Source organism: Phodopus roborovskii, unplaced genomic scaffold, assembly GCF_943737965.1.
Source record: "Phodopus roborovskii unplaced genomic scaffold, PHOROB, whole genome shotgun sequence".
In the NCBI taxonomy this organism is placed as follows: Eukaryota; Metazoa; Chordata; class Mammalia; order Rodentia; family Cricetidae; genus Phodopus; species Phodopus roborovskii.
Window position 1 is genome coordinate 6,381,732 of NW_026126549.1, and position 71,183 is coordinate 6,452,914.

Consider the following 71,183-nt stretch of genomic DNA (forward strand, 5'->3'; position numbering starts at 1 on the left):
ACATAAAGCTAGCCAGCATACTTACCCTTCCTAAATTATCCCTTGATCCTCTAGTGTAGGATGAACTTTTTGTCTTGAGTCATAGGGGTTGTCACATATATCACATCTTACAAATACCTAGCCACAAAATGGGTAACACTTGATGAAGAGAGGATACATAGGACTAAAATTCTTTCTCAACTATAGTACATTAGAAGCCACTCTGTACCAAACTAGGGGTATAGGGGCCTATCTTTGACATCTTCTGCACTTAGGTGGTAAGATACATCCCAAAGTTTAACTCTAGGACACCTCAATCTAATAGCTCCTCTTCCTTGTCCAAATCATTTTTTTCCTCAGGCAGAGTCAAACATCTACCACTGATAGCCCATTTAAAATGCTTAAAACAGTCTCTTACCTACAGAAAATGCTGTATTTCTGGCTCTTCTTATTTTTATGTAATTCGCATTTTTATGTCTTGATACTGTGGATTGGAAGGTTTTGAAGGGATCTGAGATATCAGAGAGCAGGTGTGCTAAAATATTTTGGGAGATTTCCTAAAATAAGACTTTGTAGGCAACCGCCCACTCGTCAAGTCTGGTATGCTTTGCTACTAAAGCAACAGCCACGTCCTGAGACAGAAAGTGCCCAGTTTTCCCTGAAGAGCAGTGCAAGGCAACTGGACATGATCAGTTGTGGAGAGCGTTTTTTAGGCCATTTCTCACTTTGCTTCGTAAGTGGCTTCAGCAATCTTCTCACCTCATCTTCCTGAGTAGCTGGGACTATAGGCACAGAATATCAATCCTGGCCACTAGGAAGAATTCTATATGACTCGGGTGTGCCCAAGCACATGGTTGTTGTTTTTTTTTTTTTTTTTTTTTCTAACCCTAGCACACATCTTAACTAAAACGAGATTTGAATACCTACCTGTGAGCTAGGAGAATTAAAGTCATTGAAAGGAAATAATCCTAATTGATTGGCCTGATCCTCAGGCCAACTACACAGGAAACAGATTGTTTCCTGTGTAGTTATTTTACATTCCTGCACAAAATGGAAGCCTAAACATAATGGTCTCCAAGGCCATCAAGAAAGAAAGGAGGGAGGGAAGAAAGGAGGGAGTGAGAGAGAGAGGGGGTGGGGGAGAGAGAGAGACTGTGTTCAGTGCAAAATGAAGAAGGAGCAAAAGAGCAATACATACTTAATCTTATTTGTTTGATTGTTTAGAGTTTCAAAACTCTCTGAAAATAAAACTGCTAGGTCTTGGGAGCATACACCAGGCAGATTCAGAAAACTTGCTAAACCAAATGACACTTTGCACTTGTCAACCTTTGGGTCAGAGGCCACCATGACTCTGCTGTCTGGCATGTTCCCTGACCACTCCTCCTGAAGTGCTGTTTGAGTCAGACTCCGCCCCCATTCTTAGTAAGCAAGTGAAAAAATAGGTCTCAGATGCAGGGTGATGCACGACTCAATTTGTCATCTTTTCCCCCTGCTGGTCCTCTCACTTGAGAAGAAAAACTCATCCTCACTCTTCTCTCCCCTTTCATCCTTGATTCCCCAATCGAGAAGATTCAAAAACCCCACCTCAATACATGTACAAATCAAGTTTTCTTCCACTTTCTCCCCTTTCCACTCTCGCCCTGTATAAGCTTGTTAACTTATAGTCAAAATTCATTTCTAAAATAAAGAGGCCTGTGAGAGAAGCTCATGTAATCCCACTCCTGAAATATCACCAAGACATCTGAGATATTGTTTAGATTGTGGACTCTTACTTTGGCATGCAGCATAGGTAGATGGACAGGAAGCACATCAGATGTCACTGTTTGGCAGCTGATAAAAGTCAGGGCACTGTGATACTAAGCCCAGAGCCGCATTAGCCTGAGGGAAGGAGATGCATATCCCTTCTCTTCAGTAGTGAGTTGAGCTGAGCTGGCACCCTCTGAACTCAGGGTAAGTGTCTTCTTTATTTGTGCTATGGTTTGAGTTTTTGTTTGTTTTTTTTTTTAACATGGATCAGAGGCATATGTACAAAGGTGATCTTCATATTAAGAGAGAGAGAGAGAGAGAACTGACAGTTACAATATTATAAAGGTGCTGTATGGCTGTATACAAATTTAAAGATAAAGGAGCCTGTTCAGTCCAAAGGAACAGGAAGGCTTGTGCAGAGGACACAAGTAAAGAGAATTCTGCATCCTTTCTTTCTTTTTAAAGTATTGCTTCTCCTTGGAATCTGACTGTAATTATGACCCTGTACTGTGGCCTCAATTCAGTCTTCTATGAAAGTCTCTGTTATACTGGAAGAATTTTTTTAATGGTCAATGTTAGCAAATGTTACGTATTAAATTAATAATTTCTAAAGCATTATTTTTATAATAAGATGTGGCAGAAGACTGTTTTATAGTCTTTGAAATTGAAATGTCATTACTAGGAATAGAAAAACACTTAGAATCAAATAGAGAACTGAACTTTGGAGCAATCACAAACAATAAGTGTAGTTGTCTGGGGAGATACATTGTTGCATCAACATTTTAGAAACTAAACATCTGTGTGAAATGTTGTGCTGAGATGAGTAAACGTTTTGAAACTGTATCTTTACTTGAGATTTTTAAAATACAGTATTATTAACTAAGGAGACTGAAACCAAAATTCTTAAGACAGTTGGCATTCTAAAAATATGTTTTGAAGAGAAATCAGAAACTCTTGTTAGAAACTATCTCCAGCTTATGTCTTAATGCAGTTGGTTACAAGCTTGAATAACTGTTCTGCACAGAAAGAAAATTAAGAACGAAACTCTAGATTCAGGCAAGAGACCTATTGCTATAAAACCAGTTGTCTTGAAATAAAGCCTTTTTATTTCAGGAAACAAAGGTTTCTATAAAACTGCCCCACCCTCTGGATCTTTCTCCCTGACAATTACAAGACCTCATGTAGTTCGTTTCCACACTGCACTCTGGTTGCAAGCATTTGGGTTCATAAATTTGAAATTAGGGAACATAATTCTTCAAGTACTCTTTCTCCACAGAGCCTTTTTCTATTCAGCTCCTGGCAGCTTTGTCTTTGCCAATGTTAACTTAATTCTAGCCTGCCTAGCAAACCCTTAGGATAAGGTGACTTGGTCAGGATGAATCATAAACTGTATTTTCCTTCAGATTGTAATGCAAATAATTATACACCACTCAGTTTTAATGGGGTAAGCAACTCAGTAAACTTTGCAGCTAAACATTTGATTTATCAAAGTTTCAGCACTTCTCTATATTATGTGAAGCAAAATAATATATCTTAAATTAAATCATCTCATATTTTGAGTAAAAACAGTGGCTATTACAGTAACTTGCAGGAGCAGTTGCTCTGGCCTTTATTTTACTTAGCAATGGGGAAAAAAATCAGAGGCAGTGATAACCCCCAGGGTGGATTTTAATAGCAAAATGAGAAAAAAATGTGAACCTGATGTGGGAAGACAGAAAGGCAACTGAGTCCACAGATAAGTAAAAGCAATAGTATCCATCTTTCCTTGATTGACAGGCTAGTTTCATGTGTTGTTTATATATGTCTATAATTACTGATTGCCATTGAAAATAAGAGGAAGTAGAGGAAGTATAATGATTTCAACACTAGCCCACATATTAAATGAATGAAATAGGAAATAAACTAGATAATTAAGAGATCACTGCTATCAATAACTAGAAAGTATAATCTAAAAATATCAAGGAAAATGACATCCAGCTTTGCAAAAGCAGTCTGTAATAAATGTTATACACGTAGAGACTAGCAAGCATACAATAAGTCCTTAGTCACCAGACTTTGCTAGTGTGATCAGTATTCAATCAAGGACAGAAAGAGAATCAATGAGTTATAATAATAAAAAAAATTGAAAATTGGCCGTAATAAATTAGATGTTCATTCTACTTTTTGAAATTGAGAAAACGCAAATGGACATTGAAATATCAAAAGGGATATTAATCTACTTTAGGGAGATATGTGGAGAGTTTGTCTTGATAACGACTGACATACATTAACTGCTATTGATGTTAAATCTTTACATCTCTGAGGGTGAGGAATTTGCAGCATCTGGATGGAAGCTAGTCATGAGGCTCTAGAACTATCACACTGAGTGACATCAAAACGATTTCTTAGCAAGAAAAACAAAATTGCTTCTTGGAAAACATTGTGGTGTGTGTCTTGAAACTGCTACTTATGCTTTCACCCAGAGATGAGCAAGCACACTGAATCATTTTTACATAACTATTCTGAGTAGCAAAGTCACCTGGGCAAAGACAGGGGTAATGAGAAAAGATAGAAGGCGGGAAACGCTACCCTGAGGCGACCCTGAAAATGCATAAGCTTTTGTCGACGATGTCAAATAAACGGTATGGCTTGGAGTAAACTTGTAACTTAATCATTCCCCCTCTTTTCAGAAACAATATTCAAGAAAAACCCACCGAAGCCAGGAGTACAGTGTTCTTGAGATCTCATCAAGCAGGGCCAGACTAAGGTTGCTTCTGACTTGCTGCAACTGTCTTGTAATTCCTACTTTCAGCTGCACGGCCGGGACTCTACCCATCTGGGAACAAATCGATTCGCCACATATCAGCTAAGTATGTTTAACTACGAACGTCCAAAACACTTCATCCAGTCCCAAAATCCATGTGGCTCCAGACTGCAGCCTCCAGGACCGGAAGCCTCCAGCTTCCCTAGCCAGACCAAACAGTCTTCCATCGTCATCCAGCCCCGCCAGTGCACCGAGCAGAGGTTTTCTGCCTCCTCCACAGTGAGCTCTCACATCACCGTGTCTTCCTCTGCTTATCCTGCTTCCCAGCAGCTTGCTGGCCCCAACCCAGGCCAAAAGGTTACTGCCGCCTATAACCAGTCCCCAGCCAGCTTCCTCAGCTCTATATTACCATCTCAACCTGATTACAGTAGCAGTAAAATTCCATCCACTGTGGACTCCAAGTAAGTGAATCTGTGTAAACAGCATGTGCCATGAGCTTTGTCTGAGGCGATTTGAGGGTGAGCTGCTGTTACTGTTTAGAGCATAAAGCGGTAGCGTGGGCTTCATTCTCGCTGAGCCAGGACACTGGTAAGAGGGTCATGGTAGCATTCTTCAGTGTCCAGGCTGAGCGGAACTCAAATTACCTACTGTCTACACAATTACATCCCTATTATTTATCATCTTCAGAAAGAAAAGACAAAGATTCCTAACATACCAGGGAATGGTAAACTTTCTGCTTAGCTCTAAGCTAAGTTTCTCTTACTGCAAATTTAATTCCTCTGAGGTCTGGCTTGGTTGGGTTGCAGAACACCTGTCCACTCCTCCACGGCTAGGATTTCCTCCCTCATAAGCAACGGCTATTAAGTTTCTTCCAGTAGTCTTTTCTTCCTGCACGTTTCTCCCTCTAATCCTGAGTATCCACTTGGCTAATATAATTGAAAATTAACACTTTTTAAACGTCTGAAATTCAGGCAGTCACTTGTATAAACAGTCAGTACTGGGATCAGAAGGGAGGCTGGAACACAAGGCTTGTGGCTTTCAGGCTTGTGTTGGTAAGTGAAGCTGTAACTTGGTGAGCTTTGTCAGATGGTCTAAATCCAGGAGCGAATACCTACGGCCTTATGCAAGCAGGCACTATAATTCCATGGCCAGAGACAGGCCTGAAAGAACTCTGCCCCAGGAAGGGACACCATGTGGAGTTGAGCTTTTTTTAAAACCTGAACTGAATACTTTGTACTTATTTAAATTTAGGGCTATCAGTTTTCATATTTCTTGGCTGCTGAGAATATCAGAGATTAAACCAGAAGTATCTCAAACATTCTCTGGAGGACCATGTCTTACTGGAACTCTTGCTAATGTTTCTGTCTTCTCTGGAGATTTGTTTGATGTTGAACAGAAAATAAACCTGTAAAAGTACAAGGTCAGCCTATAGGTTAGAGCAGGTATCAAGTTGTGATACTCAACCAATTTTATATGGGTGATGAGAGTGTTCAGCAACAAGATGGCTGAGCTAATTTTTCCAAAATTTATATTATTGGTTGAAATTCCAGAAATGCAGATGAATTGACCACAGCAATTCAACTTGTAGTGGAATCTACTCCCTATTTTTAAATATAAAAACCAGGACACTCAAAAACATGATGGAATAATATAGTTATTAAACAGAATTGATGATCAATGGTTCCTGACCTGGAATAACATATTCTCATAGTTTTGACTTACTATTTCAGAAGGACCCCTTCTTCCCCCAACTCCCCAGAAATTCCCATTGTATTCATCTCACACTTTGTAGTTCTTTCTTGTTCACAGTTACTAATATGACCATTCTCCATGTAGCTTCTTTGTATTTCTAAGTTTCTTATATCATGTTTTTAAATATATAACCTACTCTTGTTGTAACATTTCCCCTAGTAAAGTCTTTCAATTCTATTCAACTTCTGCACAGAAAAAAAAAGTTATCAACCAAATATTCACAGAGCCTCAACCACACACATAGCTTTGTGCAGAATTAAGAAGAGAAGTCTGGGTCCTGATCCAAATATATGACAGACTTTGAAGACTCCCCCATGGGATGCCTCACCCTCCCTGGGGAGCAGAAAGGGGATGGGGTGTGGGTTGGGATGGGGAACAGGGAAGGACAGGAGGGAGGGTGCAGGAACTGGGATCGACATGTAAAACAAATTTGTTTCAAATTTAAATTTAAAAAAAAAAAAGAAAAAGAGGAGAAGTAAAAATAGAGTAAGATAGCAAGCCTAGAAGGCCTCCAAACCAGAGATCAAAGGTCCAGCATTAGCTGCTCCATTTTCAGCAGCTGTAGATAACTCTTCTAATCTTGCCATTGCTACTTGATGCCCATTCTGAGTCCAGCTGTACAGGGTGGAAAGCCCTGGCCTTTGAACATTTGTGCACAATTCCCTCATTGTTGTGAGGGGCTCAGGAGTGCTCCATCTTCTAAAGTCACCCCTTGGCTTCTGACCTAGAGACTCTTGAAAGCCTATTTCAATTCTCAATGATAGGAAGTTCTCAGGCAACGGTGTTAATGGTTGATCAAACCACAGTGGAAAGTGAGGGGAGTTTTTTAATTCTAATTATTTCTTCCAAGGAGCTTGCCATGGGGCATCTGGCAAATAGCCCGCTAGGTGATCCAGTTTTCTGAGGTGTATCACATTTAATGGTCAGGATTAACAGTGATAAGAAAAATACCTATAAAGCAGTGTAAAAACATAACACAAATGTATAAGTAAAAATCTATCAGTCTAGTACATATGCCACCTAATGTGCAGACGATGAGACTATGTAGTGAATCAACTAACTTGAGGCTATCTTGTGGTTCTCAGGCTTGGCTATCATTAACATTCCCTCAGGCTTTCTATGAAATATGATGATGAGAACAGAATTGTCTAATTCTAATTCACTTTACCAAGCACACGTGGCCCTCAAAGAGATGGGACTCTAGAACTGAAAGTCATTATAGGCAATCATTGCATACACTACAGGAATGTTAAAGGGTGGAGGAAATTCCACTGCTTTGGCCTCAGAATTTAATCAAGGGAGGAGGGCCTCACTATTTACCTACATTTTTGATTGACTTGACTACCTACTTTATTGAGCAAATCAGACTTTAGTTAAGGATTAATACAGACAATGAAAACCCAAATGCCTAACATATAAAGACAGAAAGGGTATCATCAGTTTCTAAGGCACTACACCCTGACTGTGATAAAATGAACATCCATTTGATGAACTGACAGTATTCCCCATAGCTATGCTTTATAGCAGTAGGCATAGAGTGGCATGGTCACGAGTGATGGCACCTGTTACTCATCATCTGTTTACATTCGACCCTGGGATAATCACCAGGTCCCACAGCACACAAAGTGAAGGCCCTAGCTCCACTCAGTCTTCTGAATCACAAGTCCTCTTGTGAATCTTGATCTCACTTGGATCTGGATGACTAGGGAATGTTTATTGTGATCATCACAAAATGTTCATTAGAGCAGTGGCCAGTTTCCCCATATGAACAGGTTTGCCCATGTAGGGTTCTAAATCAGTAAGCTAAGTTAGAGCAATGTAAAATACTAGGAAAAGTTTGAGCTACTTGACAGCTAACAATACAGGATCCCTTAGTTGCTGCCCCCGCTCTTTACCAATGTCAATATGGAAACTTGTGGAGGGCTCAGGGTACCTTAGATAAACATTTAGGATCAGAATGTATTATAAGAACTTGTTTTTCAAATTAATTCCAGATCATTGGGGTTTTTCCCAAATCTTATTTTTTTAAGTTATGTTTCAAGCTCTGTCTTCCTCTATCATTTTCTTTCTATACCAAAATAATAATAATAATAAGTCTAGCAATACTAAAGAAATCATCATTACATTAAAAGTTATTTTTATGCAATGGATTAATTGAAATATAAAACTAACTGGAACTGGGAATTAATAGGAAAGCCAGAGATCCCATCGAGGAGCAGTTCACAAAACACTGTACAGTCTGGTCAAGTCAGCTCTAAAAGAAAGAGTCATGATTGGCAGCATCTACCAGTTCCCCTGGTGTAAAGAACTTTGACACCATCAATTCAAACCTGGTCCTGAGACCACATGTTGCTAGGAAGAGAGCCTAAAAAGCGTCAGCCCTCTCAAGCCCAGGGGAGGCAGCTGAAGCACACCACTGCCTAATATCCATCTCTCTGTCAAACAAGAAATTCAACAACCAGGCTAAAAGAACTAGAAAGTTTCCTTTAACCATCATATTCTTTAGAGCAGGGATCTTCTAGATGTCCTCCTTACGTCTAAATTCTTCCTCCCGCTATATAGTTTTCTCTGGCCAAAAGAGAAGATAAAGGCAGTAGACATTTTTATGGCATCCTTCTTGACTGCTATCATGATATTTGGTGTCTTTAACAACACTAGAGATTCTAAGTGGTAAACTCAATGTATCTAAAAATGGCTTACTGAATGAATTCAATTTTACCATTTTCATTTGTTTTCTTTTTTGAAGCTATCAACAGTCCTCAGTTAGCCAACCAGTAAATGCTATGCCATCCCCAACGGCAAATGCTAAGACCACTCCACGGACTCCTGACCATGAAATCCAAGGATCAAAAGAAGCACTGATGCAAGATTTGGAGAGAAAGCTGAAATGCAAGGACACCCTTCTTCATAATGGAAATCAAGTGAGCAAGCTATCGTATATGCGCAGAAGGCCAGTTATACTATTAAAAACCTAATTCCAATAAGAAAGTTCTGAGGCTGCGAATACAGCTCACTGGTAGGACCTAACATAAGATTGATACTCAGTATCACCACACACACACACACACACACACACACACACACACACACACACACACACACACACTCACAAATTACTTCTGTCTCTCATAGCTCTCATAGCAAAAAATAGGATTCACTTTTTTAAGCGGGAACATTTGCTGGCATGCAGTTCATTACTACTCCAACATGAAGTCCGCCTTTTGGGTTTCCATAGTAAATGGATGAAGCAGCTTTAAAAACAAAACAAATCAAAACAAAACAAAAAACCCTAGATGATACAATGAAACGTTTGTCTTACACATGATTTTCTCAGAAACTCAATATTAACACATTTCTAATCTCTCTGCCTGTGGAGTTGGAAGAGTAGAGGCAGGAGGATCAGGAGTTGAAAGTCAGCTTTGACTAGATAATAAGTTCAAAGCCAACCTGTGCTCCATGAAATAAAACTAACCATTACCTTCTCATAAAATGTCTGCCTACCTAGTAATTAATGCAAAAATTTACCAACTTAATTCCTTTGCACCTTAGTATATCTATACACAAATAAAAACAGCTGTAATTACTATCTAGCTTTTAATATACAATTGAGTTAGTAGCTCATCTTTATAGGTAAGACTCTGGGAAACATAGAAACTATAATTCAAAAATAGGAGCATAGATTGAAGTTCTGACTTAGAGGAATGGTTTTCAAAGTTATCTTTCTACATACTTCTGACTAAATCCATCACCACCCTCTATTTAGAGGCTGACCTATGAGGAGAAGATGGCTCGAAGGTTGCTAGGTCCACAAAATGCTGCTGCTGTCTTTCAGGCTCAAACCAGTGATGCCCAAGATTCTCCACAGGTAAATAAAAATGACTGATACATAACTGTAGCCTTTGTTTTTCTTTTTAACACAGGAGTGTCAGCCCTAAACCTGGCTGAATTGCTCCTCCTTCCTCAGCTTGCTAAGTACCTGGACCAAATGGGAACACAACCGTGGCCAGCTTTGGACACTTTTTTTTGGAATTTTTAAATTGTTTAATGTTTTAAGCCATTTTGAGACTTATCTAATTCCTTTGGTCATGTTCCTGAGTTTAAATATGCATTTTCATGAACAAGCTAATAAAAATGACTCTATGGGGTAACATCTCTAAAATTAATGAAAGCCCATTTTCAAAAAAAAAAAAATGAACTACAGGATACAGTGAACACACACAGACTCGCACCTGACCAGCTTAATTATAACAAATTATAACTGTTATAACTGGTAATTTAACTCAAAAACAAGTTGCACTGTGGGAAAGGCAAATGGAAGAACTATTACCCTTTTGTATCCCTCTGTGAGATGACTGTTACTCCCTCTTAATTAGTTTTCAAGACTATGAGCAACAGAGATGGAGCTTGGAACTCATTGAGAAAATAAATTTCAAATGAGAATAAGAGATTTTTGTTTCTTTTAAGGTAGCAAGAAAGGATACAACATACAACCAGAAAGGATACATCAAAGTCTAATGTAGTAGATCTTACACACTGAGCAGTTAATTCATTCAACCATCCGCTCAACCAATTTACATGGAGCATCAACTACACTGAACTCTGGTCATGGCATAGGCAGTAACAGCCATAATAAGACAACTCGATCTCTACTAATAGAATTATTCAAAAAATTACTAAGTATTTATGAGAGTGTTTAAAAGGAAGGTGACAGTACCAGGACAAGAAAATAGTAGTAGGAATATAATGAAGGCAGAAACGGTAAATGAAATGTTGCCCAATTACAATGCAACTATAAACAAAACTACATCTCTGCTATAACTGAGATACCCTATTTCTGAACATAATGCATTAAATCCAAAAGTTAAGAAAAAAAAACAAAATGAAACTTATTTTTAGTCAGGCAGTGGTGTTACATTGCTTTTAATCCCAGCATTCAGGAGGCAGAGGCAGACTAATCAAGGCCAGCCTGGTCTACAGAGCTAGTTCCAGGTCAGCCAGGGCTACACAAACAAACCCTATCTTAGAAAAAAATTATTTAGAAGATTTTGAGTTTTATTAAATTATTGGTTTTATTTTTGTGTGTATATATATATATATATATATATATATATATATATACATTTTTGCTGAATTGATAAGTTATTTTGACATTTTATTTAAGGATTTTTAAGACTAGCCAGTTTTTTATATTGTTTAAAAATGCCAAAATTCATTGACTAAAGAGATTCATCCCAAAAAAATAAATTGTTTTACTCAGATTCTCTATGTTCTTGTACAAATATCTCAAAGATATTTGGGCTGAGAGTATACTTTCTACTTCTTTTCAATCTTCCACTCTGCCAAGAACATTCATACAAAACAGGCACTAAATATATAATCAATTAATTCAATTATAATGTTCATCAATTTCTAACTTTATTCTCAAGTACAAATAATTTTCAGGGACTCAATATAAATATTTACACAAAAGGTAAATACTTCTCTATTTAGCAGTAACTAATTCATATTTTAAGTTTTTTATAGTTTTATCTGTATTTCTTACAGTGCCCAACAGGATTTTATGCCATGAGCTAAAAGGAGAAATATTTTCCAGCCTAATATGTGTTTACTGTTGTTGATGGAACAGCTCAGCAGTAGCTTAATACCCACTGCCTAGTGCCAGCACAAGTGACCTCATGTCTATTCTTGCTTTGCTAAAGTACAACCTGTACAATGTCCCCAAGTCAAACACATCAGGGGACATATCATCCTTTATCATAAAACAGTCGTCTGAAAACTAAGCTACCATCAATTTTAGGTCCAGCTGATTTTTATAAATCATACCTGTGAAAGTATCCTATTAATTTTGGGGGATTCTTACTAAAGAAATGGGCAGTTCATTTGCTGTATTTCAATTGGTAGATACACAAAGGTAATTATGACTGAAGTAACACAACCAAAACAGAAACATTCCTCTTGACGACAATTGCTCACTTCTGCTTCGTTTGAAAGGGTCAATTGCATGCTAACTTTCATATTTTTTTTTCATCTCAAGCAGCATAACCCAGAACATGCACGGCTGCAGGTTCCCACATCACAAGTAAGGTAATTTTGTTTAATTTGTAAAGAGACATGTGCTTGGCTATCTAAAGTGTTTTCCACTCAAAATGTTTAATGGAGATATATATATCTTGAGTTTACTATATCCTTTTAAAACCAATGTGAATTTTCAAATGTCAAAGATAATGCTGAAACATTGTATGTCAATTATCAAAGGATTTTTAAAAAAAAAACATTTTAGTCAAACAGTCAGGACCATGTTTCTGTGTTAAATAACTTTATCACAAGGAAAATCCTGTACAAACTTAATGAGGTATGCATTGATCAATTTGCAGAACTACTTAAGGAGAGAGTTATTCAATGTTCAGTTTGTACCAGATGTTTCTAAATTGTTATATTTCTGCCAGTCATCAACAAGGCACTGAATACATCAACCTTAAAGTCTGTTCCATTGTCACCATGCCATCAGACCAAAGCAGACGTTCTGGTCTTTCTAGCGCGATGCCCAAATTATATTGGTAAATGGAAAAGCAAGGACATTTCTATACAACCATTATTAAAAATATTGTTGTAGAAGTAGATCATCCTCAAGAGCAGAGGCAAATGACCAGGATGCCATCCAGGAAAAGTTTTACCCGCCACGCTTCATCCAAGTGCCAGAAAACATGTCCATTGAGGAAGGACGATTCTGCAGAATGGACTTCAAAGTAAGTGTTTTCAAATATGCTAAGGACACATTATCAATGGGACACCAAGTCTGGGGAAATGCCCTCTTTCCCAAACTCTTACAGCTTGCCACACAGCTTAAAAAACACTACATACAATGAAAAGAGACAAATTCTGAAGCTGACTTGATACAAGTTACACCCTGGTTGTGCAGCTTTCCAGCTGCGTAAACTTAGACAAGTTATTTAGTCTCTCTGTGTTTTGTTGTCTCATTTGTGACATGGAAATAAAAAATAGTACTTGCCTCATAAAATTAGGAAGATTAGTGTATCAACAGGTGCACTGGATATAAACAGATGTACTGGACACACACACACACACACACACACACACACACAGAGAGAGAGAGAGAGAGAGAGAGAGAGAGAGAACAGACTATTTCAAGGACTTGCACCTGTAGTTGTCCATTCACAACTTCAAGCTACTCAGTTTTTCAAGCTAGAACATCACTTTAGATGAGACCACATCACATTTTGATTATCCTCATTCTAAGAATTTTTCCTCATAAAATATTTTTCCAGATACCCTATCAATGAGAGTTACCATTAAGATTGAATGTCTTTATACAAAAGCATATAAACAACTAGTGTTTATGTACAAAAGCATTGCTTCCATGTTCCTTATGGGACATAAAACATAAATTAGTGTTCTAAATGAAGTAACTGAAAGAATTAGATGTAGTCCGAAGTAGTCTAAAAACAATATATTGATCTTGTTTTTAATTTTACAGTAAAAAGTTACAATAAATATATTTTGAACTCCTGCTTTCCATTTTTAACCTCAAATCCAGATGACAAAGTTGTTAAAATCATAAATAGAAAACTGCTATATTTTTGTTTCTAGGTGAGTGGCCTGCCGGCCCCTGACGTGTCATGGTATCTAAACGGGAGACCAGTTCAATCAGATGAGTTGCACAAAATGATAGTGTCTGAGAAGGGTTTTCACTCACTCATCTTTGAAGTGGTCAGAACATCAGATGCAGGGCCGTATGCATGTGTGGCCAGGAACAGAGCTGGAGAAGCCACTTTCACGGTGCAGCTGGACGTCCTTGGTAAGCCTCCAAAGAAATCCTTTAAAGGCAACATGGCTGAAAAAGCAAGAATATTATAAAAGAAAATATTTCAAAGAAAAGCCCAGAGAACTTCATACTTAAGGCTAACATCTGCAAAATCTAGTGTAATACCAATTTATACTCAAAACACAAAAGGACATTTTAGGAGGAAACAGTAAAATTAGAATGACAGACCTACCAGCAGTTCTTTTTTAGAAAGGTAATAAGGAGGTAATATAATTTTATTTTAATTTTGGCGAGGGGGGGAGACGGGGTGTGTTTTACATATCTCAAGTCACAGTCCCTTGAAGGAAGGTGATGCAGGAGCTAAAGACAGGAACCTAAAGGCAGGAACTGAACCAGGTGACATGGACTAAGATGTTTACTGGCTTGCTTTCCAGAGCTTGCTCAACCTGCTTTCTCTTTTTTAAAAACCTTAGTTAAAATATAATTACATCAGTTCCCCCTTCCCTTTATTCCCTCCAGCCCCTTCCAAATATCCACTCCCAGCCCATCTTGAACCCTTCCCTTTATTCTCTCAAATTTATGGCCTCTTTTTCTTTTTTTTAATATGTATTTATTATTTTTTCTTATTTTACATATCGATCCTAGTTCCCTCTCCCTCACTCCCTCCAAACCCCCCAATCCACAGGGAGGGTGATACCCTTCAGGAGGGATCATCAAAATCTGTCAAGTCATTTGGAGTAGGGTCTAGGCCCTCCCTCCTGTATGGCCTCTTTTTATATGATAATTTTAGATAGGTAAACAGGCAGACAGATAAAGTCTGTTTAGTGTGGCTTGTATGTATGATTTCAGAGCTGACCACTTGGTAGTTTATAGCTAATTAGGGAGCTCATCCCTGGGGAAGACCAGTTCTCCTTCTCTCTGTAGGCATTAGTGACCTGTAGCTTTTGTCTAAGGGTGGAGCCCTGGGAGATTTCCCCCTTCCATATTAGCAGAACTATCGGTGCCCTCCTTGCTCAGGTCTTGTTTAGGCAACTATTTGTTAAGGTGAGGGTGCCCTGTTATTTCTAGTCTGTGCTGTGAGATATGGTCTCAGAGCAGATTTCTTGTTCCTATGGCTCTTAAAATCTTTCTGCCTTCTTTCTGAAATGCTCCCTGAGCTTTTGGTACAAGAGTTGTGTTGTAGACACACCCATTGAGGCTGGGTTCCTCACAGTCAGTTCTTCTCTATACTTTGACCAGATTTGGGGTTTTAGTTGTGCCTCCACCAATGTAAAGAAAGGCTTCTTTGATGAGGGTTGAGAGATATGCTTATCTGTGAATATAAAGATAATTATTTAGAATGCAGTGAGGATTTAGCTGTACTGGTCTAGTAGAGTGACAGTAGTAAGTTCTCTTCTAAGTTCCATGAACCCACTACTCCTAAGGAGCTGGCTAGGTTTCCAGTATTTGGAATGGTTTCCCTTCTGTTGAGTCAGTCTTAAGTCCAATTAGAGAGCTGTTGATTACAGCCAACATATGAATGCCACTAATGCACCCTGAGATATAATCTTGCATTGTTCTTCAGAGCCAGGTAGAACTGATGATTGTTTCACCTTTTTATCAGTTTGCATGACTCCCTTTGGTATTATGAAAGCCAGTCCTTGGAAGGAGAGTTCCCATCACTTGAATCCTGCCATTTCCACTCTCTAGCTCTACCCTCATGGTTCTTATTTACTTTCCTAGTTTCTACTCATGTCTTAAGGTTTGGATCTTAGAATCACATATGAAAAACAACATAAGATTTTTTTTCTGGGTCTATACCACACAGTATATTTTTCAATTCCATCCATTCACCTACAAATGCTATTATTTTATTTTCTCTTCTAGCCCAATACAATTTCATAATATATGTACACATTTCCATTATCCATTGGTCAACTAAAGGACATTCAGATGTTTCCATTTCCCTAGCTATTGTGAACAGAGAAAAAATTAGCATGGCTGAGCAAAAATTGGTAGAGAGAATATTATATATTTTTGAGGAAGCAAATGAAACAGTATAAGCTATTGTTGATATAACTAGAAAAGGAGTTCAAAGTAGGAACTTTAGTCTAATAATTTATCTGCTCTGTAGTCAGAAATGTATCCATCCTGATTCATGCTGATACGGAATTGTCATAGGCTATCATAATGTAAATTCCTACCTGAAAAATGGATATTAGGTGTTAGCTTTTAGCTGTGCCCTATGTTATATTTACTAGGAAAGTATAACCAAAAAAAATGCCTATTTCTTTGGGAAAAAAAACAGGTTCTAATAAAACATTCACCTCACAGTATGGTAACATAGCTCTATAAAAACTCATGGCCAGTTTTTAAATTTTATCATCTAAGTATTATCATCTAAGTACTTTAAATATAGCATATGTAATGTTTTAAGCAATGGTAATACCTCACAAGAAATTTTTAATGAATAATTGTCTGTTATATGAAAGCCTGATCAGGTTAAAGGATGGTCAATGATCTTGAACTTATACCTAGATCAATGAAAGAACTAAGGGACCTCAACCAAAGCAAAGAGGGAATAAACATATATGTGCAGGCTCTCCAGAACACACACTTCCCACTATTACACTTTGGGTAAATCATATTTGTGCCAGCAGCTTCACAAATAATGTCCTATTCCAGCTGAAAGAGACCTTGACTGGAATCTATCCGGTCTGTTCATTTTTCCTTTAGAAAATCCACCTTCAGGGTCAGCACAGCTCTTCCCATTTCTTCTTGTAGGTGGTTGTGATGTCTGACATCTGCATATTATCAGTTTCTCTTCTTTCATATTTGGGCAGACCTATCACTACAACCTGTAGTTCGTTTGGTTTGGGTTTTGTGTTTGTTTTTGTTTTTGTTTTTAATGATGTAATTATCAATACATAAAACTGAGGCTCAGAGAAGCTAAACAAAAATTTTCCAATTTTATATGGCTTGTAGAGCCAACAGAGATTTCGTTTTTGTAGGGCTGAGGATCAAGGCCACAGCCCTGCACATGCTAAGTTGCATCCCCCAAAAGGAAGCTGAACTGAAGTTGTCTACTACTCTTTCACTATGGATGCTGGCTCCCTGTAGATGAAATGTCATGTCTTCAAATGAAACATGGCTAAAACTTCAATAGGCCATTATATTCCATTTTAAGTACTCTGAATATAATAAAATAATAATGTGTGTTACAGTATCTTATCTAAAAATAAAAAGGTTTCTAATCCTGATGTTGCTTTTTAAAGATTTAACATTGACATACAAATTTCATAATATTTTAATGTGGCTTAATATCATCTTTATTGATTTCCCACCACTGTCCAGCAAAAGAGCATAAGAGAGCACCAATGTTTATCTTCAAACCACAGAGTAAGAAAGTTTTTGAGGGAGAGTCAGTGAAACTAGAATGCCAGATCTCAGCGATCCCTCCACCCAAGCTTTTCTGGAAAAGGAACAATGAAATGGTCCAGTTCAACACTGATCGGATAAGGTGAGAGAAGACTTTCCTGGCTGACATGTACACTGGCTGGATGAATCTAATTATGCTTTTTACACACATTATAAATCACACAATTACGGCCTTGGGTTGTCTGTTCTTAAAAATACAGATTTAATTCAGATTCAAGTAGTCCTAAAAACAAGACATAAAAGAGCCTAGAGTTCATATTTTGTTGACAATAAAAAAACATGGCCACAGTAAATAAATAACAAGAAAAGATTAAAAGGGAATTATTTGGGAGGAAAGAGTGTGTGTGTGTGTGTGTGTGTGTGTGTGTGTGTGTGTGCATGCTTCCTAGAGCTCCAACAGAGGGTCTTAAGCGTGCTAGACAAATGCTCTGCTATGAAATGATACCTCCATGTACAAGTGGGGTAAGTTTTTAAACTTCAATAACTACTTGGCATTGGTGAGAGACAGCCTTGGAGTTTTCAGCATCTTTCTTTTATTAGTGAGGGTCAGCAATATCATTTAACCTTTCACCTGAAAGAAAAGAATTTTAATTCCTGTGCCTTAGTGTTATTTGTTTCTTTCCAGCTTATATCATGATAATGCTGGAAGGGTGACTTTACTGATAAAAGATGTAAACAAAAAGGATGCTGGGTGGTACACAGTGTCAGCCGTCAATGAAGCTGGTGTGACCACATGTAACACAAGATTGGATGTCACAGGTATGTCACAGAGCAGCTCAGTTTAACTGGGGAGCTGAGGAGTACCCAGCTCAGCATGGTGTGAAGTATGGGGGATTTGCCTCATAATCATTTTCCCATCATATCTGCCAGTGACTATTCTTCTAAAGTGACTTTTACTCATTTCAGCCCGTCCAAACCAAACGCTCCCAGCTCCCAAGCAGCTGCGTGTTCGACCAACTTTCAGCAAATATTTAGCACTTAATGGGAAAGGTTTGGATGTGAAACAAGCCTTTAACCCAGAAGGAGAGTTTCAGCGCCTGGCAGCTCAATCTGGACTCTACGAAAGTGACGAACTTTAGTATCTTTGCCCACAGTGGAAAACTTAGCAGTATATCTGATGACTTTGTGAAAAAAGAAAAATCAGTGGCTGTATTAACAGCTTATGGCTTTATGTAGGTCGTATAACTAACACATATTTAAAATATGGTTTATCCTCTGACTCTGGTGCAGCCTGTCTACTCCTCTGACCCAAGAAGTTAACTATAAACTGAGAGCATGGGTTTGCATGTAAGAGACTGTCTTAAGTTACAGTTTCTTAGACCTTGAGTCATGCACACTTAATAGCTACAAGTTATGAATCAAAACCTTTTTTAAAACCACTAATGTTTGCAGTAAAATTGATGTATATTGCTTAACACATATTGGTTTACTTGTTTTTTCTTGTAGGAATACTAACATGATGTAGATTATCTGAGTGTTCCACAACTTCATGTCAAAAAAGAATAAAATTCAAATAGTTAATTCAGACTTGTCTCAACTTTACAAAAGTCCAGAATGATCACAATCAAACTTTTGGCTTGGTGTTCAGTATAGGTTTTGGTTTTTGGCTTCTCTTTGAAACAGCTCTGGCTGTCCTGGAAATCGATTTGTAAACCAGGATGGTCTCGAACACACAGAGATCCACCTGCATTTACTTACTGAGTGCTGGGTTTAAAGGCATCTGGTTTTTATATGTGAAAGAGCATGCAGTAAAATCTGTGAATAACAAATTCTAAAACACAGAAGTGTCATTCCCAAGAAGAGCACACGAAGCTCATGGCTCAGACAATTCCTTCTGAAAATGCCTCCCATGACTACACTTCACAGCAATCCCATCATAGTCTTCGGTTTGTGATTTTATGCTGACCAAAATAATTAATTCAGTGGAACAAGATCGGTCTCCAAAGTTCATCTCCAAGTTTTGTATATTTAATGTTAATTTCAAGACTATTTGAATGTTTGGCCTCCCGTGTTTTCCAAATCGAGTAACCTGCCATGTTAAATAGCCTAATTTTGTGAGCCCCTGAGAGTGCAAGCATGGGAAGATACAAATCCTTTCATGAAACTGTCTTCAGCTAGAACAATGCCTTTTTCTTTGCTTCAAGCCACTGGCTGTAGTCTTTGCATGCTCTCTTCTCTTCTTCAATGAAAGGTAGATTTTGACCCTCACTGGTGTGTGACCTACTTTTGCTTTATGTGCTTATCAGCACATAAAAATCATTTCTCAGCATCCCTCTCCACTTCTTTCAGGGCAGTAACAAAAGTGGCTTTATCTTTCTCCTTCAAAACAGCTCAGTGGTGTTCTCTATAGGCTACTGTAGAAAACTCGGGACAGAATTCCTCTTTAGTTGCCTCTTTTGTGGTAAGAACCCCCCCCCCTATCCTCTATCCTGGTGGGTTTGAGCTTCCGTAATTCACAGCCAAATTCTCTTTACTTTTCTATAGTTCGTTTACGAATGTTCTCAACTTTGTAAAGAAAGCTTCTGGGAAAGACATGGGTCTGGGCTTCCAAGTCCTGTCATATAATCATGTTTCTTAGTGTGTTTATGGATGGGAGTACACATGTAGAAGTCAGAGAACAACTTACAGAAGCTGGTTCTCTCCTTCTCCCATGTAGGGCCCAGGGATGTAACTCAGGTTGTCAGGCTTAGTGGCAAGTGCCTTAACCTATTGAGCTGCCTTGCTGCCCCAGCAACAGCTGAGAGAGCAAGCACTCTTCCAAGCTCTTGTTCTCTGCACATGTGACCTTTTGTAACCTCCCCTTCCCTCTTGAGTGGAAAAAGTGTTGCGATTCAGAGGAACAAGCCATACACCAGCATGGAAACCCACCTGGAATGCCAGCATTTGGGATTTGGAAACAGTATCCCTGGAGCAGCTGTAGTAGCATATGGAGACCCTGCCTGCATATGTGAGGTGCAGCGTGATCAAGAAAGATACCTAACATCAGCCTCTAACCTCCTTATACATATATGTAAACTTGTACTTGCACATTCATGTGTAGCCAGCCACACATGTGAACATATGCACACATAAAGATAGTATGCACCTACACATACAATGAGTTTTATATACATTTCTGACAGTTAAGCTATATACTAATATAAAAATCTGAAAAAATACTTGATGAATATATACTGAATGAATATAGACTGACCAAACAAGAGATGGAGATATTTTTAAAGGACTAATTATAGCATTCTTATAAAATGGGAAGCATATATTATAAATGTAAGGCTAAATTTATGCAGATCTATGAAAATAGCCTGAAGTCCTAGAATGGTGTGCATAGATGAATGCTATTAGTTTTATTAATAGGATGGGATAGTTCTATTAACAAACAATGACCTATATTATCTAGGAAAGCTGGCAGTTGGGAACCACCTGTTGGTTTCTCTGGGTTATTCTTTGTCCTTGTATCTAACAAGACCCAGGTCAAATTTATATGGTTTAAAATTAATCAATCAACCATTGTACACTACTGAATGTCATAGTTGCAAGTTCCTGTAGAATGTTCAAAATGAATGGAAAGCATCTTCTGCATTTCCAAAGAACTCAAAGTCTAATCCTACAAATGAGACCAACAGGGAAGACCAGAACCTACTGTGAGCTAACTGACTGTGTTTTGTGCCATAAGGACTTAGAAGTCTGGAGATTGGAGCAGTCTGAAGCAGCAGTTGGCAAAGCTTCCTGAGTAGAGACCTGGACTAGGATTGTAAAACAAGGAGAATGTGTTCCACTGTGCAGATGGAACTTAAAAACAAGACTTTCCTCATGCTTGAAGCTGAAGAGATGGCTCAGTCATTACAAGCACTTGCTGCTGTTGCAGAGCACCTGTGTTCAGTTCCCAGCACCCACTGTCAGTAACTCTAGTTTCAGGGGATCTGACATCCTCTTCTGGCCTTTCTGGGCACTGCATGCACTTGATATGTGTTCATAAATGCAGGCAAAACAGTCACATTCATAACATAAAATAGATTTTTTTTAATATTTAAAAGTTAAGGCTTTACTCATGATGTATTATTATTCCAGTCTGAGAAAGATAAACTTCTATCAAGTCTTAGCACTGGATTTAACAGCATATAAGTCTTTTAGTTTTTATAAGTTTAATTCTGATCCACCAATCTCTTGTAGTTAAAAAGATCAAACCAAATAATTTATTTTTATACTGTAAAGGTTTGCACACAGCCAATTAAAAAAAAAGCAAATTAGCATTATTTTAGTGCCCTTGAATCCCCTTTCTCTCAACACCAGGTTTCAATTCATTTGTATTTGTCAATCAAAGGGCCATGAAGAATGAGATGAGATGAGGCTTTGGTTCTTGGAAGTTATAGCTCAGAGTACTGCCCACTATGCACCAGTCTAGCTCTTAGAAACCAGTGGGTGAGAAGGCAGAGATTAGGTGTGAATAGACAGAAAAAATGTCTAGCAGGATGCTTGACAACAAACATCCATAGGACTTTAAATAGAGGTAGATAGGTTAAGCACTGTGTTAGGGACTTCCTAGGTCCTAGGAGCCCTGAATGAATTGTTCATCTGCACCTAAAATGATACACTACAAAAAATTGCAGGAAGACTTCCTTCACTGCTCCAGCAGGGGGCTGCTAAGTTCTTTCTTCCTATACCACCGGTCCATAAGGATCACCATGATTGGGTTTTACACCACTGTCTCACTGCTATGATTTAGAGTGCTCTATAACTAGACTTGAAGTCCAATAACCACTAAAGCACATCCTTAGTCAATGCAAAGACAGTCATTACAAATAATGTGCATACAGGAAAATAGGACAACTGAAGGATCTCACCTCTGCCTTTACCATTTATATTATATGCTCTATTGGCCATATTTCCTATTGGTTGCACCTGCACACCTTTGTACAGGCTCTCCTTTTGGCCACCAGAGCACACCTTGCTATGTGGCAGGCAGGTCACAAGTCTAGGAGCAACCTTCTACTGATGAGAGATGATGCATGTCTTAGTTATTTCTCTATCACTGTGAAGAGACACTATGACCAAGGCAACTTATGGAAGAAAGAATTTCTTAGTCTTACAGTTTCAGAGAGTGAATCCATGAACATCCTGGTACATGGTAGCAGGCAGGCAATCATAGGACTGAGGCAGGAGAGAGAGAGAGAGAGAGAGAGAGAGAGAGAGAGAGAGAGAGAGAGAAGCAGAGAGAGACAGACAGAGACAGAGAGAGATACAGAGACAGAGAGAGAAAGAGAGAGCACTAATTGGGAGTAGTGTGGGCTTTTGAAAGCTCAAAGCCCATCTCTATTGACATACATGCTCCACCAAAACCACACCTCCTAATCCTTCCCAAAGAGGACTAAGCATTACAGTATGTGAGCCTATGGAGGCCATTCTCATTTAGACCACTATACCCAATCTTCTGTGGAATAACTGAGGTGTGCTTTACACTGGTCTCCAGAGTTTATCAGTAAGATGGGTAAGTTCCAGTCACCCTCAGCCTATTTTTGAAGATAGACCCCTCATGCCTGTGTTAGCATCTTTTACGTGTTAGCATCTTTTTTACCTGCCTCCTTGTTCTATGACCTGTTTCCTAGAATTGCTTCCATCATACTGCCTGAACTCAACTCCTACCCCAAGGCCCACTTCTTGTGATCTAAACCTTGTGAGGTCCTATGAGAGAACTGAATGAAGTGAGTGGAGTATCCCTTCCCTGGTTCCCCTCTGTTATTCTCAGGATGACTGTGAGCCTGGAAGCGTTTTTCTCCTCCGGGAACTTGTTCAGCCAGAAGGAATGAACAATATGCTTTGAAAATCTCTTTCCTGCTCTTTGATTGCTTTAGACTCTATATTGCTATTCTATAGGTTCCCATATGCTGTACTAGATTTCTATGCTCCTTTACTATTTGCTCATACTTACCAGTAAGGCCTAAAAATCAAAAATCAAGGGGCAGGAAGATTGAAAGAGCTGGGAGTAGAGGATGCCTGCAGTGGAACATTATTTTCAGGATATAACAGAGAAATTGGATACTTGACCATGACTATGGCTTCCTTCACAAGACCTGCACAAGATTGGTGGAAATCACAGCTTGGGTGGGGGAAGGATTAGAAACCGACCCCTAGCTAAGAAGCCACTGACAACGTATGGCTGTAGGGAGGAGGGAAGTAAGTTTTCTTCAGGGGTGCTGCCCCTGGAAGAATACACATGCTCCAGTTCATGCCCATATAGGCAGCATTAAGTGGAATCAGTGGACATGGGGGAGGGAGAGGGCAAGAGAAGTTGGAAAGGAAGCGCAGTGGTAGGAATTGGAAGGGACAGAATGGGAGGTAAATGTGACTGGAATATATTACATACATTAGTAAAATTCTCAATAAAAATTATCTGAAACACACACACACATACAACAAAGTCAAGCACTATCTAGATAGATCTGTTAGAAAAGAATTTCTCTTATGCTATGAACTTTGATAGCTATAGACTCTAGCTTTACTCTTAAGTATATGAGTATATAGCCTATGGCATAGAAAACTAACATGGTAGCTGGAAACCAATTTTAATACCAAAGGAATAGTAGAGTAGGGGAAATAAAAACTTTTAAAATATATTAATTTTTGTCTCCGAGGGATGAGAAAATATTGTATCTATGAAGCAAAAATATAGCATCACAAGAAAAGAGCACTTGAAGAACAAATGAGAACTGCAGAAAATCAAAAGCCCTGAAAACTGAGAGAGAGGGTCTCCAAGAGAGGGCAAAAAGATAAAGTCAGAAAACTGGAGAGGAAAACAGATGGATGCAAGTGTTTTACATCTTGATTCCAAGTAGAAGGGATCACACAAATCAGCATTTGACGCCGCTGTTGAAAGCTGAAAAATAGGATGATCGAAAGCTGAAAAATAGTAACCTGCTTATAACAGAATAAAACAAAACACAATGTATGCAAGTTTCTCAGGCCAAGGGTGAAAGTGGAAGTACTAGTTAGGCAGCTCTGACAGGAGTGTGAATAAACTATATAAACTATGAAAAGGTAGAGAGCAGAGTGAACAAAAATTAATAGATTAAAAAAAGAAAGAAATCAAATGCTAGAACAAGCTGAGCCTGTGACAGAGGAGGTATCTTGGGTTGAAGTGGGATCTGGGGAGGGAGGGATTTGATTTAAGAGGAGGGACACATGGGTTCAGTTTCTCTAAGTTTCCAGAAAGAACTGGACTCCATTGAGCAACAAGCACAAAGAATGAGAATGGGGCGGGTTGGAGCGGTGTGTTTGAGGCGAAGGAGTGGAATAGAGATCACAAGTTTAATCAGTGCTTCCTGAGCTCGTTTGGTGTAGAATAGAGACGCAGTTCTTGTCTTCGTGTTTCAGAACTTGTTAGGGTCAGAGAGCCTAGGCCTTCAACAGCTCTGGCAAGATAATAAGCCTCTTGTCCTCAAAAGGCCAATTAGGAAACGAACTATAGAAATGATCCTTTAAAGTATAGTCTTTCAATAGTCCAGTTAGGGGGACAAGCAGCAGCGAGGCAGAGAAGGATGGAGTTGTCTGTGTACACACTGGGAAGAGGAATAATAGAGATCCAGTGAAATCGTGCCCCACTCTCCCTTTGGAGTTCTGACATGAGATTTAGGTTTAAATACTTGAAGACAAGAGGCATGCACAACTAAGCAGTCCTGGTCAGGTGTGGCTCAGCTCTTCACTGACCCATGGTTGTATGTGTACCGCAAAGCCGTCTTAATAGCTTTTAGAATAAGAAGCTAACAACTTCCTGATAGTAGAAAGTGCACACAACCAAAGGCAGCGAGAAGTTGGTTGGCGAGAAATCTCTTCTTGGGAAACGCGTTCCTCCTCTGACTGGCACCAAGTTTTAAGACTACTCTTTTTCTTATCTCGAGGTTACTGGGAGGAAATAGCAGTTCCTTTGTGACCATTGTTTCAATACTCTAGTAGCCAACTAGAGGAACATAAGTATTTTTTTTTTCCTGGAATCATTGCTCCTTCTAGGTGTAGAGGTGAACCGCACTTAAAGAAAAAAAGGCTTTGGTTAACTATCAGTAATGAGGCACGCCTCTAGTCCCAGCATTCAGACGTCTGAGGCTGGAGGATTGCGAGTGTAAGGCCAGCCTAGACAACGTGGGCATGCATACAAAACGGGATTAATTTTTTTTTTTTTCAGAGGCACAACACTTGGCCTAGAAGTAATGAAACCGGTGGTGAGCGTGTGTGCAGAATCCTTGGTGACTGCAATCGCGGATAATCGCTTCCGTTTAATTGGTGCTCTGGGCTTAGCCGCCAAAGAAATGAGTGCCTCCGGGCGTTTACGGGAAGGCTGGAGTCACTGTGACAAAACCCGAGCTGCTGAGGCGTGTATGCGGAGGGGCGGTGTCCCTCAACAGGAGCTCAAAACTTCCTAGTAGTGTTGAAGGCTCACAGGACACGCAGGCGCAAACACACTCTCGTGCACTCAGTCAAAGGCGGCGGGAAGTTGGTCTTTCGAGCAGGAACTGAGCAGCCTGAAGTCTGATTGGAGCCCACGGACCAATAAACAAACGCCTCATTGGCGAGGCGCGCGCAGGCGCGAGGCCCCCAGCCTCACATTGGGCCGTTTCAGCGAAGGGGGCGTGGCCCCCAGGGCTCCGCCCCTCGCCTCGGCCCAGCCTCGGGGTCCGGGTAGAGGGTTCGAGAATCCTCGGGCCCGAGTCTCGGAGCTGCTCTACGGTGCCGGCTGCGCGGAGCCGGGATGCGCTGCGCCTGCTGCGGGTCCTCATCATGGAGACCAAACGCCTGGAGATTCCCGGCAGCGTCCTGGACGATCTCTGCAGGTACCGGCGGCTCACCTCCGCCTCCGCGTTTCCTCAGCTTACCAGCGGCCACGACCTCGGCCCCCCACCCCCTCCTCGGTTCAGCCTTGCGCCCTAAACTCTGTTCTCCCTCCCGGTTTCCCAGGACCTACTTTGCGCCCCAGCCTCGGCTCTCCACAAGTCCCTTATCTCAGCACTGAGTTCGGGCCTCCTCTCTCCCTCCTTGTCTCCGAGCCCCGCCCCCCATCACCCCCGCCCTGATTCTTCCCCATTCCCGGGTCCCGCTTTGCGCCCCGGGTCTCAGCTCTTCCTAATCCCCGGGTTCTTTGCAGCCCGGCCTCGATTTTCCCCATCCCCGTTCGAGCCTCGCTCTTTTCCATCCCCGTCCTTTGCGGTGCCGGCCTCGGCTCTCCTCTATCCCCAGGTCCGGCTTTTCATTCCTGCCCAGCCTGCTGCAGTCCTTTTAGACTTTCTGTTTCTTTCTCTTAAACCCTCCACGCTGGGGCACCGGAATCCCTCGTTTCTGTTTTAACTATTCTGCTTTTTACTGCAAGTGAATCTCCTTTGCCCAAACCCTAATCCCTAGCGGTTTTAGGACAAATTCCTTCTTTGAAGTGTGTTGAGTTTTTTTTGTTTTGTTTTTCTTACCTCTGACTTTAACCTATGGTTTCTTACCCCCTTCGTCCTTTCTCCTATTCCGTAGGCAGAGCCCACTGTTTTAATTTCAGTTTTATGATCACAGGTACCAGGATCTATGCAGGGAGCAATTTTCATTCAAACATAAACCTGCCCCTCTGCATGTTCGCCCTTGGCACTTTCTGTAGAGAATTATTCTTTCCAGAATTTTCCCTGATTTACCTTTGGGAACGAGAGGGAAAAGTCCGAGAGCCGTTTTCGTTTTAATCTCTTGATTCTTTTACGTATAAGCAGAATTTCACCCCCTGGGTTTCTATGGTCTTGCAGCCATCCAAAACCATGTTCACAGTACTTCCTTCTTTGCCGAAGTAAAGTGCCTGGTGCATTGTTACCAACTCGTTGCTATGCATTTGAACTGTGAAATAATTTAGATTGTGAATGCTGGCTCTGTATTCAAAACCAAAACTCTATGGTTGTGCCACATCCCAGCTTTCTATTTTATTTAGAAAATTTGCTTTATTTATGAATACGTGTCTGAGGGGGAAAGGGGTACATATAAGTGTAGGTATAAGCCCAGGCCAGAAGAGGGCATCTGATACCCGGGTATGGAGTTAGAGGCCTTTGTGAGCAACCGGAAGTGGGTGCTGGGAGCTAAACCTGAATCCTCTGCAAGAGCAGTGGGCACTCTGGTCTCTCTAACCCTTCACTCTTATTATATTTCATTTCAAGGAAAGAAATGTGCTGTGAAGTGTTTGCTGGCATATTTGAAGCAGCTCTTTAGTAGGTACAGAGATTTCCATTTTCATCTGGATAAACAGATTTAAGGGTTAATTTATACAGTAACACATCCTGATGTTGAAACTCAAGATTTGAAATCTTCCTTTTCTTCTACACCACATGAATATGGAGTAAAGTCAAGTCAGGCTGTTTAAACGTTGCATAAGCCCAAGTAGAGAATACATAGATTATGTAGTTAATAAGCTCCTAACATTACTGCAATCCCAGCACCTACTAGGTGGTTCACAACTGTCCATAACACCAGTTTGGGGAAGGTATCTGGTTAACTCTTCGGAACTGTGTGGGTACCAGGTTCACATGAGGTACACATACTACTCACAATCAAAACACTACTACATTTTAAAGAATGGCATTGTAATTCCTTGATGTTGGGAGAATTAAAATTTTTGACATGTGGTAGATTCACATGAATCCATAAAAATTACAGTGAACTTATTTTCTGCATTCCCAAATTTGGTAAGAAAATACAGGTGTCTGCATGGATAAATGACTAAAGGATTTGAGTCTAAAGTGGGATTGCAGGGTTGTGATCTTCATTTTCTTTCCAAGGTTTGTTGTTTTCCAGATGCACATTTTATAGTTTGAAAAACTTAGGAGTTTGGGAAAGTGAGTGCTATTGTCTGGGTTAATAAGGATGAAAGTTGACACAGGTAACTTTACATTTTTTTTTTTTTTTTTAAACAAGTATCTACAACTAGCCTTCCTAGGAGTGTTGGGGCTGGTCTGCATATTACCTGGGATTGCATCATTTGAAGAAGTGATATCAGCTGTTGTGATTGTAGTGTGGATCTGTTCACAGAGTAATTACATTCTGTTGTGCAAATAGTATGTTAAGCAACTGTTAAGTGTTAAAGGTGAATCTGTTTAAGTTACTTACTCTCATAATCTTAGTATATACCCTGATCTTTTTAACAGAATGTGATATTTTCAGCTGTTAGTGTTAGATGCTTGATAAACTAGTAACTAAGCGAGCTGACCATTTCTTTAAACGCCAGGTCTTAAAAGTAAGTTTTCAAGTTAGTATTTGTCCCTTTTGGTTGGTTTGTTTGTAGTTTTATGTTTAAAAATTCAAGCTCAAATGTAAAACTCGAGCTTTAGAGAAATTATTTTGGGGGAATTGGGTGCTTGTCACTTCGCATGTGTGGAGGACAGCTTTGTGAAGTTTCTGCCATTCCTTCCACCATTACATGGTGCGGGGATCTAACTCAGGTCTCCAGGCTTGTACCATGCCAGCCTAGCTATCTGCCCAGCCTTCCATTTGGCTTTGTTTTACAACTGGATTGCAATTCTCTAGCACAGTGGTTCGCAATCTTCCTAATGCTTCCACCCTTTAATACAGTGGTGGCCCCCACTGGAAAATTATTTTGTTACTACTTTGTAACTCTAATTTTGCTGCTGTTATGAATCATAGTGTGGATCTCTGATATTTGACCCCAAAGAAGTCATAATCTGCAAATTGAGAAGCTCTGGCTAGCATGTCGACCCTTCTGATGTGTGCACAGTTGGGGTTTCTTGCACCCCCACCCCACTTGTTTCTTTAGCATACCCTTATGTAAACCTCCATCTGTCCTACTGTGTGCTCTGTAGGGTCTGCTATTCCTCTAAACTTCATGCTGTGCTAAGGAAGGACAGTATGCCATAGGTGTGAGGATAAAGGTAGTTGTCATCCCAGAATGGACACAGATGTAGTCAAGGAAATCTGCTGCAGAAACAAATTGCATAGACAAGTTCTTAGAGGAATCCCTCATGAAAGGAAATCCCTCATGAAAGTTAACTTACAAAATAGTTTGTAACAGCTAACTTTTGGTGTGTTGTTTGTGTCATGTCCATAGCTAGTGGATAAGTGGATACTTTACTATCTTAATTGAGTAGTGAAAGATTTTGAAATAGGGTGTCTTATGTGCTAAGTGGTCTCTGACTTCAGGAGATAGTGTCATGTGTGCTAGTCTAGCCTCATACATTCTGTCCCTCACCCTGCTGCTTCTATACCTCATAGCATATGTGCTACCGTGTCCCATTTAGTAAGTGGTACATTTTATAGCACTGCTTGCCTTTCTGGTGCCTGGCCATCTGGGCTAAGGCACCATGGGTTATTAGAGTTAGTCTCCAGGTGTTCAAGGACTGATTGGTAAAGGGTGGGATGGGTTTTTGTTTGTTTGTTTACCCCCTTTTAAATTTTTCTTGCCATAGAGATGGGTCAGCATAGATAGGTGGTCTGCATGGACCAAATTGAGAGCCCTTATTTAATTCTTATTGTCACACTTGTTAAGAGCACATGTCTGTGAGATATGTGTGCTTTCTTAGAATTGAGGACTTTTTTTAACAGGAGGGCGAAGTTGCATGATCAAAGAATGCCCACAGGAAAGAGAACCTTTCTCGTGGCTGGTGGTCTTAATGTAAACGAAGACCTGGTTTGAGAGGCCACCATGAAACAAGACTGCACTCAGCTCAAGAGTGAGGAAGCACAGTAGTATTTGTTTCCTATTTACCGTGAGAGTGTTAGGGGTGACACATCCAGGCTCACTGGAAATGTGTATGAAGAGAGAATGTTACTTAAATCAATCTGAGTGAAGTGGCTTGATGAGCACTGCCAATCTAATTACGAGTTCAGGTCCGGCAGAACCAGCAGTCATTTGCAAGAGTCCCGCTGTGTTATTTGAGGAGATCTTGGACCTTTTGGAAATGGTGTAGGAGAGGTAGCTGGGGTGAGGAGTAGGAGTTCTTTATGAGAATAGTTCATAAAGACAGGCTTAAGTAGCTCGGTGGTTAAGAGCACTTATTGCTCTTCCAGAAGACCCAGGTTCATTTCTCAGCACCCACATGTCCTAACAACTGTCTATAACTTCAGTTCTAGAGAAACTGATGCCACCTTCTGGCATCTGTGAGCACTGCAGGAATGTATCTTTGGCAAAGCACCCATACACATAAAGGAAAAGTCCCTTAGAGGTCATTGCCTAGCTGGCCAGTAAGAGACTCTATACCTAGAAAGAAATAAGGTAGACAGTGGTAGTGGACTCCTTTAGAGGCTGACCTGGTCTGCATGGTGAGTTAGTTCTAAGACAGCCAGGGCTACATAGTAAGACTGTGTCTCAAAACACAAAACAGAAAGGTGGGAAGTAACACCCGATGTCATCAACCTTTGCCCTGCATACACGCCTGTGCATGACACAGTCACACCATAAAAAGGTTTCAGGAAGTATGATAGTAATGATTGTGAAAGATGAGAAGAAGAAGGGGGGAAAAAAAAACCTTGCCCAGGAGGAGCCCAGTGGTGTTTGAGAAAAGTGACAGCCTTGGTTCAGAACAGTCTAAGTCTTCTGAAGAAACAAGCTGAAGATGACTTTCCTAAACTGGTGAGGGTCTTACAGCTTGTGAAATATACCGAAGAATTCAGAAAGATTGGTGATGGGAGATGTCATTCTGTATATGTTTCTCATATTGGTTAATAATAAAGCACTGTTGGCCAATAGGAAAGGAAGATAGGAGGGACTAGGAGACAAGGAGGAAATAGGAAGTAGTAAGGAGGAGTCAAGATGGAGAGTATGGAGAGAGCTGGACGCCAGCCGCCTCCCCGGTAAGAGAAGGTCATGTGAAAATACATAGGTCAGCAGAAATGGGTTAATAATTAAGACAGAGCTAGCCGATAAGAAACAAGTAACCGGGCCAACAGCATTGTATCAAATACAGAGTCTCTGAGTGTTATTTGGGGCTGGCGCGGAAGCAGGACTAGACCTGGCGGCGGGAGGAAAAACCGTACTCGTTACAAATGGCGCCCACGTGGCTAATAAGAATTTACACTTAAGCCTTGAGATAATACTTTTGAGCTTTTCACTCCCTGAGTGAAATGAACATGAAAGACAGGTTCCTACCACACTAGAGATCTAGGAAGCCCAAAACAAGGAATGATGTGTTCTCTGAGGACAGTGGTTACCTCGGAAGCCTCTTCGAGGTTTTGTTGTTGTTTTTTTGTTTGGGGGTTTTTGTTGTTGTTTTAGAATGTCTCTATCCCTCTTGTGGTGGCACGCAATAGAACCAGGAGGCACTACCTGTCCCTTGTGTGGGAGCACGTGAGTGAGAGATAGAAGGGAGAAGGCCAGAGGATCCTCTCAAGATTGCCTGACAATGGGTAGGATAAGCTTTAGAGATGGACCTCCTATTCTGAAGCCTGTGCCCCATGAGGAGAGACTCAATTAGAATTGGAGGGACTTTGGCCTCTGGTGTGTGGTTTGATGAAGTGTTAAGACTCTTCCATTGGGAAGATTCAGGAAACTAGCTTATTTTCTGGGTTTTGTAGCCATCCCTCTGAGGTGGTCAGGAAGCCTTGATCTGAAAAGCCTGAGAGACATTTCATGGACATGGGACTGGGAACTGAGGCAGCAGGGAATGGGATCCCAGCTGCCTGTTACCTTCGGGATGCTATCTTGAGACATGTTGTAATGGTCTTTTTTGATGGGCCTTGTTCTGTATAAGGACTACCTGCATTGGAGGCTAGAAGGCTTCTAGTAGGGCCAAAAATTTCGTAGGTGAGTGTCTTCGCTACTTTTCTGTTGCTATGATAAAACACATTGACTTTTTTGTTATTTATGGAAGGGTTTTTCGGCAACTTAGAGAAGAAGGGATTTATTTGGCCTACTGGTCCAGAGGTACTCATCCATGCAGGAGTGAAGATAGCAGGCGGCAGGCAGTTGAGAGAGTAAGCTTGAAATGGCACAAGTCTTTTAAACTCTCAAAACCTGCCCCCCCCTCCCAGTGACATACTTCTTCCAGCAAGGCCACGCCCTCCCAGCCTCCCCAAACTGGGCCTACAACTGGTGACCAAATATTAAATATCTTTGCCCATGAGACTCTTGTCATTCAAACTACTGCAGCATTTTTAATCCTCACATGTTGGGCAGTGAGAAGTCTGTTTCCCTTCTGATTGCTGCATGCACCTGTTCATGTGGAAAGTAAAGCTGAATTACTTAAATATTATCATTCCTGTCACAGCTGGAAACCCTGGTGAGAGCAGGTAGTTCTGCCTTTGAGGCTGCTGTGAATTTACCCAGAAGGCTTCTGCCTTCCTGAGGCTTAAGTCCCAAGCTCTGAGGATCTGAGTCCTGCTACCATAAAACACTCCATCTGTGAACCAGGTAGCCTCAGGCTGGGGACATAGGGTAGCTTGTTGACCTGGTCTAGCACTGCCCATAAGGTCTTATCTCTATCCAGGACTGCTGTAGCCCGGGCTGGGATATAGCAGTAAGGTATTCTGCTCTGTATTCTGCTCTGAGTTTGCGAAAGAGTCAGGAACTTTGTGCATGAGACCTGGTGGAAGGCCTACTAAGAATTGAAAGCTTAACTCAAGGATCTTCCAGTGATAACATGGAAGTTGTCATTTTCTGTCGGGGGTTACGGGCTTCCTACCAGGAGCCACAGTTGCCAGTGCACCAAAGCAGAGAAGCCCTCCTATGCTTCCAGGTATAATGACTTGAAAAGATAAGCAGCTAGACTCTTGGAGGACCCCCCCCCCCCCCCCCCCCCAGTTCACAGCACTGAGTTAAAATTCCTGGTACCACTTCCTTCCACTCTGGTGCATAGAGAAAGGGATTTAAATAAGAATGGAGAGCCAATGCTGGGGCTGAGGAAAGGTTAGGGAGGTCTAGGACCCGCTCCTTCTCTCGGCTCCTCCCAGTTTCATAGTGGAGGTTAGCTGTTAGACTGACCTGGAGATTCCAGTTAAAATGAGTCCTTGTGTTGACCCAGATGGTGGTGAAGTTCTCATTAACCACCTTATAAAGAGAAAGGATGGTCTCTGAGGAAGAGGGGATGGCTTTTAGTTGTGTGCTAAATCTCTACATGAAGTTCCTTGAACAAACATGAGGATTGTGTCTGGGTAAGGAGTCGCTGCTAGAAAAAGCTCGGCTGGTAGAGAGGAAGGAGGAGTAGAGGGAGTCAATGAAGAGTGCCGGGGGGCTGAGCAGGGGCTTGGATGCTAAGAATAGGTTATTAAGGGTGCTCTAATTTGGATTTTGTTGCTGTGATAAAATATCTTGATGAAAAACAAGAGCAAAGACAGAATAAACATATTCTTGTGCTCTTTCTCAGTTCACTTTTTCTACTCTTATCTAGTTCAGGCCAGCCTAGGGAATATTGCCATTTGTGGTGGGCTGGATCAGTTAATAATCAAGCTGTTCTCCCACAGACATGTCTTGGTCAACCTGATCTAGATATGTTGTTGAGACATTTTTCCCAGGTGGCTCTAGGTTGTGTCAAGTTGACAGTTAAAAACTAGCTAGCACGTTGTACAGGGCTGAGTATAGAGCAAATGGGTTAATGTAAGAGAATCTAATCTAGAAAAACACAGAACTTCCCTCTCACAGCTGAGAGTCCTGACAAGCCATAGAGGCTAGGCTGTGAGAGATGTCAAGAGTCCTGAATTATGGCAGAAGAAATCTAATTGTTGAATACAGTGTTAGCTCAGTAGACCATGAGGTGGCTGGGTGTAGTGTGTGCAAATTTGTCACATGTGAGGCTACCAGAAGGTGTCCTTTTATCCTCCAGAGTGTGTGGTCTGTCTTGGTAAGGTTCCTGCCGTGGCAAATGCAAAAGAAGTAAGACTTTCTACAAGAGGCCTGAAAGGTACTTGTTCTCTGACTGGTAATGACCTAGCCTCTGAGAGAGCAGTCACAAGATCACTGGCCTTCCTTGCATGGTGTGAGTCACCGTGTCCGTTTTCTCAATGCTGTGACAAGGTACCTGCCAGCAGCGGCCTATCAGAGTGCTTATTTTGACTTAAAGGGTGCAGGTAGTGTGAAGGTACTGTCCAACATACATAGTGGGGCAGCATGAGGCTGGTCATGTTCAACATAGTGGGGCAGCATGAGGCTGGTCATGTTCAACATAGTGGGGCAGCACGAGGCTGGTCATGTTCAACATAGTGGGGCAGCACGAGGCTGGTCATGTTGCAGTGAAAGCAAAGTGCTGAATGCTGGTGCTCATCCTACTTTCTCCTTTATTCTGTCTAGGACCGCTCCCCTCACTTGACCTAATTCAGAATCAAGCCAATTCCCATTATTAACTATCGTCCTAACCAGAAGATGGTTCTAAAACAGCACCGAGTCCCATTGTCTCATGAGTGCAGTTCTTTTGTTTCTGCCCTTGCCTCCTTCACCCTGGCTGTGTGCAGCAAACCTAAGTATTTCTGCTGTGAAGGGTGAAGCTTTCACCCAGCCCAGCCCAGCCCCAGCCATACAGAAGTCTCTCGTTAGCACACTTACAGTGGGACTGTCTTGAGAACCCTGTCCCTTGTGTGTGTACTGTTGTCCTTCTCGAGTCATTGGGGTCTCTACCGTACTCCCCTGTACTCACATCTCAAGCTGTGCTTTACTCTGGCCAGTCATGACATTGTTTCTGTGGTATAGTCAAGGTCCCAACTCTGAATAGGGAGCATAAGGGGAAACCCTCAGGCGTCAGGCCCTAGGCAGTGTCTGTGGTCAGCCATTCAGCAGTTGAAGCACACTTACTGTGTAGAGAGTGAGACAAGGGCAGTGATTGTAGTTGTTAATTGTGGGACAAAAGACAGTTCAGGAGATAATACAGGTCAACTTGGGGTGGTCCTAAATTGCGGTTGTTGGTTGTAGTGTGAAGACAGCCTAGTGATCTGTCAGACTAGGACGGTCTTTTAAAGGTCTTTTCATTGGCTTTAGTTGGTGTTGTAGACTTGGCTGACATGGGCAAGTAGCATAAAGCAGGGAACTGAGCAGAAGTTAGTTTTATAGTCAAAGGGTGGCTAAAGAAAGAATGAAGAGTGGCCTTTCTCTTTTGAAGTTGCTTTGCTTACCAGACAACATCAAGGAGAAAGTTCCCGAAGACTGATTAGTTAATTTATATTGATTTGCATATAAGGAGGAGCTTCGTTATTTTCTCCTTTCCTTATTACTGGAACTTAGCCTTTGATGGTTTGGCTACTACCTGTTTGCTAAATTCTGGGGAAATCAGAAAACAATGAAGTGTAGATTTGATGCTTCCGTTTGATGCATTCGGGATGGAAGTTAGTACCAAACAGTGGTCTCCTAAAACCTGTGTTTAGGACATCTAATCCAGAAAGTCTACTGTAAGTAATGCCATTATCTGGAGATGGTTTGCTGGTGGCACCTTGGCAGGTGGTATACCCAGATAGAGGCTGAGGATGGTGCCAAACTTCCTTCAGTGTGCAAGCAGCCCCTCTTACTAGGATTATCTGCTTTGAAATATCAGAAGTGTCATGGGCCAGCTGTGGTGGTGCATACCTGTAATCCCAGCACTCTGGAAGCAGAGGCAGGCAGGTGGATCTCTGTGAGTTTGAGGTCAGATTGGTCTACAAAGCAAGCCCCAGTTCAACCTGGGCTACATAGAGCCTATATCAAAAAAAAAAAAAAAAAAGCAACGCTGAGAAACTAGACAATGTTTTGTTGAGAGGATGGAAAGAGGAACAGTGTGGACTAGGAATGGGGTCTTTACTTGATTCTTCTTCCATTGTGGATGCTGTTTTAAAAGGGACCCAACCCTAGAAAAGAAATAACAGTTGTTTCATTGGGGGGGGGGGGTGAGTTACATCAGGCTTGAGGACCAGTTTCTACAGTGTTCTTTCCTTTGTGTGCCATCTAGTGGCCAATGTGGGATTTAACCAGTGATTTTTCTCAATTTACTCAAAGATTATAATAGCCAGTTTAGAGTCCGATCTAAATATGTGCAGAATAAACCTCAGTGCTTGTAAACAATTTATGGGGCCCGTTTCCTTGGAGTTCTCTTTCTTTAGATTCCCTGGGAATGCTCTTGTCTATTGAGCATTGGAAGGACCTGATCCTGTTAGATTCTGTGACAGCAGTATACACTTTTGGAGTTCACTGCCCTTACTGATGCTGCTTGCCTGCATGAGTCCCAGTTGCTTTCAGGGTATGCTGAAGAGTAGGGAAATGTAACTTTGTTTTTATCTTAGCATTTTTCATGCCTGCTCCTCCCAAATGTATTTACTTTTTAGAATCTTCAGAAAGAAGCTACTCCATGTGTTCTGTCAGAGCTCTGGCTGTCTCCTATGACAGAGACAGAGGAGTACTTCTTCCTTGCCTGGATTAAGAGTCATTATAAGCCTTTAAAAGGTAAATTACAACTATCACCATATGTAAAACATTTTCCTAGACTGGTGATAAAAATCTGTAATGATACCCTGTACCATTAGTAAACAGATTTGGACATTTAGTGGGTCTGAGAGAACACTGTTATGGGGTATTCTCCAGAGAAGACTGCTTGGCCATGTGTTTAAGCCATTAGAAAGTCTGTATTAGCCAGCCAATGACTACATAGGGTGTTTAGGATCCCAGTATGGCCCTGAACCTTTCTCAGAGTGAGCTTTTAAGCATTTTTTGAGACAGGGTTTCTCTGTGTAACTTTTATCTGTCCTGGAATTTACTATGCACACCAGGTTTACTTTGTGATCACAGAGATGCTGGGATTAAAGGCGTGAGCCACCACACCCAGCTCCTCTCTGTCTTTTTAAAACCATTTTATTCTTTTTCTCTCCCAAGCCTATGTATATTTTAAAACACACTACACCTTTATTGCTTTTTCTTAATGTGAATCTGTCTTTAGTGTAAATCTTTATCTTTTTGTAGCCACGAGTCTTTTATCTGGTTAGCAACAACATTGCTAAAATGAAAGCCACAATTGTTTAAGCCATGGTCTATCAAAGGTGGCGGTGGGTACTTTTACCGCCAGAACTGAGAGCTCTGCTCATGGCCTTGGTTTGCGCTGCCATCCAGCAGGCCGGCTTGGAGACATGGTCATTGCCATTGCCAGCTCTAGTACATACTAATGAATTGTTAGCATAGATTCTTTAAAGCCGTGCAGTTTTTTGCTGCTTATGCTGAGTCAGGAAACCTCCCTTAAAGAAGTCTCTGTTTGTCTCTCACAAAACAGAGTCCAACCAAAAAAATGCTGCTACCAAGAAGTCTTGCTTGTCTCTGTTCTTTTGTTTCTAAAACCCTTTTTTAAGCTTTTGTTAAATTTTAAGTGGAAGTTCTTACTAGCCACGTTGTGGCGCCATATGTTACCAGTACTTTTTTTTCCGCTGGCCGGTCTGGTTGAGTCATAGCTCTTTTAATTAAAATGACCCAAAGGCCAGTGCATTCATTTATTTCATTCAGTTGGATTTGCTCCTAATGGTTGAAGGGAAAAGGAGCCTTAAATGCTCAACTGTGAAAGAAGCAATAGTAGATATCCCATAACTGCGTCACCCATATTCACCTAGATTGGTGTATTCTTACTAACCTTTATACTAAAGTAAGGCAGCTCTTACCTTTGCACGCTATGAACTGTGTACTTCTGTAGAAGCATACATACATTCTCCTTGTATGTTTAAAGAAGGCAATTTTGGATTTTACAAAGTAAATACATTTAGAAGTTAGTGTGAATCAAGGCTGTGCTATTGTGTTAAACAGAAGTACCCACTTCTCTGTCCGCAGTTGTCCCTTGCATTATTTATGTGAGGACTAAGTGGTTGTCAAGTACTTTTTCTGAATTACAAAGACACTGATGTGTGTTCCCTGTAGTCTCCTCATGTGCTTTAATTTGCTAGGAAACTCTAATGTTGATTTCTGCGTTTGTGAATAGTAGCTATACAGCTCTTCAAAAATTCTATTGCAAATCTCTTTGAAAACACTTTTATCCTCACAGTCCTCCTGCCTCGGTCCCTCTAGTGGTGAATTGCAGGCATTGCACCACAACCAGTTCTTAAACTTTTGGTTGTGAGTGTAGCCTTTAACAAGTGAGCCATTTCTCCAGCCCACCACACCCAGCTCTTAACACCCTTCTCAGGATACTTCCCATCACATACTGCTCTGTCTTTAAGTTGGTGGACATGGCAAGGGAGTAAATATATCAAAATCAACTGTAATAGTTTGTAAGCATAACTTTTTTGTGTGTTTTGTTTTTGACAGCCGATTCATATTGCATATTCCCAGCGAGGAGAGAGACAATGCAATCCGAGTTTGCTTCCAGATTGAGCTCGCCCATTGGTTTTACTTGGATTTCTACATGCAGAACACACCAGGATTACCTCAGTGTGGGATAAGAGACTTTGCCAAAGCTGATATCCTTTCTCTTGCTATAATGATCATCTTCATTTTTTCTTAAAAAAAAAAAAAAAAAAAGAGTTTTAGCACATTTCCATTTGCCTTTCTTTGAGTTTCTTAACTTCTATTTAATGACAATAGAAATGTGATGCAGTTTTGTTGTGTTCTTATTTTTCACAGTACTGAAATATACACTGATTAGGAATGAATTTTATTTTAGCAATAACCAGCCCATTTCTGGGGCAGTTCTGGTGTTTACTCTTTGCATGCCATTTAACCAGGTGATCAGATCAGAGAGGCTTTTCTTCCTTTATAAGACACAGCATAGTCAGATGTAGTGGTGGTGCACACCTTTAATCCAGCACTCAGGAGGCAGAGACAGGTGAATCTCTGTGAGTTCAAGGAAATCCTGGTCTACAGATTGAGTTCCAGGACAACCAAGGCTACATAGAAAAGTCCTGTGTCAAAGACAAACAGACCGGGGTGGGGGGAGGAGTTTGTTTTATATAATAATTACAAAAGATTTATCCAAATGTTTAAGATTATAAAATTGTGTGGCAAAAAAATAAAAGATAGGTTGCTGTATTAAATGTTCTTAGGCTGTAGAAATAGGAAAGAAAGATTTTATTTAAAGGAGTTTCCTGAATAGACACAAGCATGGAATGAACAGACTTGTGGAATTTGGAAACTCTAGAAAGCTCAAAAAATCCTAGTTTGTGCCAAGCACAGGTTTCTTGTAGGACATATAAGAAGTGGATGGCTGAGTGTGTGATGGAGTAGGGGCTCTTAAGTCTTGAACAGGGTGATTTGACTTATTCCATAGATACAGTTGTTTAGCTATTCAGTGTGTGGCAGTCCCCATGGAGCTAGCCTTAGAGTAGGTACAAGGAACCTGAAATACTAAGCTCCATCACTTCCCAGACAATAAAGTAAGGGATTCCTAGAGCTCTATACAAATTTGGATGCCATTCTGTTTTGGAGACATTAACACGACAGTGTTTGAGCAAAGGTATCTGCTCATCATGTGAATATGAAATCCAAGATGTGTGTGGTTGGTGCCCTGAGCCTAGGCAAGCGCTAGTATAAAGGAAGGACTAGGGGTCTGAGCTGTGGTTTTTGGGTGTCCAGAAAGAACACTGTCAGAACAAGGGCTTAGAACACTTGCTGGAAGAGATGTATGGAAGTCGATGAGTCAAAGGGAAATGTGTTTATAATGAATTCTACTTTTGCTAAAGGCTTGGTGACTGGTTCTGTTCAGACAGAAGACCTTGCTTTTAATAGTTATAATCCAGCTGTGGAAAGTAACAAAGCCCTTTGTTTTAGTCATCTTAACCTTTTTTTCCAGAGAAAGTGTTCGTCTTAGGTTTCTGAATAAGAATTTGCTCCTGGGTGTGCATGTACGTTTTATACTTAACCTTAGTGTTACAGATATCAAAAGCTTGAGATCCAATGTTTTTCTTTTCACTTAGTTATATGCAAAAGGAACTTTTTCAATAGAAGGAACTCGGCTTTGTTAAAAAACTGAATGGCATCTGTGTGCTGGGCATTTTGCAGTAAACAAGGTAGGCTTGCTACTTAGGGTCACGAGAGACAAAGAAAATGCTCACAATACAGTGTGGTGAAGAGCGTTCAGAAGAGAAGGGCCATACCGGGTCCTGATATTGTTCCTTAGCGTATTGTGAATTTCGTTCGTTTCCTCCGCTGCCATTTCCCTTCTTTAAGTAGAAAGTGAGTGTTGCCTAATCAAAGAGTAAGTCTGGAAATCAGGCTAGTTGAGCATAGAATTGTTTAGGATAGGCCTGTCATCTAGGAAGGAACCAGTAAGTGATAAGGATTGCTTGCTGGGAAAATAAAGTATTTTGAGGTTAGATAGACTGTTTTGGAAAAAATAGAAGAACATCAGGAAGTTAAAAAGTAAGATGTGTTTGAGTAAATGGAAAAGAGTGGGCAATGTTAGGGAGAAACTTGCCTGAAGTTTGCAGGGACTTAGGGCATGTTTGAAAAAGAAACCAGGTTTGCTTGGGATAGTTTTGCTTGTGTTGGTTTTCATATTTTGTTAAATTTTATTTTGGGTAAGTGGAGAAATTACAGAGAAAGTGAAAGAATGGTATGGGGTTGTGTATGTATGTTTGTATGTATATGTGCATGTACATGTTGTGCTTATTTTAAATCGATGACTTTTCAACACTGAAAGTTTGGTTTTCTTTATTTGTGTAACTCTGGCTGTCCTGGAACTCACTCTAAAAACCAGGCTAGCCTCGAACTTACAGAGAGATCTGTCTGTATGCCTTGCTGGGATTATAGGTGTTTACCACCACTGCTCAGCTAAGATTATTTTATTGAATATTGTAGAGCCAGAGTTTTCTAAAAATGTTTATTTTCTAGTTATGTGCATTGAGGTACATGCAGTGGGTGCAGGTATTTAAGGAGGCCAGAATCATCAGATTTCCTGAAGCTGGATTTACAAGTGGTTGTGAGTCCCCCGCATGGGTGCTGTGAATCGAACTCAAGTCCTTTGGAAGAGCAATACATGCTCTTATCTCTCCAGCCTCTGAGCCAGACTTTTATTGGGAAGTGATTTCAGTGTCTTGGTCTGTGGGGGGAACCACAGGTGTTCATAGGATGGTCAATGTATCCGGAGTATACCTTGAAAGCACAAAATAATTTTAGTTTTTAGTTATATTGTCATAGATGGCTGACCTCTTTGGATTTATAGAAAGCCACTTTAATTTTTAGTTCTTACTGCAACCATAAAACTAAAACTTTAAAATACATGAAAAGGCTCTTAAAACTATTATTTATGAGAGCAACTGAATATGATCTTGTTTTGCCCAAACTTGTCACTGTGAATAATAGTACTAATTTAAAGATTCTCTTGCGTTTCCGCTCCATTTGTTATTGAGCCTTCCTTTTTCTTTTATTTCACTCTTAAGATTTCTGCTGTTACTAATAGTTCACAGGGATTGAAATGATTTCAGTGTATGTGGCCTCAGAAATCAACTGGTAGTGTTCATATTTGTGATCATACATAACTGAAGATATGTTCATGGCACATGGTTTTAGAGTTAATGGATTGTACTACTTTTTAAGGGCATGAGGGCCATTTCAAATATATCCTAGATTTGAGAAAATGTCCTCAATTATAATTTTTTTTTAATTTATTTGTGTTTGTTTTTCAAGACAGGGTTCCTCTGTAGCTTTGGAGGCTGTCAGTAGACGAGGCTGGCCTTGAACTCACAGAGATCCGCCTTTCTTTGACTCCCAAGTGCTGGGATTAAAGGCATGCACCACCACTGCCCGGCCTAAATTACAATTTTCTCCACAGTCTTCATCTATTTTAGTGGTCGGTCTTGATGGCTCAGGGCATCAAAAGACCAAGCATACGGTTTTAAAGATTTTTGTTTATAAATTTATTCTCTTAATATTTTACACTGTTCTGATTCTTAGGTATGTACTTAAAATTTCTTCTGAAGCTGACACCCAGGTTTGCCTTTATAAACTTTAGTAAGCCCTCACTTTTAACATGGACAGTTAGGAAAGAAGTAGTATGTATGTGGTAAAGAGGTTCATAAATGCGGTGTGTACGTTACGCAGTAGCCGACCCTTCTGAACTGCTTTGGGATCCCAGAAGTTCTGGGTTTGACACGCTGATGAGTATTCCAGACAGTTGCAGTTTCTGACTTTGTATTCCTTAACTCAGGAATCTAGAGACAGGTTATCAGAAACTTAATTTGATTCGTGTCTAACTTAAATACAAAAGCTAATGATTTGTTCAAGGAAAATGAGTGTGCTGGGAGAAAAGCGGCAGAGTTCAACCTAAATAAATGGCAAACTTGAGTAATTTCATGTAGTTGATTTAAATAAGTCTGTTTCTCTATATAGTTTTGAGAACTTTTATTTTTACCCCTGTGTCTGTGTATTTATGTGTGTGGGTGGCTGTGGAGGCCTGAAGAGGCCCTCAGAGTTGGAGTTGTTGGCTGTGGGCCGCAGATGTGGGCACTGGGAGCTAGACTCTGGCTCTCTAGAGTGTAGGTCATACTCCTGACCACTGAGCATCACTCCTGCCCCTCCAGGGAGTAGCTTCTTTGGCTTTAGTAAGGGAAAGGTAGTTTCCTTAACATTATTTATACTTTTCAGTCATTGTCCATTTCTGCTGCCACAAGGCGAAGATGTGGAAAAAGTTTTGGATGAATGGAAGGAATATAAAATGGGAGTGCCGACCTATGGTGCAATCATTCTTGATGAGACACTTGAGAATGTGAGTGCTGTGTCCAAGAGTTCTAGTGCGATGCAGGCTAACTATTCATTTCTACCCTCTTGACTTCAGAATGTTCTAAATTGAGGCTTGAAAATAGCCTTAGATTATTAATGTTAAATAACTCAATTTTGGATGTTTTACCTGCATTCTGTTGTACTTGTTATGCCTTAAATAAAGTACTGTGAATTCATTGTTGAAAAAATATGTCTTAAATAGACAGTGTTTTATTCATACTATATTTATATTCTTGGAAGACATTTTGGCCAAATGCTGTTTGCAGTTTATTGGTAAATAATTACCCGAAGTAGAGAAAATGCTTTTGATTTAGGACTGGAACATGGGAAAGGAAACTGAGTTTCTTTGGGTTTTGTTTGGTTTTGGTTTTGAATTTCTGTTTGTTTGTAGGTACTGCTGGTTCAGGGGTACCTGGCAAAATCAGGCTGGGGGTTTCCAAAAGGGAAAGTAAACAAAGAGGAAGCACCCCATGACTGTGCCGCCAGAGAGGTGAGTTGCCTGCACTTGGTGGTAAGTGTGGCTCTAGGCTTGTGGAGTCCAAGTCTGTATAGATGGACTCTGGAGAAAGTTCAGTCTTTTTCTGAAACTTGAATGCATGCATAGTTTAACTAGACATTTTGCATCCCTTTGGGCTAGAGAGATAGTTAGGAGCACTGTTCCTTTTTTGAGGACCTGGGTTTGATTCCCAGCACCTTTATGCTGCCCCAAGCCATCTGTAACTCTAGTGCCAAGGAATCCAAAGGATCTAGTGCCCTCTGCTGGCCTTCTTGGGTACCAGGCATACAAGTGTTACACATAGCAAGCAAGCAAAACATGCCTACACATGAAAATAATAAATAAGATACTGCTTCACCCCACACACACACACACATACCAGCTTTTTTTTTTTTTTTGGCCATTTCTGCCTTCATCTGTTCTCACTATCTATTTTACAGCATTATCTCTGGCTCCTTTCTTTAGAATGGTGTCTTTTCTACTTTCTGCTTGAAAATTGGTTTTTGTTTGTTTGTTTGACAAAGCATTTCAACTTCTAACTATATTCTTGGTTCATGTAGAGTCTGGGTTTTTCTAACACATTACGTGTTTCTCCTCAAAAACTTAGCCTTATACCTGACCTAAAAGATAAAGTTTAAATCCTGCCCCACTGCCAGCTTAGCCCCCAGCTCAGCCTTTTAAAAGATTTATTCTTTGTTCTCTGAATTTGATTGTTTCTAAAATTATGCCTACCCAAACATCCGCTCCTCTCTCCCTGCCAGTTCAGAGCCCAGCTTGGTGCATCTCTGTATCAGTTATTTCTGTTTTAATGTCACAGAGCACCTGTCAGAAACAACTTGGTGGCGGAAGAATTGACCATGACTTTCACTGTCAGAGCCGGGGTCTGCAGCAGGGAAGGCGTGGCAGAACAGCTCAGTGCTGGGCATCTCAGGTTGCACCACGCTTGTTCACATGGTGAATCTAGAAGCTCAGCTTGGTCGGGACTGGGGCCTGGTTTAAGTTTCCAAGGTCTGCTCACCTGTTCTTACCATCCAGATCTACCTTCTACAGGCTCCACAGCCTCTCACATAGCACCATGTGATAGAGGCCAGGCACAAGCATGAGCCTGTTGGGGACATCCAGACTTAAACCACAACAGCCCTTTTCCTCTGAAGTTCTGTTGCCACTTAACATTGAAGAAGGATGGAGTTTCTATGTAAAGTGAAGTTCAGAATGTGGTTTTCATCCATCCGTATTTAAAATTATATTGCTGGTCAGCTCTAGCCCATAATGATCTCTGAACCTAAACAGCAACTCTTGTTTACCATTTTTGCCTTTACTACATGCATAGTCTGCTGTTAGTTAGCTCTTTTCCTACTCGACATTATACCTGACCCTTGACATTTGTTCTGGTTTAGGCTGTGTTTATGTAAAAGCCTAGCTAGCTACTTTGGCCAAGTCATTTAACCACTCAAATGTATTACGGAGAGTTGCTTTCAAGAACTTCATAGCCAGAAGCAACATCTCTGAGTTCGGAGAAGTGGCAGAAATTTGATTCTGATATGTTTTTGAGGTGGTGTGTTTGATGCAGTGGTACTTTTTACCTGGTTTTAGTTTGGATGTAGTTTTTTAGTGAAGAAAAAGAGTTCTTAAAAGCCACTGTCGTGGGGTATGGGCTTTAGCTAAGTGTGCAAAGTGCTTGCTGCCCAAACAGGAAAACTCAGTTTGGATTGCCAGTGTGCACCCAGTTTTTATATGCGTGCTGGCAGTGTCATTACATACATACTGTCAGTGTTTGTTCAAGCAACAGAATCTTGTTGTCTGCAGAAAAATAGATGAAGCCAGAGGTTAGTCATAAGAAGTCAGATGCAGAAAGACAAATACATCTCTGCTTTTGGAACCCTAGACATTATATTCGTACATTCAGTCCTGTATGTATGCAAGACATGAACAAAGTGAGAACCAGGGAATGAATGGGAATGCCAGAAGGGGTTGGAAGTGAAAAGGGAAAATTCAGGCTATGAGTGTGGTCAAAGAACACTTGTATAGGATGCCTTTAAGAAAGCTGCCATGGGCTAGGGAGAGGACTCAGTAGGTAAGGACACTTGTGCTCCAGCATGAGGACCTGAATTCAAATCTTTAGCACCCACATAATGTATATGCTTGTGCCTGTAACTGTGGTGCTGTGGGAGATACAGGCAGGATCACAGGTTCGATGGCCTTGGCCCTGGGCAGGTGGTTTTCCTGTCAGTAGATTTTTTAAAGGCAAACCTTGGTTTTTAATCCTGGTTTCTAAATGATTGCCATAAAGAGAGAAGTTTGGGTAGTTGGCTGGAACCTTACTGTTTAGTTTGAGTTGATTTACAGCTGACTGAGTAGCTTAAACAGCAGAATTTATTTCCTAGCAGATGTGGAGGCTAGAGATCCAAGATTAGGGCTCCAGCTAATTGAATGTCGTTGCAGGCTCTCTTCCTGGCTGTAGGAATCTGATTTGCAGCTCTATGTCCACATGGGTTTTCCAGGGTGTGTTTGGGCATTATCTAGAGAGCTGGTGGGGTCTTTTCTTAAACAAGATCAGGGTTATACTTTTTGAGATACTCGTTTCACCCTTACTACTGCCATACCCCCTTTCTCAAGAGAGGCACAATGGTTTCAACCCAGGATTTTTGTGGGGTGGATGGGGGGATGGTTTTTTAGAGACAGAATGTCTCTGGAACTCACTCAATAGATCAGGCTGGACTGAAACTCACAGGGATCCGCCCACCTCTGCCCCCTGAATGCTAGGATTAAAAGTGGGCACCACTGTTAGCCAGCCATCAACCTAGGAATTTCTTAAGGTTGAATTCATGCAATTGCCTTTTTGAGTGTATTTGAACTAAGAGTACTAGAATTGTAGTCGGTCCTTCTGCCACTTGGTGGAACTACAGAGTAATAGCAGAAGCAATTTTGTCTGAAAGCCAGGTACCTGTGAAGTCTTGACTGATAGCCCGATTATTAGCCATCCTTTGCCAGTAGTTTATCCCTATTTGATCTGTTTAAATTTTACTTGTGTTATTATAAAGAGGGGCTTTGTCCCAATTCCCTAACTACGAATTAGGTTAGAATAATGTTTTTGTCTAGTTTGTTTTGACACAGAGGCTGTTACATAACTGACTGCCCTTGAATTCATATCCGTCTGCCTTACCCTCAAGTGGTTAAAATCAAATATTTTATTCCCATTTATCTTCAGGTCTTTGAGGAAACTGGTTTTGATATCAGAGACTATATTTGTAAGGATGATTACATTGAACTTAGAATCAATGACCAGCTTGCTCGCTTGTACATCATTCCAGGAGTTCCAAAAGACACAAAATTCAACCCCAAAACCAGAAGGGAAATTCGGGTATGTAAGAAATATCTGTGAGTTGCTGCTAAGAACTCCAGTTGAATGAAGTAGGGAGTTCATTTTAGCTACTCCTTAATAGTAATCAACTAAATGCATTGTGTTTCAGAACATTGAGTGGTTCTCCATTGAGAAATTGCCCTGTCATAGAAATGATATGACTCCCAAGTCCAAGCTTGGCTTGGCACCTAATAAGTTTTTTATGGCCATTCCCTTTATCAGGTATGTTCATTTCTTCCATTGTAAAACTGGCCTTGATGCTGCTATTTAAGGTTTGAGCTTTTTGTTTATCTTTTTAATGAATTTTTAATGTTTCCATAGACCACTAAGGGACTGGCTATCTCGAAGATTTGGAGATTCCTCGGACAGTGACAACGGTTTTTCCTCAGCTGGTAGCACACCAGCCAAGCCCACTGTGGAAAAAATGAGGTAAAAAGGTGTACTTGAGAGATTGTGGCTTGCTGGGGTTCTCCATTCAGTGCCATTTGCTTTTTGAGGCTTGGGAGCCTTTGGAAGCTCTGGTGTGTCCCTGGTTTTGTGCATAAGATAGTTTTTTTAAAGTTTTTCCTAAGATGAAAGGGGTTAATTGGAGGAAAGGCACTTCAGGCACATTTTAAAATCACACACTCAAAAGGATACCTACTTCTTACAACACTAGGAAAAGGAAAAGAATGTATGTTGAATAGCTAATACTCTACCTTGGTGATAATTTAGTTCCTAGAAGTTCCTAGAAGTCTGTTACACAGGAGGTGGGAGGTGCTGCCGATGAATAATTTGTTAAAGTCAGTGACTGCAACTGTTTTTGATTTTTTTTAACAAAGTTTTGTATACAAATGAATGTGCATGCTCATGTGGGTATGTGGCCACATGTGCACACGAGAGGGCTGAGGTCAGTGACTGTGTCTGTCATTCAGCTTTTTGTTTGGATTCATGGTCTCTCGCTGGCCTGGAGTTCCCAAGAACATGCCTGTCTTGCCTCCCGATCTCTGGGATGACAAACATATATCACCACACTAGACTTTTGTACCTGGGTTCTGGGATCTAAGTGGGGTTCTCATGTTTGTACAGCAAGCACTTTACCCACTGTGTTATGGAGAGAGGGCTGACAGTTATTGGTTTGGAACTTGGTACACATTTGTAAAGTAACTTTATTAAATATTCATAATGTGTAATTTTATTATGTTTGTTTATTTTGGGTGTGGGTGTGTGCAGAGGACAACTTGAAAATGGTTCTGTTCTTCCATGTTGGGTCCCTGGAATAAAACTCAATCATAATCAGGCTTGGCTGCAAGCACCTTGACCATGTTTTCTCAGTGCACTTAGTGTGTGTACTTATTTGCCAGAATTGTTGTTTTGTTTGTTGTTTTGCATTTTTTTCTAGTTTGGTGGTCTTTATTATCCAGGATTTCAATCTTAAAACAATAAGAGTAGACCACATTTATGGTTAATAAATTTTTAAAAAGTACAGTTGCATTTGTATTGGTTTTAAGAGGAGAAGACATTGGATTAAATGCCTTAAGAACCATTTCTGTCTTACAAAATTTATAATTTTTATAAATTTTATAATTTACCAAGGCACCACTAATAAAATAAGTGAATAGTATGACACAAGTCACGAAGTCAAGAATATAGCCACGAGTATAGAAACAGATAGTACCAAGAAGCCGTAAGTGGTGACAGTGGTGACAGTACACCCTTGGGAAAGTCTCCCCCAGCCTCTGGTATGGTCACTCTTACTTTGAGTTATTGGGTTTCTGTTCTGCTAATAGGAGAGGTGATTTGTGCAAACTTTAGCTGCTTTTCATGTTTCCTTTAGAAGCAGTATTCACTTCAGTCATGCTGTCTGATATGTTGGAAAGAATGTCAGTTTTGTCTTTTAAAAAGCTAGAATTACAGAATGTATTCTAATTTGACACTTGGAGACAGGGTCTCACTCTGTAGCCCAGACTGGCCTTAAATCCATAGAGTCCTTCTGCTTCCGCCTCTTAGTGTTTTTATTATAGCCTGCAGCCACCAGATCCAGCTTTAAGTAAGTTTTAAATGGGAGAAGTGAAGGAATCTGAAAGGAATCTGCTAATCATCTTACAGTGTTGGTCTTTGAGGTAGTGTTTATTTGCAGGTATGGGGTGCTATAGAGTGAAATTCTTTAGGGTAATATTTATGTACAGGTATGGGATGATATAGGGTGAAATTTTATGGCAGTGTTTATGTGTGGCAACAGTTTTCAAAATGAAATCATTGTTATTGGGTGGGTGGGTGTAAGCAGGCAGGCAGTCAAGCCTGTAGAGGTCAGAAGACCACCTTCTACCCATTGTTTCCAAAGCTTGAACTCAGACCACTGGGCCTGCACAGCACATGGTTCTACCTGCTGAGCCAGCCCTCAGTCCCCAAATCAAGCATTCTAACAGAAAATAGTCCAAAGACAAAATGATTTGATGCATACCTGCTGAGGGTGGTAGGAAAACACTGACAGTCTTTGCATTCAATAACTAAGCTGCTCTCTTTCTGTAAAAGTCAAAGCTATATTGTATATATTACAATCCTACAACATATTAATCTCACTTCCAAGCAGAAGTCTTTCACACAGTGTTGCTTGGTGTTCCTAGCTTCATAGCATGTTGCATGTATGTGTTCCATGTTCAGAACCAAGATGAACAGGCCACAGATCCTCAGATTCAGTTCATACATGCTTTGTGTTAACTTCTGGTTCTTGCGCATTCAGAAGTCTGTGCCATTGCAGTACTTTCATCTAGAGCTGTGCTCTAGAAAGTAACCTGTTTTCTCAGATCACATCTGACAGTGGTAGGATCTATAATCAACCTATTTGATCAAATCCCTTCCTGAGACATCTAGAAACAATGTGTGTTGTCTATCCTATTAAAAAGAAAATCCACATACATGTCTTTGTTTCAACTAAATATACAAAGAACTGTCTTTACTTTTAAAGAATATAGTTACTTATAGGGAGGGGATGTTATGAATAATTCAGAAAAGCCTGGGTAAAAATGGTAGGTTGATAACGTAAGAAATATTTATTAGCGCCAGTTACTTATCTGAACAACTGGGGAAAATACAGCTGACAAAGCTGCTCAGAAACTCTGCTTGTGCTGTGTGTGCTGGTGCATGACTTCAATCTCAGCACTCAGAAGACAGGCAGGTGGATCTCTGAGTTTTAACCATAGCCTGGTGTACAGAGGCTGCATAGAGATACTCTGTCTTGCAATTTTTTTTCTTGTTTTTATAACGTAAGGAATTAGTTGAAAAAGGTTAATGATAAAAAAAAGTAAAATATATAGTTGGTAGGTTAAATTGTCAAGGCTTTCAGAGAAGTGCAAGTGAAAAATCTCATCTTTTCAAACCTTGGTATAGTCGAACAAAATTCCGCCACAGCCAGCAGCTGTTTCCTGAAGGTTCTCCTAGTGACCAGTGGGTAAAGCACAGGCAGCCACTGCAGCAGAAGCCTCACAGTAACCATACAGAAGTGTCGTCGGACCCTTTCAAAGCAAAGGTAAGTGAATCACATTGAAATTCTTGCAGATGCTATGGTCATTTGGCTTTGAAATCATGTTCAGCTGAGAAATTACGTGTAGCAGTTAGTAGAGCTCTGGATTGTTGAACATTTACCTGTGCGCCCAGCTTGAGACTTGAACAGACCTGAGACTCAGTATCCTTCATAACCTTGGAATAAATCCAATGTAGGAAATAATAATGGGATGTGCCACTGGAGCCTTTTTATGTATGCTGCCAGTAAAAGGCTTAAAAGAAGATGATGTGTGAGTTAAGATTAATAGGATCTATTGTTTATAGAAAAAGGTAACAGTGTATTATATCATTTTCACTGTCATTTCATGTAGTATGTAATTATGCCACAGTGAACATTATACCTAGCGAACATTTTATTGGTTTCCAAATTGTTGCCTCAAGAACAGTAGCCACCCAAAAGTTCTATAAAGCCCAACCCCGTTCTAAAACACTTGACCAGGCCCATCTCTAAAGACATTCAGGTAGCCATTCAGTACAGAAAAAACTGAGCCGTGTTTATTTCAGGAAATAGAGCTCTGCTATGCTTCAGGATGGCTGTGGTGATAAACCCAACAGAACACAAAATCATCAGTGTTGTGAGTGTGCAGAGAGCTAGCACCTTGTGCCATGCTCTTGGAAGTGTAAAGAGGCAGCTGCTGTGACACAGCTTGGTGGTTTCCCCACCAGTTAAATGTGAGTTTGTCACATCAGTCAGAATCCCCACTCCTACATACATAAACAAATGAACCAAAAACGGCTTTAACAGATGCCATACAATCCCAGCATCATTCAGTCACAACATGTAGATGGATGAATGAAAAGGCTGTGTTCATGAACTGGACTATTCAGCCTATGAGGAGTACATTCCGAGACATTTACAATATAGATGATCCTTGAAGACAATGGCTGAGATGAAGCAGGGACAAAGGGACAAAAAAATGTGTGGTTCTATGAAAGGTGTCTAGCATAGGTAAATTCACAGGCATAATGTGTGCTAAGTAGTAGTTATGGCTGGAAGTAGTGGAGATTTCAGAGTAGTTACTTTTACTGGGTGGTGGTGGCACTTGCCCTTAATCCCCAGCACTTGGGAGGCTGAGGTAGGTGCATGTCTGTGAGTTCAAGGCCAGCCTACAAAGGGAGTTACAAGAAAGTCTGTTACACAAAGAAATCCTGTCTCAAAAATGAGAGAGGTGGAAGAAGGGAGGGACAGAAAGAAGTTACCGTTCGATTGGAACAGAGTTTCTGTTTTGAAAAATAAAAGTGTTTGGCAAGTGGGCTGGGTATGGTATCATAGGGCCTCATGCAAACAAGATCTTAGACCTCCAGAATTACACAGGAAAAAAGCAGCATCAGAAACAGTGAGTTTTGCTGGTGTTGACAAACATCCCCGTCTGCTGGTGCTGAGGTTCACATCCTAAAAATGGTCACAGGAAAGGAAATTTGACAGGACAAAAATGAATCTAAGTTGAAAGCGTGGTGGCATGAGATCCACTCTGTCTGTTTCAGTTTGGTTACTGTTGGCCAGTTATTTCAGCAGCTACCTAGAGCTTTCTGTGAGTGAGTGGGTGGAATGAAGATGAACATTTTTTATAAGTAACATTTAGATTCACTGTTGATAGTTCTCTCAAATAGCTATTTTTCAAGATTTGAAGTGGAAATGGATATTTGAAAACAATTGTGTCTAGGCTGGGGAACCTGCATGGGACTGAACTGTAGGCCCTCTGAATGTGGGTGACAGTTGTGTGGCTTGGCCTGTTTGTGGGGTCCCTGGCAGTGGGACATGAGGACCTCTCCCAGAGGCATGAGCTGGTGTTTTGGAGCCTATTCCCTATGGTGGGATACCTTGCTCAGCCTTGATGTGGGATAGGGTGAGAGATGGACTTGGTCCTGCCTCAACTTGGTATGCCAGGCTTAGTTGACTCCCCATAGGAGGAGGACTTACCCTCTCTGAGGAGTTGGATGGGGGGTAGAGGTGGGGGAGCAGGAGAAGGAGATGGAGGGGGAACTGTAGTTGGTATATAGAATGAATAAAAAATTAAAAGAAAAAGACTATGTCTAAATTTAAGATTAGAGACCCAAAACACTAATCTTCATTATTTTGTGAAAGCTTATTCCCTTAGTGGTACTAGTTTATTCTAATTTCCTGATAACTGATGGTGACTACTTAATTTATACTACTAAGAGCTGTGGGGGCCAGGAAGATTACTTAGTTTGTAAACATTCCCTGCATTGGCCTCAGGACCTGGGTATGATCCTAGAACCTGTGTAAAGGTGGAAGGAGAGAACAGGGTGTGCAAAGATGTTCTCTGACCGTCTGGCACACACACTCACTGTGCCATACACATGCATATTGGTAAATAAGCTTAAAAGAGAAAAGCGGGTTGGCCCATGTGCCCTGGCCTGCCTTCCCTGCGCAGTCTCCAGCATTCCCCTGAGGATCCTAGAGTTTCTTCTGCCTCCTCTCCCATTCCTTTACCTTCGTGCTGCAGTTTGACTCTGGGGCCTTAGGTTGTGTATGAGCTTTAGCCCTGAGCTGTACCCTGTCATATTTGTGCATTAGAACCACTTCATAAGCAGTCATGATAAAGCAAAAGGTGTGGGAACAGCCTAGGGAGTGATGCATTTGCTGTTCCCTGTTTCAGAGGATATGAGCCTTTGCAAAGCAATCTTGTAAGAAAATAAATTGATACAGCAGTGTGTAAACATTTAGATGGTGCCTAGTGAGCTCTCTTCAGTTGAGGTAAACATTCAGAGGATACATTCTTACTGTTATACTGTAGACTTACATGTTCTTTTTACTGGAAAAACAGAATCAAACCCTGAGAGGGAATGGCAGAAAACAGTATCAAGATTCACCTAATCAAAAGAAGAGAACCAATGGAGTTCACAGTCAACCAGCCAAGCAACAGAATCCCTTGATGGTAAGCGCTGGGGTTAGGAGGCAGCTCTCTAAGAATGGAGCAGGTGTCGTCTAGATGCAGTAATGTTGGTTTAGTTCTTACCTTATTTGACTAATTTTAATGGTAGGATTTTAAGAAATTAATTCTTTACTGTGGCCTTCATAAGCTTAAACCTAAAATTCCCTTTGGCAATTCTCAACGCAGGCCTGGATTAGTTAATAGGGTACACTTCTACTTGTTGCCTTGTGTGGTTTCTTACATTTTATTTAAAGCTTTGAAAATACTATATAGTAAAAACAAGCTTTTTTTTTTTTTTTTTTTTCCCTGAAAACCCATTGTTTAGCAGTCTGGAGGAATGGCTCCATGGTTAAAGGCATCTGCTGCTCTTCAGAGGCTCCAAGTCTGGTTCCCTGACTCAGATTTGATCTCTAGCTCCCAGAGATCTGATGTTGTCTCCTGGCTTCCCTGGATATTTACACACAAACACACACACACACACACACACACACACACACACACACACACACACACACACACCTTTTTAAAGAATGTTAATTAAATTAGAATATTTTAGTAGATTCATAAGAATATAGATATTTATGGAGTATCATATATTTATTTCAGTGTGTGGGTACATAGTGTAATGTTCATGGTGAACATTATGCTGGCAGAGTGCTTAGGCGGCTGAGGCCTTAGGAACTGAAGCTTAAGACAGGCCTGGACTACGTAATGAGTTTGAGACCAACCTCGAGCAGAAGGAAACAGTAATTGACACTCCTTTCTTCTAGCTCTTTGAAATTTACATTGTTGTTCCTAGTCCTGCTACTGTGTAATAGCACATCAAGCCTTCGTAACCCATCTCCCAGTAACTTCATCATTGAACAGCCTCTTGTGTCCTTCTATCTTCCCTACCCCCCAGCTTTATAACCCCATTCTGTTCAGTTTCTTTCCATGAGATCTTCTGGCATATAATTTTTTGTTACATTGCAGTTAAAAGTTTAGGAGAAATTTTTTTCTGCAAGACAGTTGAGTGTCTTTCCTGACCTTTTCTGTTAATGTATGTTGAGTTTTCTATTTGTTTGCTGTGTCTTTAAGTGTGATATGCTGGGCAGTAGTGACACGTGCCTTTAATCCCAGCAGTCGGGGGGGGGGGGGGGGGGGGCAAAGGCAGGTGGGTCTCTGAGTTCTGAGTTCCAGGACAGCAAGGGATACACAAAATCAAATAAAAAAAAAAAAAAAATCTAAAAGCAGCAAAAACAAGTGAGTTATATTAGTACTTCAAGCTTAAAGTGGGGAGGGGACACCCTTAACACGGGTATCTTGGTTAGTGATTGTTGCGATACAACACCGTGACCGCATTAACAGTTCATGGAAAGAAACAAGGATATTCAGGAACATGGAGGTAGGACTGATTCAGAGCTATGGAGGGGTGCTGCTTACTGGTTTGTGAGTTTGAAACCAACCTGGGCTACATAACTAAGGTGCAGTCTCATAAATCAAACAATAGCAGCTAAAATGTATTAAACTTCCATTCCCTACCAGACAAGCATAGATGAAAAATTTGAATGCTGAGTTGTGTGTTATTGAGTATATTGACAAAGCATAAGGTTTGCTACTTGGTTTAATCTTTCATAGAGGTTTTTGCGTATGTCAGAAATTTGAGAAATTGCTTGTTTTTCAAGGAGAGTTTAAATGTATGTAAATATCCAAGAAATTGATAATGGATGGATGCAGCATTGTCGGTCTTTTTGTTTCTTTTTGCTTTTTCAAGACAGAGGCCTTCTCTTTGTAACCCTGGAACTTCCTTCGTAGACCAGGCTGGCCTCCAACTCACAGATCTCTACATGCCTCTGCCTTCCAAGTGCTGGGACTAAAGGTGTGTGTGTGTGTGTGTGTGTGTGCCACCACTGCTCGGCAACCTTGTGGGTCTTTACAAGTGTTTGCCTTAACTCAGCAGAAACAAAAGTTGAGGTCTGTGCTTGTTGAAAGGGAATGTTACTTACGTCCAGTTACGTTTAAAATGCTGGAACTCTGGGGATAGAGTTCACCATCACATATGGCAGGCCCTGGGTTTAGGGTTAGCATTAGGTAACAGGAGGGGCTATGGGACAGTGCTATGCAGAGGTGGTAGGTAATAACGTTGCTGCATATTCTCCAAATTGTTTAAAAGTTGGGCTTTAAGGAAACTCCCTGGGGATGATGGTTAGATTCCTAATTTAGTTTTCTTCTTAAGATGCTTGATCATGTATCTCTTGAGTTTTAGTAAGTAAAAATAACAAGAGACTTTGCTGAATGTGTGTGTTTTTTTTTTGTTTTGTTTTTTTTTTTGTTTTGTTTTTTTGTTTTTTGTTTTTCATAGAAATGTGAAAAGAAGCTGCATCCACGAAAACTTCAGGACAACTTTGAGACAGGCAAGACATTTTATTTATTTATCTTTTTTTAATTTGTCCTGTGGGGCTGAGTTTGATTTTAGCAGCTGTGATCAGTGGGCTTTGTGATGACAGTTACACAGGAAGAGGTGCCCCTGTGCTCCAGAGAGTGCATGTGTGAGATTCTCTCAGTGCAGACTGACTGGAAGGAATTACTAATAGGTGATCCAGACGACATTACTCACTGTTGAATGTACTGTTCCTTTTGTAAATAAACATGAATGTGTGCTGTGAACACTGGCCTGCGGGCTGATGGTAAATGATATGATAATGAAGGTGCCTCATTCTCACTCTGTTTTTGTTGTAGTGGGACCAACATTTTAAATGGTGTCATTTTTCCTTGCTCCATTATGGAATGTAGTGTGTCTGCTTTGTGACCAAAGCAGCTCTCTTACAAAGAAAGCATTTAATTGGGGGCTTGCTTACATGGCAGCTGGCAGGCAGGCAGGCAGGGTGCTGGGGAAGTAGTTGAGAGCTTTACATTGTGCCTCAAAACCCATCCCCAGCAACTCACTTCCTCCCACAAGGCCACATCTCCTACTCCTTCCATCTGAGGACCAAGCATGCAAATCTATGAAGTTACTCTAGTGCTACTGATGTTTGATTAATAAATGTCATTTAGAAGTATAGTACACTATTTTTCTCAGGTGCTAATTTGAATATTAAGAAATGTCATTGTGCCAAATTGAAACCTTTCTTACTGAAAACGTAAGAAATGAAGAGCAGTTAAGAAATGAAGAGCAGTAGGTGGTGGTGGTGTGTGCTCTTAATTCCAACACTCAAGAGACAGAGGCAGGTCGATCTCTGTTAGTTTGCAAAAGCAAACAAGAGACCCCCATCTCAAGATGGAAGGCATGGACCAATAACTGAGTTCATCTGACTTACACATGTGTGCCATAACATGCCTGTGCTCATGCTCTCATGTGGGTGTGTGTGCACACACAAGTTTAAAAAGTGAACAAAGATGCTTTAGCCTCACTGTGGGAAGTTCATCTTTATCTTTTAAGCATAGGGCTTGATAATGTTTAAATTGATGTATTTGTTTGTTTCTTTTGGCTTTTGTTACTGTGTTCAAAAGAAAGGCATTGGTAAGACTGACTATCAAAGAGCATTTGAGGTTTTCTCTTTTGATCTCTTGTACAGATGGTAAATTTTAACTGTATTTTTCTCTACTTAAAATCTTTACAGTTTTTTTTTTTTCTATTGTAATTGTAGTTTTCATGGTATTTTCATATTGACCTTTGTCAAAAAGTTTTGGATACTCTGGCATAAAATACAAATACAAGAGCTAAAATATGCCTTAAAGGGCAGAGGGTAAGAATCTGAATTAATAGAAATAAATAAAAATAGGTACTAATAAGTAAGATACCATTTAATACTGACTGAGGTGGTTAAGATTGAATCATTATAGAAAGATGCCTGTGTTTCCCTCTGAGTAGGTGGAGGGTAGTGTTTGATAAACTTTCTGAGTTACTGACTACTAATTTTGTTTCCTAAGCAGATGCTGCATATGACTTGCCTTGTTCTGGTGAAGACCCATTGGTAGAACATGTTGAGGGATACTCTGTGGCATGTAACGGACATTGCAAGTTCCCATTTTCATCCAGAACCTTCCTGAGTTTCAAGTTTGACCAAAATGCTATAATGAAAATCTTGGACCTTTGATAGCAGCAAGTATATTGCAAAAGTCCCATGATCAGAGCCCTGTTGCATTTGAGTATGTCTCCTCAAGCCTTACCTTTCTCAGGTATCTGAAAGAAATGCAGGGAGGCAGTTTCTAAAGAGATTTTCTGTACAGAAGAGAAACTAGAAAGAAACACAAGTTTGCACTGTAAATGCATTTAGAACTTTTTATATTTTACCGTTTCAGTGTTCGGAACCACGTTTTAGTCGCCTTTGTTTTTTGTCTTTTCCTTTTTTGAGGGCATTTATTTTGAATTCTGATCAAGGAAAGAGTTGTTTTGATTGAATCATCAACAGGTAGCCAAGTTAATAGGAGTATTTCATCTCCCCATATTAGTGATTGCAGTAAGTTTTCTAACTGAAAATTTTCAAAGAAACTTAGCTCCCCAATTGTTAGTGAGCATTAAGAGCTGGAACATGACATCAGGATTGCAGGCATTTTGCTCATTTCTCTGCTTCTGACCACTGAGAATCTAATCCTGTTTGGGATTTTGTCAGTTATTCAGAACCAGCATCTTGAAAACAGTCCTCATTTGCACAGAGAACTCTTGAGCACTTCATCAGGACAAAGGCCACAGCCTGGAGAGAGACTGAATTGGTGAGGGTTGATGCAGTAATTCTGAGCTGTGGTGTATGCTGTCAGAAAGTGCTGGAGCATAGAGCATGGAAGCCAGTCACTGGCAGTTACTTTGGGTCATACCTTGACCATCTGTGTCCAACTGTTCAGTATTGTGCAATGATTATGCTCATGTGAAATATCCATACATACCCTAGTGTGAATTTGTATGGAAAACTACATTCTTAGTTTTATATTGTATGTCAGTGTTGATCTGTGGAAGCTGATGTTACATTATGTTCCAGTTTGCCATAATAGCAGAGTGACATGCTTTTTATTAATATCTTGAAGCCCCTGGGTTATAAAGTGAGAAAAGAAGGGGTTATGCAATTTACCCGGTACAAATAAATATAGCTGTGTTGCTGGGGGACTCTTAAGTAATGTACTTAGCTCACACCTAAGAATGTATTTTGTATTTTGCTCCTTCGGGATTCTTAAATCCAAACAAGGATGACAATGCTATTTTACAAGGGTCATCTGTAACTGAGGACAATCACCAGAGCTTTAAGGAGGCAATAGCATTTTGGCTGCATCTGACCTCACTGAGAATATTTCCTGGGGGTGGGGTGGGGTGGGGTATTGGAGTGCATGTGTGCACGTGCATCTGTCATGAGGGTTTTTAAAAGTTGTTTTTTACAAGTGGTATCAACAAAGTATATCTCTGCTTATAAATATTACTATAGAAATCTTTATTCTGTATATATATAGCCTATCTGATAGGGGGTTCTCCTTAGCCCCTCAGAACTTTGAAAGGAAGGGCTATTACTGTAAGGTATTCCCTTGGCATTTCTATGTTGCTTTAGCTTTTAAATGGCTGATTTTAAAGAAGAAATTCTGTTTATTAATGAAAGTGTCACTCAGTGCTAAGGTGCTAAGCAGGAGACTTCACGGTGATACAGTGTGTCTAGAATCTTTTATGGGACTACTTTGTGAATCCTTCTGTGACCTTTGCTGTTTAATACAGTATATGAGTGTGTTAGGAAGCCCTTGCTATTCTTCTCAGAAATACGGCTGCTTTGGTTGGGTCTTCTTGAGCCATATTTATAGATGGTCCCAGCATTCTGGATTTCTGTTAAATGGTTAAGGGAGTGAAGGTTTAGTTTGCTCCTTAGATGAGTCATTTTCACTCATACACTGTCATCTGGGAACCATTTAAGTGTGGGGTGTGTGTGTGTGTGTTTGTAAGAAGAAAGAGAAAGAGAGAGAGACTTTCTTAAATGAGTGCTTTGCTCAGTCTCTGGTGCCTATAGAGGTTGGATTTTTCAGCTCTCGATATTAAAGCAAAAGTGATGTCGTTACCAGAAGTACGACCTTTAAGTTGCTGATTGTAAGAACCATCAAATGTTGTGCTGCTTCATTTAATGCACTGTGGAACAAAACAAGGGTGTGGTTGGAAGGCAATTATGACAACTTCGGGTGTCAGCTCTCACAACAGCCTGAAGTTAAAAGCATGCTGGAAGAAGAATTAAGGTTTGTATGTGACTCAACTATGCAGAAAATGTTAAGTTGTTGTACCTTGTTAATGTTCATCTGCTATACTCAGTCCTTCACTGTTCAGGTTATCTGAGAGACCATGGTTAGCACAGGACTGGATTTCTTCTCTGAGCTGTGTTAGCATTTCTTCATAGAATCTGGTGATGAAGGTGCCGAATATGCAATAAAGTACTTCTGTGTAGTGCTGCGTTTTAGGACGTTAGATGAAACAGTAGTTATGTCAACCTTTATGTTGTGTGTTTTTGTGGGGTTGGACTTTGACATTGCTTTTAAACATCCTTATGACCCAACCACATGTGTTCCAAGGTGCAGTGCACTGTGAATCTTTTAAGTCTAAGTTTGTAGGTGCTTTTATGTGTAATTTCAGTGGTTTGAAGAATGTTAATAACTTTGTCCTTAAACATTTTACTCCAAGAGACAAAGAATACAGTTTACATACTTTCTGTAAGTTTTTGTTAAAAAATAGTGAATGAATGACTCTAGGATTTAAAACAGTGATTCCGTCCTGAGACATAAATAAGCATTTGGAGAGGCCTGAAAAACCTAATAGACCTGATAGCTTGGGTGAAATTGGTTAAACATGTTATAAGATCTAACTAGATTTTTGTACCAAAATACAAGAAATAGTCTCCCAGAACTGTCACAGGAATTGTAGTCACTATTTGTTGTTTTGACCTTTGAATATCATTATTTTTATATTAAATACTAAGTAGTAATTATAGATAATGGAGCTATATAGCAGATTAATATTGTGCTGTAAGGCTTGGCTGTACTTTTTTTTTGTAGGTTTTAGTAGTTACATGTACTGTCAATAAAAGATTGCAAATCTTAGAGAATGGCTGTAGGAATCAAATTCCTTTATAGAATGCTGTGTTTTCTAAAAGTGTCAAGGACTGGTGCCTGTGTATTTAATACATTTCATTAGCAAATCCCTCACCAGCAGTTGTTTCTCCAGCCTTGGTTAAGCAGTAAGGAGAGGGAGGGGCCTCACTTGCTGGGCAGGGCAGGCTTTCTTCCCATAGGTCTCGACCTTCCCTCTGCCTGTGCTCCTCCTCTTTGGAGACTTAATGACAACAGTTGTGCCTATGTTCTCTGAGGCAGTATTTTCTTTGTGATTAATTGTGGCTGTGTTCATTAACACTTCTTCCTCCTGGTCTTGAGTTGGATTATTGTGTGGTCTCAAAGAAGTTCAGATGTGTTGTGACTTGAATTGACCATCAACAAAGGAAACCACTGTTGTGTCTAAAGGTATTATCACCCCCCTCTGTATCTAGTTTTACTCTGTACAGCTTGGTAAAGCTGGGCCGGAATGACTCATCTCTGTTGTCTTAACACTTTAGAATTCATTTGTATAGTCCTAAAAGTTTAGAAATGGGCTTATAGTGATCCTTTCTCCTCGTCTTTCTGTACATAGAAATGGGTTATTCCTGAAGCCCATGTCCGACGAGGCAGATTGAGATCAGCAATCTGAGGTTTGTCATAAGTAGATTACCATTTTCAGCAGTTTCTTGGCAGAGTGTGAGGAAGAAACTACTGAACATGACTAGCTAGCACTTGATACTTCAGGTGAGAAATGTAGCTGGTGCCCACCCCGAGCAGTGTAAGAGTATAATCCCTCCAAGGCACTTTCCACTCCTCAATGAAATGCTGTTTTCTAAGTATGATTGCCAAGCAAGCCATTGATTCTAATGTAAGGACTAGTGCTTGGGTCTTGTCTTTGTTGATTCTGCAGAGCTCGAGGCACTCTAGGTATTGTTTTTATTTTTGTGTTAGCTTTAATTTCTTTTTTAATGTGTGTAGATGTTTTGCCTTTGTGTATATATGTATACCACATGTGTGCCTGGTGCCCAAGTAGTTTACATTTTACTGTCAGTAAAAGATTGCAAATCTTAGAGAATGGCTGTAGGAATCAAATTTGTAGAATACTGTGTTGGATCCCCTGGAACTGGAATTACAGTGTTGGAACTGGAACCCGAGCCCTCTGCCAGAACATGTAATGCTCCTGTCCACTCTGTTATTACAAGATAGCCCAGAGTATGGCATAGTGTCTGTGGCATGTGAGTGTGCTGCCAGCAGTTTCCTTGTGACGAGCACCAGTTATCACTGAAGTGCTCTATAGCTAGTGAGAAGTGGAGCCTTGGCCCACTCATGCATAAAACTGGATGTAAAGGCATTCTATTAACTCGGGCTGACAAGGGGCTCATTTGTCTGGGGTTTCTATGTGCTTCTTCCTACTTTGTGTTAAAAGTTCAGAGGCTTTATCTTGAGAGAGGGTCACAATGGAATATCTGACTTGAAATTGCAATAGGGAGATTATTACATTTATCTTGAGTCTTAAGTGTAGCAAAGGCATGGGTTCTGTCTGTGGTACCTGCCTGAAAGCAGACTAGGAGGAGTTCTCAAGGTGCTAGTAAGTTGGTCAAGGGTTCTCTGGGGAAAGAAATGACAGAAGTCAGTTTCAGGGTATGGCTTGGTCTTCTAAAGTGGAGTTGGTTATTCAGTGGAAGGTAAGACCCCCAGTGTTTTTTGCTGCAGGAGTTGGATAGTTTGGGTTGATGTTGTTACTAGCTCTCTATTGAGTGCCATTTTTTAAGCATCTGTTTTGGTAATTACTCCTTGTTTATGCTATATCTCTAATGTGTCAGGCACCAGGGGAATTTGCCATAACTTAACTCGAAGCCTCAAGCAACTAGAAGAGTTTGCTCTCTCAAGTCAATGGAGGTAGCTGTGAAGTTGGTGTGGGAACAAAGAAAACATTTCAGTGTAGTTCTAGGAAGAAATGGGCAACATTTCCTAGTCCTTAGTTCTTAGGATAGTGAGCTTTTAAAGTGGAAGGTCACACACTTTCTACTTTGAATGATTCAATCCAAATGTCTAAAACATTAAATAGTTCTAGACTGCTCTGGAACACAATTGTACAGTAAGCCATTTCTCGGGGTTGCCAGCTGTGAGGTTTGGAGTGACGGTATCTGCTGGCTATGGATGGCTTGGTGAGTTGCAGTAATGCATCTGAAGCATGAACAGTGTGTACTTGGGCACTTGTCATGCACAGTACCTTGGGAAAATATGAGGTGCTCCTGTAGGAGTATACATTTCACTGCTGTCTGTATAGCACATTTTGATCTGTGTTTGAAAGTGGAAAAATGACTATTAAATGTCAAATGCATCGTCCAAGGGAATGAGCCTTCCATTTTTACATTTTGTTTCAAATTAGGACAGCAGATGGCTGTTCCATTATATAATTTTTTTTCAGTTTAACAAACACGGGAGAATAGTAAAACCATCAACTTTGCTTTAACTTTTAAAAACTATAGTTTTTTTATATTTGCTGATTAGTTTTAAATCTTACAATAGTTTTAAAATGACTATTCACTTACTAGACCTATGTATGCTTCAGTTAATCTGCTGGCTTCAATGAAACCATAATGAATCTTCATGAATGTTCATGTAGTTATAAGTGATATTCTCGTAAATAAGATAGTCCCACAAATCAGGCCAAGCATGGTGATGTATGCCTATAATCCCAACACTTGGAGAATCTCTTGAGATTGAGGCCACACTGATCTACAAATCAAGTTCCAGAACAGCCAGGGCTATACAGAGAAGCCCTGTCTCAAAAATAATAAATCAGAAATAGTCTTATATGTAACAAAAATGAAGCATACCATTTAGTTTGGTTGCAGGTGAGTAAAAGTTGTTTAGTTCTGAGCACTGTGCTGTGAAGACCTGATGCTCCTTGACAGTGCAGGCTTGACAGCCTGTAAGTTTGTCTTGAAAAGGTAAATGATATGCTGAGTCCATGGAAGCTATAAAAGTTGATACACAAACGTCACTTCATTAAGAATATAATGTTCATTGAAAAAAACCTGGGCTTTAGAATAGATTTCTTCACATTGTTGTCTTAACGTGAAATGATATAACATTTAACCTTTGTCTAATTTACAACTGTTTTACTACTTGTGTCTAGGACATTTTAATACTTGGGGAAAGATAATGTAAACCTTTTACATGATAATGCCTGTGCTAATATGAAAGTTATTTGCATTATTGTGGTTAATTGGAACATTTAAGGAAACCAAAAAGGAACCCAAATAGCCTGTTGGGGTATGACAACCACCTTTAGAGCTAGGTTATTCAGTGCCACCTAACCCCTTCCCTCAAGTTCAGTATCGATGAAATGATTGGAACTTTCATTGGTGTGACTGAGGTTTGGGAGTTGGTGAGTCTGGGCCACTGCACTTCCAAAGACATGGAGATTGACACCTGTATTCTCCACTGAGAAATTCAGTGCTGTCTCTAAAGGCTTTTTGAATGTAATGCACACTAGTTTAAAAACTAAAACCATACCCTACGGAATACATTGGCTTTCTGTAAAATATTGTGATAAATTTGGCCTAATTCTGGCAATTTATAATGCATTACCAATAAAATTGACTTCGTTTTAGTTGCTATTTACCATTGGTTCGGCCCCTGTCACTTTTTATTGTAATTTTAAGTTGTTACTGTTCGGACCAAAAAGGTTATGAAGTTCTTTTTTGCATTAATAGAAATATAAAACATAGGAATGTCATCTTTAGAGGTATAATTCTTACACTTAGGCCAGAACCGGGCTTTCCAGCAGGATGTCCTATTGTCCTTGGATCTCAAGCATAAGGAGAAATACATTTTTTTTAAGAGTTCTCAGCTATATATAGCTTACCAAAAGTTCAGTGTTTTATCCCTTCTGACATGCTAGGAAACTGTTATCTCTCATACTTTTACATCTGACTTCAATTATTTTTCAAACGATTCAATTCTGTTTGTGCCGTTTGTGAAGGCAGCCAAATAAAAACTGGTGATAAATGAGTATTTTGTTGTTCTTGTTTTGTTGTATTTTTTAATCTGAAACAGTTTTACACCTAGCCCCTGATTCCAAACATCTCTGGTTTGTATTTACATGTATGACTGGCAAATACTCCTATAAAGCGAAGTATATATAGCATGGAATTAGAAATATTTATTCAGAATATAAGAACGTTTGTAAAATATTATAAATGTCTCTGTATAAATAAATGGAGGTTTGTTTTTTTTTAAACAATTCTATATCAAATAACACAAAGTAGCTATTTTACAGCAGCTAAAACTAAAGGCATCTGGAAACATTTAAAGCTACAAGTGAGCCTAAAAAATTACAAGGTATAGTACAGTGTTTAGTAGCCACTTTTAAATGAGACTCCTGGTACAAACAGAACAGTACTGACAGACAGATGGAAACACGGTCATGTGTGCTTTAACAACAGTACATTCAAGCAGGATTTTCTAATTCAAGTGGTATAAAAGCACTTTTTCAATTGATAAAAGTTAAATTTCATGCAAAGTAAGTTAACAATATGTCTAAAAGCAGATTAGAAATAGAAGTGAACATGTTTTGTAGTCTTTGCATCAGGTCCTAACAAAATTAGGTTATTAGGGCTCTTGAAGTGGGTGTCTTGACAGAACATTGCAAAGGAACACTACGAACTCTACTATAAACATTTTACACATGGGCCAGACCATGGAAAAGGCGAACGGTAGAGCAGAAACAGCTAAGCTACCCAGAGTGTCTCTATGGCTGTGGAGTTTCCTACAGAATGTGTGCTGTTTACTAAGCAGGCAGTTCCAGTAATTATCAAATGAGAGACAGGAAGATCACATGGTAAGTCATGGGTGCCATTATTCAGCAGTGGTTCTTGATTCGGGGACCGTTTTTTGGTTTTCTTTTTTTTTTTTTTTTTTTCTTGTACAATTGTGTAAAATATCAGATGTGTTAAAGTTATACTGGATTATCAAAATTGTAAAGCTTGCCTGCATATCCTCTATACAAGCATGCTCAGTTATGATGGGGTCATAGAATCTCAAATAGGCTATCAGCAGCAGACACGTATATTTCTAAATGAAGACAAAGGTGTTTCAAAAATAAAGCCAAGTGAAATAGGAGGCTAGAGTTCAGAGACTTGATTGTGCACATACTTCAAAGGTGGAGGGTCTTTGTAGCAAGCGGTGCCTGCTCTGTAGCATTTGCAAGCTGTGGGCAAGATGTGGTTCTGTCATTCTTTGTCATAAAGGTTCTGTTAGCTAAATAAAATTAATTGCTGATTTCGTCCACAATTACATCTTGTTATAGAAGCTGCAGTGTGCCACAGAAAGTAAGTACTAATGTTACTTAAGTTCTTGTGCCCCGCTTCTTCCCTAAGACCACACCGTAGGGCAGAAATCCTAGCCATCAGTGAATGTGGAGTTCACTTAGGAAACACTGGTTTGGGGGGTGTTTGTTTTTGTTTTTTAACTTAAGGCATTGTGCTCATATAATGACTGGGACATAACTCCCAATTAATCGTTTATAATTGAAAGCATTTTTGGAAGGAAGTGTTTTGACAAGAGTGTCATTTTTGTTACTGTCTTGATGTTTTTTCCTACGCTTCACTTAAAACATGAGCATGATAATCCAGATTCCTGGCAGGTCTGAAGTAGTTTACACAAATTTTTTGTGGGCCATAGTGTACAGGGGGCTATAGAAAACTGGTAGTTTTCAGTTCATGCCAGGCATGCAAGCTTTCCAATCCTGCAGCAAACTAATGTAGTTTGTGTTTTCTTCTGTTCAGGTAATATCTGTATGTAGGAACTAGAAGACTCCCATGTTCTCGGGTTTCCCTTCTGAACAGTTTTAAGAATGAATAAAAGCCTAAGGTTATGCCTGGACAGCTCTTATAGAACCTCGACAAAGCTCTACCTTAGAATTCTCTGGGGACCTTGTAAGTATGTATGTGTGTCTGAAAGGAGAGCTAAATGGCATCCAGTTTCTGGCTACACACATGAAGGAATGTGCCACATCAGCAGATGAGAGTGGTGGAAGCTCTCCCTTTGCCTCTACTCACTTAGGCCTGGAGTGTGTGGTACAGGGACAAGGATAAACGCCAATCTGATCACATGACAGTCTTTGAGTGACGCAGGCTTTCTTGCAGTTCAAGTATGGCTGATGCACAAAGGGTTGGTTGCAGCAGACCAGGGCCAGCCATGGATAGATGCCTCCTGGGATTGCTGCCCTACTTGGTTTTGTCTGCCTCAGTTCAGAATGTGAATATAGTTCAGGGGAACCTACAAAGGGTTCCTAGTGGGCCCTTTTGCTCTGTTTTTTCTTTAGAAGCCTAAATTGGCTTGTGATTAGTAAAGGTGATTGCCGAAAGAGGAACAGCCACTGAAAACTGGGTAGTAGTTGGGGGTTTCAAAAATATGAAATTCTGAACGTTTTTAACCACATACAAATTAAAATCAAGGTAATTTTGTTAGCAATAATAGACATGTTAAAGGAAACCATTTTCTATTTAAAAGTAGGTTCACTAGAGTCAGGTTAAACAAAAAGGAAAATTACTTAGGCACCTGCTATCATGTATTTTAATCAGTGTTAAAATTCACATAATCAAATGCCTGCTGCTTCAGCCCTAAACAAAAATTGGAAATTACAAGGAAAAGATTGTATAGTCCTTTTCCCACTTATTTAAAAATATGGCATTTAAGCCTAGCAAATAGTTTTCACCAAGTTGCCATATATTTATGTACTTAGAAACTCAAAGGCCAGGTAGGAATGTTGCATTAGGTTCTTTTTGTGTGGAGGAACTATGGACCTAGAAGCATAGGTTCTCTGGTTTTACCTGGGAACAAAGCTCAGTGAGTGGGCAGAGTCATCCCTGCCTGAGCCTTCCATCTCAGCATCCTGCTTGTGATGCGTTAGAGCAGCACATGCTGTTCACAGAATCCGATGCACAGAACAGGAAGCCTAACAATAGTCCCTTACCTGGGATGTGGTGTCTCCTTGACCAGGACAGCCATGTCCATCCCATTTGCTTGTGGCAGACATTTTCTAAAGCTAGCTGAAAAACTGAAAGCTAATTTTATCTATTAAATTCTTGGGGTGGTGGGAAGGTGATAGATGTTTCTATCCATACATTTTCCTCATGATAAAATACAACTTCACCCCAAAAGTGAACCACTAGAAAACCATCCACTCTCAAGAGCCTTGACACATTGTTTCTGTTGCAGGGTGAGTAGAATTTGGTGCTGATCTGAGAAAGAAAGGCTGTTAAGCTTTTGGGGCTAGCCATTATAGGAGAAGACATGAGCATCTTTCCCTCAGGCACAGAAGGCTGAGGAACTTAGTCTGCTTTCTAAAAGCAAACCCACCCATAGCCTGGAGTCTATAGCATCGGCGTAGTATACCATATTTCATCTAGTTAACCATAACAGTGGGACCCATTTCTCATAGCAGATGGGTAACATCTTCAGGCTACAGGTGGGGAAAGGCCAATTGTATCTGAATAGTAGAGGGTAAACTGGTGAAGGCTACAGTAGAAAACATGACTCTGGGATGCCTCCTTAGAGGAATTCAGGTACTTTGGTCATACTTCCCAGTTACCATTTAGTTTGAAATCATTGCATCTGGAGGGACAGAATAGGCCTATCAGCCATTCCCTCACCCAATCCCCTTTAGGATATTGGGGACTAAAGGTTCAGTGGCACTCTATTAAATAGGTGGGAATCATCCTGTACAGCATTAAGGCTCTCTTCAGTGTCCAACAGTGTAATGCTTCTTGCTCTTACAGAAGCAGGGCCCAGCTACACATGTGCTCCAGTGGCTAGGTCTGATTCAGAATAGGAACTGTGGCGCCTTGGGGCTGAGAAAGAGCTGTAGCTGCTTTTCTCTGCCATGGAAGAAACCACTGGTAAAATCTTGGCTTTGCTGCTGCATATATCAAGAGCATTCTGAGTTCTACTGCTATATGAGAATTAAAAGGCTTCAGTTCTAGCCTTGCCTGTAAAATAAGAATGGAAAATGTTTCTATTTCTCCAGTATAGAACTGGCTGCCCACAGCCTTGATGATGTTCTCCTTGAAACTGCAGTGTGTCTGGGAAGGTCAGTGACACTGTGTCATCCTGTTGTCCTGTAACTCTCAACTAATCCATGTGACTGTATCTCAGGAATCTGGTACCATAGGACCCGGAAGCCACAGCCTTGCTGCAGTGGGCTGCCAGCCCTAGATGCTGGAGGTACACAAAACACTCACTTTTCCCTTGGAAGAGGAAGGAAGAAATCTGTGTTTCGAAAGAAAAGTCTGAAGTCTATGAAAAGCAAAAAAGAAAAAAGAAAAGCAAACTCGGCTAGGAAACCCACATAAAAAGCTAAAAAGCCAAGTGTCCGGATTCCCGCTGCTGCATAGAACAAGAGAGAGCATGAGAACTTGAGTGGTGAAAACAGAAAGGACATGACAGCACTTAGCTGGGACCATTGCTGATGCCCTTTGTGGCCAGGCCTGGAGCAGCTGGAACCTGTGCATACATAGTCCACAGTCCATCATGACCCACTCGTGCCAAGGGTGGAACCTGTTTCCTATATTCAATCGTCCCCTTCCTTGGGCCCTGTGTCCACTGCAGACTTCAGAGCTGCTGGGGTTTAGTCCCCTTGCGGCCGAGCTGTGGGCCTGAGTGTCTGTTAAAGTGAAGTTTCGTTGGTATGTGGCCTGGAATTCTCTTCCTCCAGCAGAGCTATTCTTTGCTTGAGCATTCTCACTTGGGTTTCGTGTCGTTCCACCATAGCCATCATCTGAGATTCCAACTTCTTCAGCTTGTTTTGATGTTTCTTCTTGGCTTTTTCATAGGCAGCCACCAGGTTACTGTGTGGGAACAGGGAAGTAAGGATTCATCTTAAGGAGTGAGTGACTAGACACCCTGCCCTGTGTGGTGCTGGGAGCACAGCAGGCCTCTTCAATTGGGATCCAAAGTGTAATGATTAGAAAGTGCACAGTGCTAGGATTCCGGCTTAAGCATACTAATCCAGGCCCAGGCTGTATTCTGTGTTAGCGCAGGCGATAACAACAACCCAAGTGGCCACATCCAATACAGGTAATGAGGTTGCTGAATTCTAGAAAATAATACAGACACTAGGTATACTTGTCTCACGGCTGCTGCCTACAGATGGTCAAGTATAACAAAGTGTTCTCTCACCCGGGAGAGGGGCCACGGAGAGGGAAAGCCATCCTCTAAAGAACATGGGTGTGAACTGGCCCTGGACCACTACCCACTACTGTAAGGCTGCAAATGAGCCTGGGTGTATGTACATATTCTTTCTGCTCCAAATTGAACATAGGATGCCCTCAGGTTTACTCTGTCACCCTAGCTGGATTTCCTAAAGTGTGGCTTGGGGACACAAATCCTGCTGGGGTTCTGAAAACCACCTCAGAGGGTCTTGTGTTGATGGCAGAGCAGACTGACAGTCAGGTAGTATATTAAGCCAGGCATCTTTACAAAATTAAAATGTGCTATCCTAATTGCAATGGAAAATGGTATTTTTAATAACATCTACTAAGCTTGAATTTTATAAATGAATGAAAGTCTCTCAGTTTTAGATCCTGATATGTATTAGCCAAAATGTTTAGTCATTTTTTAATATAGAAAGATCAAATGTTTTGAGACTCTTGGAGTCTAAAGTACCCCAAAATGTTTCCCTGGATGAGGTATTGCCCTAATAGATGGTTTGATTGCCAATTTAACACTGGCTCAAACAGATTTTTTTTTCTTTTTGCACAACTTCTCAGAACCATTATAGGAAATGTCAATGAAAGACTGCAATAGACTTTATTTCCCTAAGCCCAACTAATCTGATGTATCATTCATCTTTAATTTCCTGGGTTTCTGGTCAGCTGTATGACAGATTCTGTACTCACTTCCCAGAAGAAAGGGGAAAGATCGGGTGCCAGGCCTCTGGGCCACACAGCGGTTTTTAGGAGTTTTACCTGTTGGCCCGCTTTAGGTCATTAACAAACTCTGCAGATTGCTGGTGTCTGACCTCACTGCTTTTGGTGAGTCTTTCCAAGGCGCTGACCAGCTCTTGAACCCTAGCCTTCAGCTTCTTCTCCCTGTATCAAAGAGACAGCAGCATCCATCAGCAGGTGTTGGTGATGGTGGGAGGAGGCAGGGGTAGCTGGCCAAGTGTCGGGGTCCAGTGCACAGGAAGTTAAGACAGCAGGGGGCTGAGGAGCATAGTTCCTTGGCTCTGCACAGCCAGAATGAGCGCTTTTCATCACTGCATTCTCAGACTAACTGCAGCCTGCTTCTTCAGTAAGCCTTCTAGCGATCTGTGTGTGCCCCATGGAAGAAGACTTGAGTTGATGCTACTGCCATAGGTGTTCCTCCAGTAGTGACCACACACCGTCTTTGCACATGCCTAAATAGCAGCTCCCAACTCCGTGCCTGGGTTGCCTACTTTACAGGTTCTGATTAACAAATCATGTGGAAACAAAAATGGTGGTATTGGAGAAAGGAATCGAAATGACATTTGTTGCAGCATAAGAGTCCTTTTTATCTTAAAACTCCTCATTTCTCAATAAAGTACTTAAATTCCACTTGTACTTTGATTGGACTCGTGTATTGTCTACCCCTGTAGTGACCCATGCTAGCTGAGGGGGGAAGCAGACAGTGTAGTTTCCAGAGTCCTGGCAGCCTGATTTATTAATGTTTCCCTGATGCTGCATACATAGTGTCACTGTCATAACATACTTGGCAGCCTGGCCTTACTGAGTTACTTTCCCTGTACCAACACCAGAGTACTGTGCCTCACTATGCCTCATTGGAAACTTCAGAGCTAGCTGCCTGGTTCACAACTAGT

At 40.6% G+C, this 71,183-nt stretch overlaps 3 protein-coding genes and 1 pseudogene across 5 annotated transcripts in view; 2 read left to right on the top strand and 2 right to left on the bottom strand.

The window, feature by feature from the left end:
* Window positions 1–4,529: 4,529 nt before the first annotated feature.
* Myot (myotilin) lies at window positions 4,530–18,522 on the top strand. 2 transcript variants are annotated; one of them, XM_051200975.1, is made up of 9 exons: window positions 4,530–4,929; window positions 8,967–9,141; window positions 9,984–10,085; window positions 12,255–12,304; window positions 12,834–12,966; window positions 13,829–14,036; window positions 17,337–17,502; window positions 18,046–18,179; window positions 18,327–18,522. In XM_051200975.1, the coding sequence occupies exons 1-9, from the start codon at window positions 4,577–4,579 to the stop codon at window positions 18,497–18,499; spliced, it is 1,494 nt and encodes a 497-aa protein (XP_051056932.1). In that variant the 5' UTR covers window positions 4,530–4,576; the 3' UTR covers window positions 18,500–18,522. The 2 variants fall into 2 exon arrangements, with proteins under 2 accessions (XP_051056932.1, XP_051056933.1); XM_051200976.1 differs by having other exon boundaries at window positions 12,258–12,304.
* A 6,303-nt stretch (window positions 18,523–24,825) lies between these two features.
* LOC127234323 (uncharacterized) lies at window positions 24,826–24,907 on the bottom strand (annotated as a pseudogene).
* Window positions 24,908–26,036: 1,129 nt separating this feature from the next.
* Window positions 26,037–58,385, top strand: Dcp2 (decapping mRNA 2). The gene is made up of 11 exons (XM_051201038.1): window positions 26,037–26,239; window positions 38,602–38,753; window positions 42,867–42,994; window positions 43,400–43,498; window positions 46,713–46,865; window positions 46,975–47,087; window positions 47,187–47,294; window positions 50,235–50,373; window positions 53,198–53,308; window positions 55,647–55,698; window positions 57,218–58,385. Exons 1-11 carry the CDS (start codon window positions 26,187–26,189, stop codon window positions 57,379–57,381), a joined length of 1,272 nt encoding a protein of 423 aa, XP_051056995.1. The 5' UTR covers window positions 26,037–26,186; the 3' UTR covers window positions 57,382–58,385.
* Window positions 58,386–68,778: 10,393 nt separating this feature from the next.
* Window positions 68,779–71,183, bottom strand: part of Mcc (MCC regulator of WNT signaling pathway) — a 339,919-nt gene continuing 337,514 nt past the window's right edge. The window contains exons 18-19 of one of the 2 annotated variants that reach the window (XM_051201036.1): window positions 70,312–70,434; window positions 68,779–69,192 (exon numbers count right to left, since the gene is read on the bottom strand). In XM_051201036.1, coding sequence (XP_051056993.1) covers window positions 69,012–69,192; window positions 70,312–70,434 — 304 coding nt within the window. In that variant the 3' untranslated portion in view covers window positions 68,779–69,011. The remainder of the gene's footprint in view (window positions 69,193–70,311; window positions 70,435–71,183) is intronic. The other variant, XM_051201037.1, reaches the window with a different exon arrangement.

Excerpts from the sequence above, each read along its gene's own strand:
- Dcp2 (XM_051201038.1), top strand. The coding sequence starts at position 26,187 with ATGGAGACCAAACGCCTGGAGATTCCCGGCAGCGTCCTGGACGATCTC. Across the intron at positions 38,754-42,866 it reads AAGAGACTTTGCCAAAGCTG|TTTTCAGTCATTGTCCATTT; the intron begins ATATCCTTTCTC and ends CATTATTTATAC. Across the intron at positions 50,374-53,197 it reads CGGACCCTTTCAAAGCAAAG|AATCAAACCCTGAGAGGGAA; the intron begins GTAAGTGAATCA and ends CTGGAAAAACAG.
- Myot (XM_051200975.1), top strand. The coding sequence starts at position 4,577 with ATGTTTAACTACGAACGTCCAAAACACTTCATCCAGTCCCAAAATCCA. Across the intron at positions 12,305-12,833 it reads GTTCCCACATCACAAGTAAG|AAGTAGATCATCCTCAAGAG; the intron begins GTAATTTTGTTT and ends ATATTGTTGTAG. Across the intron at positions 14,037-17,336 it reads GGTGCAGCTGGACGTCCTTG|CAAAAGAGCATAAGAGAGCA; the intron begins GTAAGCCTCCAA and ends ACCACTGTCCAG.